Source organism: Nicotiana sylvestris, chromosome 2, assembly GCF_000393655.2.
Source record: "Nicotiana sylvestris chromosome 2, ASM39365v2, whole genome shotgun sequence".
NCBI classification, from domain to species: Eukaryota; Viridiplantae; Streptophyta; class Magnoliopsida; order Solanales; family Solanaceae; genus Nicotiana; species Nicotiana sylvestris.
In genome coordinates this window covers 152359873-152431961 of record NC_091058.1, presented here as the reverse complement: position 1 = coordinate 152431961, position 72089 = coordinate 152359873, and the positions used below count along the sequence as shown (strand labels likewise).

The following is a 72089-nucleotide window of genomic DNA, read 5'->3' as shown; positions in this document are numbered from 1 at the left end:
ACGATCTATCGGTTTCTCAGTATGTTTCTTCACTTCTGTGTTGTTCTCTTTGAAACCCTAATTTCTTTTCTGAACCTCTTAGATTTGTATAGATCTAAAAGGATCTAGACTTGTTTCATGTGGGTTTTACAACAACCTTGAGATTCTTTACAAGAATCGTATGATTTTTAAGTGATTTTCATCTTTTTCTAAACTAGGGTTTTCGGAATTTCCTTTTACAAAATGTTTGATGTTTTTTTTGGTGTTGGGTCTTCTGCTTCTCATATGTTTTGACTGATTTTGTAAGTCTGCTACAACCCTATCTCGCTTGTACTGAAAGCCCTAATTTTCTGGGGTTCTTCGTTTGGTTTTTGAGTACTGGTACATCTGATTATGTTCTTACTTTGGGTTCTTGTGATTTCTCGTAATTTTCTTGTCCTAATATACTTCTACTGAATTTCTTAGTTCAACCATTTCATGGATTCTATATGCTTGTGTTTGTCCTGACCATTCATGTTAAGACCTGTATCTTTCTCCTTGAATCAGTGTCGTTTACTTTTTGTTTGGTTAAAGTTATGTGTCGATTTCTGACTATTCATGTCTTGCCTTATTTTATATGCTAAAATTGCTGACTCTTTCATGAATTTTTCTTTGATTGAACCCTTGATTATTTTGAATTCCTTATTTCCTGGTTGAATTTGAACACTTTCCCTTAAACTTTTGATTCTTACCTCTTTACTCGATTTGATTGAATTACCTGCCTTAATTAATTTTCCCTTGCCTTTTTTGTATTTTGCTGATTCTTACTGATTTGTTTCCTTAATTGAAACATATGTTCATTTACCCCTAATTACCTACTCTATACCCAAACCTTACTTGATTTTTTTCCTTAAATACCTAACATGCTTTTACCGTTGATTTGATTTTCCCTTGATTAAGGGAAAGACTTGTTGATTTATATGTGACTTCCCTAATTTGTTACTTAATTGATCTCTTACCTTATTTGTTAAGTTTTTGATTACTATATAAACCCCCTCTTATTTTTAGTTCTGGACAACGAACACTAGTTCATCTACACTATCATACTCTCAAAAGTTCTCTACTCTCTTATATTCCTTGCAATTCTTATTAGTCCATCCGGCTGTAATCCAAGGTTGGCTACTTGCATCATCTCTACTATGTACTCTGTATTCTCTCCTTAACTGGTATATTCTGATTCAATTCACATTCCAAACTATGTGCTTTCTTTGTTACTGCAGTTCATCAATTTGTGATATCCAGTTCTATGTGTTATTCTACTTAGTATACAATCAGCATGCCTAGATTACTGTATCACAAAGCATGTTTAAGCTTATTCTGTTAAAGGCTATAGCTGTTATACTGTTTGGCATGCCAATCCTGCTTTAAATAATTGGTTCACTAGCATGTCCCAAGCTGCATTGTGTGTTTATGATTGCACCTTGCATGACCAAATCCTGCATGTTCTGTATATGACTAGTATTTCTAAAACCTTGTATGTTTCATGAAGTGTTTGTCTAGTTTGTTCATCTATGTCCAGCTTGTTCTATTTCACTAATGAGGTCCTATTTGTGTCTAACATCTCTGTGCTCTCAGCTTAACTTTGCAACTGCAATCTGTGTATTTGTTTGCCATCACTAAGGCGTATTCTAGGTGTCCCCCTACCCTTTTCCCTTGGGTGAAGTTTGTGTGTTCTATGACTTGCTCTCTGATTTAAAAAAAATGTTCTTCAAGTTTTTCTCAAACTATTTCTACTCTAATTATGTTCTGGTTTTCATAAAATTCTTTCCACTACTAAGGCTTTCTACTGTTTACCAAACTCTTTCAAAGTCATTATGCACTCTCACCTTACTCTTAGAATACTAGGTTCTGCCCCTCTGATATGTATACTGCCTTGAGGTCCTTGAGATCTCTCTAAACTCTAGCATGTCAGAGCTGGCCTTTCCATACTGCACCTAAATCATTTATCATTTGAGAAAAGGTCTAGGTGTGAGCACTATCCGAGATCCTTGAGGTCCTTAGGATACTCTGGCACACCTAGACATGAAATTGGCTATGGAACTTTGGCATTTGAGGCTATTGGAGGCTTGGAAAGTCATTTGGTCCTACTGCAGGCTCCCTATAGATTAATTCCTATTTATTTATATATTTTTATTTAATTCGTTGGTCTGTAATAATTTTGTAAACAACATTAGGGTGATTAGTGAAAAGGGGTGGGTAGTTATGTATATGTTGGGTAAATTGGATAGATATCATACCTATAGGGTTGTGTTAATTCAAATGTGTTTGCCATGTTTGCTTTACTGTCACAATATTAGGAACCATGCCTATAGGATCTAAATGGCTTTAACAATAGAGATCATGTCTATAGGGTTAAAATCAGCCTTATCATTAGATATAATGCCTACGGAGTGTAAAGTAATTGAGGTTCAGTTTTCGTTACAGCATGTATTCACATTCGTCTCCTTACAAATCATGCTTATAAGTTCAGAAGTCAGCTTTTAATAATTAGATGCCATGCCTATAGGAATTAAAATCAGCTCTAATAAAAATCATTCCTATTGAACTTGAAACTAGTTTAGTTAAATAAATTAGTTTAATTCATGTTTGTTCCTTTAAATGAGTTTTCAAACACTACCTTAAATTAATACCGCTAGAAAGCATGTCTATAGGATCTCAAGTTGTCTGTTTTAAAAACTGTTCACTATTTTACTGCATTCCTAATCAATGTAGATATCATGCTCTTAGGACACCACTATTATGTGCTTAGGCAAGCCTATAGGGCGATTAAAATTCTGCAACTATAAAACTGTGTTTTGTTATTTAAGACTACTCGCATTCACAGGTATAAAATCAGTAGGCAAGCTAATAGGTCTTTGACACTTGGTCCTAATTCATGTTGTATACTTCCTGCTCACCTAGATATCATGTTCTAAGTTTTATTAAATACCTAAAACATTTGTTTGAAGACATGCATTTATATGTTCTGCTTGTGGAGGCAAAATGTGAGCCATTATTTGTTCCTTCTTTATGTGCAATCCTAATTGTTTTGATTGGCGCCTAGACTTTTCTCCTTTGAATAACTTAGGATGGTCTAGAACTGCCCAAAAGTAGAGGTCCTAAAATACCTCCAGGGCCATGAGGAAGGGACGGGAAGTGCATGCATATATAGGATATTTTCAAGGTTACTAAAATGCTTTAGACTATGACCGGGGGGGGAATTGGGTAGTAAGGATATGATGACTATGCGCTAATATCACGTGTAGCCCCTCGTTGAAGAGTGTTTACTGAGCATTGTATGGGGTAATCCTGTAGGCTAACCAACCTAGAACCCCTCTTTCCAATTCCCGATGTTTAAACTTTACTTTTCTCTATATATGTGCAACTTGTTCAAAGTCTTTTCCTTTTGTCTTATTTCTTGATTCATACAATGTCCAAAAATATGTCTTTATTTGCAAGTATGTGTTTAAATTATTTATTTGTTAAAAGGACTAATTTATAAGTATAAGTTCGGTCGGGACCCACCGTTGTGGACCGCGAAGGGTACCTAACACCTTTCCCTCAAGGTTATTTTGAGCCCTTACCCTAAATCTCTGGTAATGCAAACTAGTCTAAGAGTTAATTGCTCTAGGTGCCCTAACGCACCATAATCCGTTAGGTGGCGACTCTTTAAATACCTAATTCCCAAAAGGAAATGAGTTATTACCCCATGAATGTCGAAACCCGGACTTCTCTCTCCGCGGAGGGAAAAAGGGGGCGCGACAGGGTTTGTCCATGGTTTGCGAGTGATTTCTACTAAAATCCGTGGTTCAAATCTCTGGTTCAAAACTAGGTTCTCTTTACCCCCTCCCTTTTCTCCCCAAAACCCTAATCTTTGGACATGAATCCGTCTGATATTTGTAGATCTGGAAGGGTTCTAAGTTTGTCAATGACTTTTCCTTAAAAACCTCTTGTTTCTTTACTGTCAACCGATTTTAGCACTATATCTTGGTTTCTTTGCTATCTACTATTTGAATCCCTGCATACTTAAAATGTTTTGCAAGTTTCTGTGATTTTTCTTTAAGTTTCTCTTATTCCCTCTACTACTGACTGATTTTAAACACTACAATACTCCAGGTTTTGATTTCTATGACTAGGGTTTCCCGAAATTTTCTTTCTCCAAAACGTTTAATGATTTCGAGTGTTTAGTCTTCTGTTTCTTGTGTGTTTTGACCGATTTCATGAAGATTTCTTTAACCCTAACTTGTTTATGCTAAAAGCCCTAATTTCTCGACATTATTGTTTGGATTCTGAGTTTGTCTAGGTTACTTGGGTACTGACTTTGTCCTATGCTTTGGTTTCTGTGATTCTTCTTAGCCTAATTCGATGACTTTTGATCCTATTGTGCCTCTATTGATGTTTTTGGATCGACTCTTCTACTGATTTTGTATGTCTATGTTCATTTTTTACCTATTCATGGTAAACCTATACTTTTCTCCTTAAATTAGTAATTGATTTGGATTCTTGATTTATCCGCTTGTTTTGTTAAAACCTATTCCAGACTATTTCCTTTATTCACAATCCTGAGTAGCTTTTGTAAACATCTAATTTTTGTTCTTTCTATTTCTCCTACATTATATTTTTTTATAGGTTTATTGTGTGTGTTTATAGATTCTAGTTTTAAGGTTTGGATTAACGCCATTTTCAGTTGAGTTATGCACAAATCAGGCCCAATTTTTTAGCCCAATTCCTCCAACCCAGTCTAGTTGTTGGTTTGCCAAGACCCGGATCAAAATGACGTAGTTTCATAATAAAACTACGTCGTTTCACTAAAGGAAACAAGATCAAATCTTACCCATCCATTCTATCTTGATCCAATGGCTTTCATTCACTCTTGGCCTAGGTATTTAAAGCCTAAAAAATCTGAAAATTGTCCCAATTTTCACCCATAATTCTTTTCTCCTTCCTCTCTCTTCTCTCTCCCTTCACTCTCTCTTTGCCACCTCTACGCCGTCGCCGAAAATCACCCACCGGCGGCGGACCACCTCCAAATTCACGCCATGTAATCTCCACAACCTCCTCTTTTCATATGTCCAAACCAAATCCTTCAAAGCCCCCTCAAACTCCTTGAATCTTAGATCTATGAAATTTTATCCGTCACTTTTTTGCCCAAATTCTTGAAGCTCTAACCACTACCACCCCACAATACCTACATCAATGGATAGAGCTCCTCAAGACCTACCTATTGATGTCAATTCTACCCCAAAATTTGGCTACCAAATTTCGGCGACCTCCACGAACACCCTCTTTTGGCATACTACCATTTTTTCGACCACTTGAATTGTAAAATGGTAAAAATCCTATTCTTTTTCGTGGCTGATTTTTTATTTTTCAGATTTTATTTTGTCTATTATTAATTATTTTAGCATTAGTTTTTGAAGTTTGAAATGTTAAATTTTCTGTTTTTGCACTTGTTGAAGTAGTAAAATAGTTTTGTATTGATAAAAGTGAGGTAGTGAAGAATACTTAAGAGTATATGGTACTTGTTTGGTTGTTTATTTACTGCTTCAAGACTCTTTGAGTACAACAATCAAAAGTCAAATTGTTTGGTAAGAAAATAGACTTTTGGACAGTGTTTGACTAAAAGTGTGTCTTTGAATAGTGAAGAGCAGATTTTGTTTGAAATACTTGACAAGATTTGAACTAGAAAGTCTTTCTTTTTGAATTTAAGAGCAGATTTTGTAGAAAAATCTGTCAAAAAGATTGATTTTTAATTTTTGAAATAGTTGGTTGTTTTGATATATAAAGGAGACACATTTTTTTACTCTAACACAGACAAGAGATCTAGACAGACAAAAAAACTTTGAGAGAAAAATTAGCAACTGAACATAAAGATAGCAAGCTAAAATTGTAAGCTTTGTGAGTGAATCTTAGAGCGCAAACTTTTAGAAAATTATAAATCTTCTTTAGAGTTGGTTCTGGGTCTTTCTGTAAGGTTTTCGGGTTGTCTTAACACTTGAGTTGCTATTGTTTCTGCTGTATTTGTTGCTATATTTTTGTTGCTGCACTGCTGTATATTACTATTCTACAAACTAGGTAACTTTCAAATTCTAATATTGCAGATTCTTGATGATAATAAGAAGGATTTGATTTGGTTTGGGTTGATGGAACATGTTAGATCTGATTTTATTTCAAGATGAATGTTATATTAGTATTATCATCATGTAAATCTTTTAGAAATTAGTTAAATTATCTTTTCTTCTTGATGTATGTGATTGAAATTTTATTCTGTCAAGTTTACTTAGTTTAAGCAACATGGGTCAAATAAGCTAAAATCTGTGGTATAATGACAATAGAAAGTAAGTTGAGCTTTTCTTTAAAATCGACAGTTTGTCTTTTGTTAGATAAAATAAGTGGCCCAATACCATAAAAGTTTAGCATAAACTTACCTAGATTTAATGTCTTGCATTAGTTAAAAAATAATTTTTATAATATCATTTTTGTCGAATAAGTAATAAAAAAAGGAGTTTAAGCACTTCTTAATTCTTTTTTAACGCTAGGCAACTAGTTTTTTTTAAAATCCACTAAACAAAATGTTTTGTCAGGCGGTCTAGTACAAAGAAAAGCATAAATTTGAAAGCTACATACGTTCTATTATCAATGTTGAGTGGTGGTCTCAACAATGATATCACAAAATGAATACTAACTATACTAAATAAATGGTGCATAAAATCTCCCTTGTCTTCGTGTATTGGCATCACTGTCTGTACGATGTAGTTGAGAATTTCCTTTCCTTGATGTTTTAGTATCAATATTTTTTCCCAACTATTCAAAAAATCTACAGCTTGTTCCATGTAACGTCTGCAAATGTACCACTGATCAATCTATGTCATTAATTGCTCGCTTGCTTCCTTTTTGTTCTTAGTTTTGGATATCCTCTTCATGTTTTTTGATGTTCTCCTTCTCTGAATTCCTTCCTTTAGTGGCCTTCTATGATACTGTGTGTAATTACTGCCCTAGTATGTCTCCAACTTCTCCGCTAAGTACCTCTCAGGTTACCATGTGAATTGTCACTTCCAGGACTGCACAACCATGATGTATTGAGGCTCATTACGAAATTGACCTCTGTGTTTTTTCCTTAACCATTTGCTTGATTTGATCCATGGGCTGTTGCAGTGCAGAGTTGTGTTTGGCTTTTGTTCCAAAATACAGCTACTTTACCCATAAATCTTCGCCAACTCCAGGTGTATGCACAGTGATTTATTTGATCAATCTGGGCATAAGAGCTGGCCCTTCCTAGTCTTGTTGCTATACTTGTGCTCATATGTGAGTCCCCTTCAATATATACTTGTACTGATACATTGTAGCTTATCTTCATTCACTATTCTCCTCCCTTGTACATCCAATTGCCCAAATTCTTGGCATTCAAAGTCCCCAGCATCTAAGGCATAATTAGCAAGATGGTCTGCCAGTTTATTACCTTGCCTAAAGATATAAGATACCACATAATTTTCCCCATTAAGCAACTCTATAATCTCCTCCACATGCTCAGTTATGCACCAAGGTGGTTTCTATACTCCCTCCATAACTCTCTTCAATAACATTGAGTCTGTTTGGATATTTACTTGTAAATACTGTTACATTCTACAATATCTCAGTACTTCTACAATAGCCACTGTTTCTGCCTCTATGTTGGTGGTTTCTTTGATTTCCTTCCCTACTGTATAGACAATATCTCCCTTCTCATCCCTTATGAAATATCCAATAGCACTCCTTCCTGGATTCCCCCTCGATGCACCATCTGTATTCACCTTAAGCCATCCTTCTTCTGGGAATGTCCATATCACTTTTTTCACCTTCAACCTAGGAGTATAATTCTCCATCATAGTTAACAGCTCATGCTATTTATGAGGAACATGGACTATTCCTGGCTTCCTTACTCTCACTAGGGATTGAAGAGTAGTTGAAACTTGATAGATCACTCTACTGACTGACACAACTTCCCCATATTTCATGTTATTTCTCCTATTCCATAACTCCCAAACAATGCAAGAGGGAAGCGTTTGCATAATAGGCTTGGGTCTATGAAATACATTACTGTCCAGCACTTAGTGATAGCTTGATGCAAAGACAAACCTTCCATTCTAATACCAGCCCTTGTTAAGAAATATCTCCAAACAAATGTTGCTGCAGTAGATTTAAAAAAAGGTGCCATAATGTTTCTTCCTCTAGATTTGTACAACACCAGCACTTCGAGGCCATCAAATATCCATGTCTTCTCATGAAATTATCCAATCGCAGTTTTCCTTTCCACACCTTCCACATAAAAAATGCTATTTTGAAAGGCAATCCCTTTACCCAAATCATCATGTATGAAAACCTTGGTTCATTCTTTCTTCTAATATATTCCCATGATGTTTTGACACTGAAGTACCCCCTAGTCTCTAGCTTCCAGTAAGGTTTATCTAGTTCATTCTGCGATTGAGGGGGTTTGATATTATCTACGATTTGCATTGCATATTCTTCAGGTAATAGCTCCAGTAATCTGTCCACTTCCCAAGTCCCTTGTTCCACCACATCAAATACATTGTGCACTGAATCATCTATCCCAAAGTCATGAGGAACCATGAAGTATAAAGCCCCTAGTCTTGTTCAGTTGTTGAACCAAAACAAAGAAGAACTCATCTTAGGCTGCCAAGCTATTTGATATTCTATCAAATCCCTACATTCAAGCATTTTTCTCCAAATATGTGATTCTCTTCTCCATGGTACTATAACTGAATTCAGCTTCTTGCAGTATTTTTGACATATAAATGAGCTCCACAAAGTTGGTTTAGTTCTATAATTCCACCATAATTTAGAAAGCAGAGCCTTTGACACATCATATAATGATCTGAAACCAATTCCCCCTTCTTCAACTACATGCACAAAGTATTCCATAATGCACAATGTCTATTGTTATACCCTATTGAACTGCTCCAAAAAAACTGGGCAAAGATTTTGTGCAACTTATTTATAACAGATTTTGGAGGGTTGACTGCAGATAGTAAATGCATAGGCATGCTCTGCAGAACATTGGCAATCAGAACTGCCATTCCTCCAATAGATAAAAGTTTACCTTTCCATGTTTGCAACTTGTCCATGACCTTTGTGATCATGCTTTCATAGTATTCCATAATTCTCCTAGCATAAAATATAGGACAACTAGTAGGCGCGTTTTTGACAATTTAATATTATAAAAATATTTTTATTTTTTTATTTTATTTTTATAAATAAAACTGGACATAAGAAAAGCATAAAAATCAAATAAATCACAGTTTTATCCAAAATTAATTTAAGCCAAATGTAGTTAATAAAGCGACTGTGCTAGAACCATGGGACTCGGGGAATGCCTTACAGCTTCTCCCCGGTCAATATAATTCATTACCCGAACTTTTTTTCGCAGACCGATAAAAATAGAGAAACCTTCCTTTGATTAGGGATTCAAATAAAAAGGTGACTTGGAACACCCAAAATCAATTTCAAGTGGCGACTTTGTAAATAAAATAATCTCTACTCACATTTGTCACTTTAATTGGAAAAATCATTTAACCCATATTCCATAACACACATATCTTTTTGGAGGGGTAAAAAAGGGGTGTGACAGCTTTCTTACCTTGTTCAATTAACCATGATTTACTGATTCTTTACTAATCATTTCCTTAATTAAAATGCTGTCTATTTACCCCTAATTGCTCGTTTAATTTTCTTTCCTTAAATATGTTCTGCCTTTCCGTTGGTTGATTACCCTTAATTAAGGGAAAATTATACTAACTGATGTATAATTGATTCTAAGACTTCCTTAATTGCAGAAGGGTTGATTCCTTTTACCTTATTTTTCTTTATTCTTAACTGCTATATATGCCCTCCTTTACTCCCCACTTCAACACACATGAACATATAGTTCATCTACACTCTCACACTCTCAAAAGCTCTCTATTCTCTTCTATTACTTGTAATTCTTACTAATCCAACCGACTATAAGCCAAGGCTGGCTACTTGCACCATCTCTGCTCTATACTCTGTATTTTCTCCTTAACCGGTATGTCCTGATTCAATTCACATTCCAAAACTATGTGTTTCTTGGTTGCTGCAGTTCATTAGTTGTGATTTCCAGTTCTATTTGCTACTTTGTTCAATATGCAGTCAACATGCCTAGATTACTGTATCACACAACATGTTTAAATCTGTTCTGTTAAAAGCTATAACTAGTATGTTGTTTAGCATGCCAGTACTGCTTTAGATAACTTGTTCACTAGTATGTCTAAGTTGCATTGTGTGTTTACTATCTCACCCAGCATGTCTAGATTCTGCTTGTTTTGTATATGATTAGTATTTCTAAAACCTTGAATGCTTTATGAAGTGTTTGTCTAGTTTGTGCATCTAAGGCTAACTTGCTCTACTTCACCAATGAGATCCTGTTTGTTCTAAGACCTGTGTGTTCTCAACATATCTTTGTAATTAATTTGCCTTCTTGAGGAATCTGTGTATTTGTTTGCCATCACTAAGGTGCATTCTAGGTGTCCCCCTACCCATTTCCCTTGTGTGAAGTTTGTTCTGAAACTGTGCATTCTGTGACTTGTTCTCTGATCCCAACATGTTCTTCATGTTTTCTCAAACTGTTTTCCATTCAAACCAGTACAGGTTTTCATAAAATTCTTTTCATTCCTAAGACCTTCTTTATAGCATTTACCAAACTCTTTCTAATCATTATACACCCTCACATTACTCTTAGATTGCTAAGTTCTGCCTCTCTGATAAGGGTACTGCTTTGAGACCCTTGAGATCTCTCTGAACTCTAGCATATCAGGGTTGACACTTTCACACTGCACATAATCAATCTTTGTTTGAGAAAAGTCTGGGTGTGAGCATTTCCCGGGACCCTTGAGGTCCTTAGGGAACTCTGACACACCTAGACATGAATTGGGCTATGGAACTTTGGGCGTTTGAGATCAGTAAAGGCTTGGTACACCATGATTGTTTTGGGCCTGCTTCAGACTCCCTATAGATTAATTTATGTTCTATTCATGTAATTTTTTATTTAGTTCTTGGTCTGTAATACTTATTGTAAACAAACATTAAGTTGATTAGTGGAAAAGGGTGGGTAGTTGTATATTGTGGGTAAATTAGGTAGATAACATGCCTATAGGATCTATTTTGATTCAAATATGATCTGTTAGATGACATGCCTATAGGATCTGCTTTGGTTTATAATAAACTTTGCACGCTTTACCTTCACACAATTAGAAGTCATGCCTATGAGATATAAATCAGCTTTTAATAATTAGATATCATGCCTATGGTCGTTAAAATCAGCTTTAATAGAAATCGTGCTTATAGGAGTTTCAATTTGATCAAATGAATGCTATTTGTTTCACCTTATGCCCAATTAGAAATCATGCCCTATAGGACTTAAAACCAGTTTAATTCATGTGTGTTATTCTGAATTGGTTTAATTAACTAATCTGTGCAATTCCTTAATAAGTTTCAACGTTGCCTTAAATAATATTGCTAGAAAGCATGCCTATAGGATCCAAATTGCTGCCTAAAACTATTTACTGTTTAGTTACATTCTTAATCAGTAATAGAAACCATGTTCATAGGACATCACTGTTATATGCCTAGACAAGCCTATAGGGCGATTTAAAATCCTGCAACTATAAGACTACACTTTGTTATATGAGAATGCTCACATTCAACAGGTATAAAACCAGTAGGCAAGCTTAATAGGTCTTTGGACACTTTGGTTCTAATTCAGTACTGTGTAATTTCTGCTCACCTAGATATCATGTTCTAGAATTTTTTCTTAAATAAGTTGTTGTTTGAGATGTGCACTTATTTGTTCTTCTTGTGGAGGTAAAATTTGAGCCTTTAATTGTTCCCTTTTAAATGCAGTCCTAATTATTTTTGACTGACACCTAGACTTTTATCCTTTAAAAACCTTAAGATGGTCTAGAACCACCTAAAGTTAGAGGTCTTAAATACCTCCATGGCCGCAAGGAAGAGACGAGTAGTGCACACATAGAATATCTTTCGAGGTTGCTAGAATACTTTAGGCTATAACCAAGGGGAGGGAATTGGATAGTAAGGAATATGATGACTGTGCGCTAATGTCACATGTAGCCCCTCGTTGAGGAGTGTTTACCGGGCATTGCGTGGGTATGATCCTATAGGCTAACCAATCCAGGACCCCTCTTTCCCAACTCCCATTGTTTAAATTAATTTACTTTTCCTTTATATATGTAACTGGTTCAAACCTTTTCCTTGTTCCATTACTTGAATCATGTATGTGCTTAGAATGTCAAAACATGCCTTTACTTGAAAGTATATGTTAAAACTATTTATTTCCTAAAATGACTAATTCACATAGTTTAAGTTTGACCGGGACCCATCGTTGTGGATCGCGAGGGGTGCCTAACACCTTCCCCTCAAGGTTATTTCGAGTCATTACCCTAAATCTCTGGTAATGCAAACTAGTCCATGAGTTAATAACTCTAAGGTGCCCTAACGCACCATAATCCGTTAGGTGGCGACTCTTCAAATACCCAATTCCCAAAAGGAAACGAGTTATTCCCCCCATTAACGTCGAAACCCAGACTTCCCCGTCAAAAGGGAAAAAAGGGAGCGCGACAATGACATCTTTAGAAAGCAGGTAATCCCTAAAGAGACCAATTGGACTTTGCAACACTACTATAAATTAATTACAAAATCCCTAGCAAATCGACTAGAACCATTCCTTGGGTAGTTGATTAGCCCCTTTCAGGCTAGTTTCATGAAAAATAGAAGAGCTTCTCATAATACAATCATCATTCAAGAACTGATTTCCAATTTAAAAAAGATAAAAGGGAAACATGGCCAAATGATATTAAAAATTGACCTAGAAAAGGCTTTTGACCGTTTGGAGTGGTCCTTTGTTAGTCACACTCTTGAATACTTAAATTCCCTCCCAAATTCTCTAAACTTTTATTAAGTTGTATTTCAACAATATAGCCATTTTAGTTAATGGATTTGTCACAAAATACTTTGAACCAAGTCGAGACATTAGGCAAGAAGATCCCATTCCACCCTATATTTTCATCCTTTGCTTGGAAATGCTAACTAGATATATAGAACACCAAGTAGATATTAGGAACTGGGATCCTATAACCTTAGGTAATAGATACCCCAAATTTTCTCACCTATTTTTTGCGAACGATCTTACCTTAATGGCAAAGGTAAACAACAAATCATGCCATGCCATTAGAAATGGTCTAGAACAGTTTTGTGCTCTATCAGGCCAAAGCATTAATAGTACCAAATCAAAAATTCTCTTCTCCAAAAACTGTTCCACTTCTCTCATCAAAGACATTACGACTAGGCTAGGTATAAAAAAATGTGACAACTTTGGCATATATCTAGGATTCCAATTTTAAACAATTGTCCAAGCTCTAGAGATTTCCAATTCTTAATTGATAAAATGAGAGCTAAACTAGCATCCTGGAAACTGAAATTTATCAACTTAGCAGGAAGGACAACCCTATCCCACTCTTGCCTGAATACGATCCCCCATCACTATATGCAGTACACCTTACTACCAAAAAATATCCTCAACAAAATTAATAAAATTCAAAGGGATTTTATATGGGGAAGCACATTAGAAAAAAGGAAAATGCATCTAGTTAAATGGTCTACAATATGCCAATCAAAATTAAATGGCAGCGTAGGTATTCATAATGTTGTGAATAAGAATCTATGTACGTTAGCTAGCCTAGTACGGAGAATTCTTATAAATTCTACAATCCCCTGAGCTAAATTAATCATCACCTCCTATGGGACTAGTGTTGCAAAAAACAAAGGCTCCTTCATCTAGAAGATATTCAAAAGGGATGAGAATTATGCTCAAAGGGTATCACATGGTCACCCCATTTCCATTCCAACACAAACATATGGGAAACCAACTGGATACCTAATATAGGTAATCTTAGAAAAACAATAACAGGTCCTCTCTCTATTAGAGATCACTTTTTAAAAATCAGGGATATTTTCAATGGAAAAATCTGGAACCTTGATAAATTATCTTTCAACATCCCTTGCGACTTAAGGATAAATATCACTAAGGCAAGAATTCGTCTTAAAGGCCCTACCAATGATATCCCAATTTGGTCTCTAAATACAAAAGGTACTTTCACAACCAAATCCTGTTACACTCTTATAGAAACCTCCTCAGACAATAACTTAGAATTTGAATGGATTTGGAACTTGAATTGCCCTAATAAAATTAAATTCTTCTTGTGGAAGTGTCTTCATAATAGGATACCATGCAGGAAATACTTCTTACAAATTAGGCTAAATATTGATTCCATCTGCCCTATTTGTAAATGCCAAAAAGAAAAATCTATAATACATATTTTTCTAGAATGCAAAGTCGTCAATCACTTCTGGGATAGTCTTGGGTGGAAAAATTACTATAAAGAAAAGGAAAAGCATTGGCTCCTACAAGTAAAAGACTTTAACTATACTCTTAATAACAAGTATATCGATTGGAATTCCTTCTTCCCATTTGCCATCTGGAATACATGGCTTAATAGAAATAACAACAATCAAAACAATATTGTCAACCATATTAATGATGCTCAAATTACTCAAAGAGCTTCTGAATTCAAGCTTCTCACAGAAAAGAGCATCAAAACCCCATCAAACATTCCCATTAAAATAAAGTGGTACAAGCCACCAAGAGGCTGGTTTAAACTAAACATAGATGCCAGTTTCAACAACCATAACCAGAAATGTGGCCTTGGAGGCGTTTTCAGAAATACCAACGGGAAATGGGTGGTTAGATTTGCAAAATTCACATATGCAAATGGATCATTAGAAGCAGAAATTAAGGCACTGAAAGAAGGACTTAAAACAGCAAAAGAATGGAGTTTATTCCATCTTGAAATTGAGACAGACTCCACGAAGGTAATCCATGCAATACAAAAAAGTAATAAAATATATCATAAGGTTGTTAATGAATGCAGGCGGTTCATGCACCAGCAGAAGGTAATCCTCTAGCACATCTTCAGGCAAGGGAATATGACAGCTCATCATCTAGCAAAGAAGACCAAGGACAAAGGAAAATAACTTTTTGTACTACTCTCTTCTTTTGTAAATAATATTGTGGAAAGTGAACAATCAGAACTCCATGTTTTTGTTAAGTCTTTATCAGTTGATGCTTGCAATACACTAGCAAGCTTAGATAATCGATGTGTCCTCAGAGACACAAACTATGACGATTATGTATGAAGCATTACGTAGTTATTAATATATTATTTCTTGCTTGCTAAAAAAAATTTAGAATGAACGATCATTTTTGAACAACTAAATTATATAATAATCTTTTACGTGTAGTAATGAATCAATAATGACAAATATATTTAAGAGTACTATTTATTAAAACAAGATAACTAATTGTATCTAAAAGTACTATAATTACCTAATGACTTTCAAAATTATAAAAATGAGAAAGAAAGATATTTTTTACATAAATTGTGTAATGATTTTACAAAATACTTGCATACGGTGGTCTATATCTATTATTTATTATAAAAACAGATGATCTAAAGTAAAACATTAACAGAACAAAATGCATTGCACATATAAAGTTGAGCAATATTTCTGTCTTTTAACAAATACATGTTCTAAACATTTATGTATAATATATCAATATTGTTTGACTCAAAAGATATTAAAATCTTTTTGAACAAATCAATTAAAGATAAAGGGGTAAATCCTAGTTAAAAATAATTAACTCTAGATTCGAGATGAATAATATGAATAGAAAAACATAACCGAGTATAAATATTGGCCGTGATTATGGCCAGATTTAATAGCATAAAGAAAGATGCATTAAATAACATTAAATGACAATAAAATGTAAATAAAGGAAAAGATTCACCAAATCTTGAGTGGAGCTTATCCTCTTTCATTTGATAAAGACGAATGATAACAGATACAAGAACCTTAAGACCCTTTTTAGATCCGATGAAGGTCTGGGATCACAGATCCTCTAATTTCTTTAAAGAGGTATGTTTGCATATTTTCTAGAGAGAGAGGGAGAGGGAGAGAGAGTCAGCCCCCTTTTTGGAAGTCCTCTCTTCCTATTTATAAGGGGTATCCATAGAAAATCCTAAAAAAGTACAATTAGAGGGAATATTCAGTAGAATATTCCCTTAGAGTATTCCAAAGCAAACTAGCTATTTCATAACTGTCTGACATCGGCCTTATTGATGATTGTCTGACCTCGGCCTGTCCGACCTCGGCTATTGATGAATGTCCGACCTCGACCTTATTGATGACTATCCGACCTCGGCCTTATTGATAACTGTCCGACCTTGGCATGTCCGACCTTGACCTTATATCACTGCGTGCCAAATTGCTTTGATCTAATTTTGACCCATACAAATACATATTCTAATAAATATTGTCAGATATAAATTTTCTCATGACCATCATCATTAAACATCAAATTATCGAAGCATTGATGAAGGGACATTTTACACTTGCATGTCAAGTTCAATAAATATAATTTTAGAGAATCTGAATAGATAGTATTATAATATATCATTAATTTTTGTATATCAAGTATATCTTACTAATTAATCTCTCAAGAAAGAAGGCAAACAAATAACTTCAGTAATTGAAGGCAAAGCCTGGAGTCCCACTAAGGCATTAGGCAGGAAAAGATCTATTCCTTCATTAAGCTAACTTAATCGGATCAATATTCATCATTTTCAGAATTTTTTATTTTTTTATATTTATTAAATAACTCTAATATATTCTTTTAGCGGAGTAATATTTATGTAATTTTTATAGTTGTATATTCAATGTATAAGGTACAATCAACAACATATTTTTATATTTTTTTATTGATCGACGTGTAACACACGTGTCACGCACGTATACTAAAGCTGGTATAGATCAAATAAACCAAGCAGAAAATCTTTTTATTTCAATCTAGCTTTCTATCGAGCTTGGCCCTTTCTCCGGTTGTTTTGACCTTTTCTTTTTGGTCACATGAGATACATATTCAATTTTTGTTCAACCACATTCAATATATTCAATCGCCAGTACTATGAATATAGTTTTCAAATGTCAATATATAAGTTAGACAAATTGAAGATATGCTAAAACGTCCTTGTATAAATTTTCATGGTATCCCAAATCACATTTCGCAAATCGAAAGGGAAAGTCTTTTCATCTATTAGCTTATCTTGTAGATTGGTGCAATTTTAACTTATAAGCACAGTTTGCTCACGTTGATCAATCAAGGGGGTTGTTGCCATTTCTTAAGGTTGTCAGCCTCATATATACGTGAGATGTAATCATATATATGTTAATTTCCAAACAAAATCAAACTTCATCAATAAATAGCAAATAATAACTTATAATAAAATTCAATATATAAAAGTACAACTCGGGATGAAATATAAAATGTATTTTATTCATTCTTAAAATTGTAGATAGAATTCTAGTTTAAAATGAAAAGGACAAGAATTTGATAAAGCTCATCTTTGTGAATACGAAAAAATATAATGATTGTTTTAAGGACTTGACTAAGAAAGTGATCATACTTGTATTCAATATTAGAATGAAATAGATCTAATAGAACATAATGAACATAGATGATGCATATAATCTCATGCCAACTAATCTAGAATTACATAATTGATTAATTGATGCGATCAAGTGAGAAGAAACTGATGCTTTGGACAATTGTAAACATTAAATTCATTAAAACACTCAAATTTTCTCCTTGCAGCTGCTTTTAACTATATCACTTCCACTGAATTCATCTTATTGTCAAAACTTTTAATCCGTTTTGTTGTAAAGAGTTCCAACACATCACTTCCATCTTCTTCAGTTTCTTCATTCTTCATCCTCTTGCGTTTGAGAAATTTGACTAGTCTTTCTAAACAAATTTTAGCATTGTCACTCTTTATAAGTTCCTCAGCAACTTCTGCAGGGGTGACTTGTACACTCTCAATCAACTCTTGTATTTCTTTAAATTGCCAATTTTGATGATCATGCACTTTCAGATAATTTTTTGCCAAGACCGTAAATCCTTCAATAGTTAAATAAGACATGTGGATGTGCATGTCCATACGCCCCGGTCTTAACAGAGCTGGATCAATCTTGTCTTTGTTGTTAGTGGTAAATATGATAACTCTCTCATCTCCACAGCTTGACCATAGGCCATCTATGAAGTTCAGTAGCCCAGCAAGTGTAAACTGGATGTAAAAATCAAAAGAAAAAAAAAAAAAAAGAGGAATTAGGGAAAATCTTTAATTAGCCGACTTGGATAGAGACGAATCCAATATGTAGAAATATGTATATATAATTTGAGAAGAAAACAATTGGTATAGTTGAACCCGCATAACTTATCAAAGATTCGTCTCTCCCCGGGCTCTAATCAATGGCGCAGCCAGAATTTTAATAAGATCAATGAGGAAAAATCACACCAAAGATTTTGAACGCATAATTAAAACAAATTTTAAACCTCCTTTGCTACTAATTACCTTTATAATAAAGGAATTCAACAATTTATGTATATACATAAAAAATTGATTTTATACTTTTTGCACAATATAATTTCTAACGTAAAGGATTTAGTTGAATTCTTCATTACATGTAGTTCTGCATCTTTGGCCTATATGAGTCAACCATAAGATGTTCGATAAGATTGAATTGTGACGTATGTCACGGATTCAAGCCTTGTGTCATGCGACTAAGTCTAGCATTTAAGTGGAAAAAGGGTAAAAGTGAGGGCTTATTATTCTCGAGTTTCAAATGATACAATTGGTAATCATGATTGATACAATTGGTAATCATGATTATGATTTTCTCGATCACCAAAAAAAAAAAAAAAAATCAAAAAGTTTTTGCTCAAAACTTGCACAGAAAGTGACCAAAGGTTCACGTGCCATTTTACTAGTTTGTTATTCAATGAATTCATCATTGGAGTGAAATTAAGTTAAACCAAAAAGGGTGGGGGCAGGAGCTTGAATTTAGGTGACAAAAGGAGAAACCTGTTGATCACGAGGTCGACGGGCATCAGCATGAATTGGTAAACTTGCAGTGTTTCTTCTGTCTGGCAACTCCATGCTGCAATCAATATCTTCAATGACAAGTATGGATTTATTTGTGGTCCTCAACAACAGTTTTTTCAAATCTGAGTCTCTCTTTACATTGGCCAACTCTAAATCAAAAATATCAAACTTTAAATAATTAGCCATTGCTGCAATCAAACTTGATTTTCCTGTTCCTGGAGGTCCATACAATAAGTACCCTCTTTTCCAAACTTTTCCTACTTTCTTGTAGAATTCTTTTCTTCTTAAAAACCTGTCAAGATCCTCAATTATAGCCTTCTTCAGCCCTGCATTATATACAAGTGATAAATTAATTTTAAGTTTAAACGGTTGATCTATTTTAAGGAACTGACTCAATGGATTGAACTCGAAATGACTCATCAAACTATTAGGTCAAAACAGGTTAAAATAATGTAAAAACTCAAACACGTTTTGACTCAACATTGGACAGGTATGAAAAGTCATTTTTGACCCGTTCAAGTTTGATCCAACCCGCTTGTTTGTCACCTTTACCTGCATCCATCGCGAGAGTATCGAAGGTGGAAGGGTGTTCAAAGTTGATGGAATCCCAAAATTGTGCTGATGAATAAGAAGAAGAACAACCTAAAGTATGTAACTTGACAACTTTCTTCTCAGCTTTAATGACATTGGCTTCTTTCAGTACAAATGGCATGTAACAATTCAACACTTTGTCCTTGTATTTCTTGTCAAAAGAGAGCTCAAAATGTCGTTTTTCAGACACAAAAATATCATTGTCAAAATTTCCATGGCCTGGAAATGTTAGCGTCTTTTTGCACTCTTCCGAAACAAACCTCCAAATAACCTCTACTCCTTCAAAAATATCAGTAGTTTTCCAACTCTTAGCAAAGTTAACACGTAATTTCTTCTCTTTGGACTGTTTGCTAAGTTTGAAAACGTCAATTTCAGGGCTAATCTTGTCGTACAAATAAATTTCTGCAGCTTCATAGATTTCATTGCTAGACATACCATCCCTTTCTTCAATTACTAGAGTAGTAGTGGATGAAAGAGGCTTAAAATAATGACGAATTCTTGAGAAAATGTAGTCTTGAACTTGATGGGGAAACACTTGATTTACCATTGTTTGAAATAGCATAATTGAAGCAGACATTGAAGCGTAGGCTGAGAATATTGACAAAGGTGAAGGCAATCCTGAGTAGTTCACCATCTTTCTGCGAGCTTCTTCTACGTGCCTAGGTTACTAAATTTCTACGATGAGAAAATTTTACTATGTGTGGAATCTGAAAACAATACCCCCTTCACCTTTTGAATGGGAACGACAAACCTTCTGAGAGGAATGGGAATTGACCCCTATTCCTCTAGATAATTAATAACTCAATATTTAATTAAGTACATCATTTAATGGAGTATATGTGCCAACGATTAATATTATACCAAATTTAAAAAATATGTACATAAAATATCTAATTTCGCAGAAAGATCACGAGTTCACGTGCCCATAAATTTGCCGATAAATCCGCCCCTACACTATCAATGCAATTTGAGTGATTATAATGAGTTGTATTATAAGTTCTCTTTTAGACTACAATATTAGACTTACTAAGAAAAATCACCTTTAATTTTGAACCAATTTAACATTATGATGTAAAGAATTAATGCATTGTCATTATCAATTCATAAAACTTAAACTCATCTAAAAATAGCACGCGTGTAGAATTAAAATATCCCCGAGGGCCACTTTGTACAATTCTTTTTTCTGGCACTTTGCACATTTGTAAAGTACAACATCTTACTTGGATGCAGAAACATAAATAATGCAATTTCAGGAACCAAAAAAGCCATACGATGTGCTGGTTAGTTCACCAACGTTGGATACATGAATCAAAGAGATTTATAGTGTCTGAGGGTGACACCTGTCCTATTACCTATGCGCAATGCCTTTTCACTATTTCTATAAAAAGGAACCAGAAGTGGTCCAAATCGTGTTTGAATACCCACCCATACCACTAATAAAAGAAGAAATATGCTTTGGGTGAATCACATCACGCACGACAATATATTCGTATTCCTCGCCGTCCAATATTATAGTTATCTCATCAGACGACGATTTGATGAAACTCTTATTCCTAATTTTGGTTATGGATTCAAGTGAATATGATAGTTTTTGTTCCTGACTGTATGAGTCAAAATCTTACTAGAATGGTTGTCCTTAAGAGGAGTAATAAGGGGTCGATCAAGTCAAAATCATGTCCGCGGGGCGAGATAGCAAAGAGCACCTCGGCCATCGCCGAGGTCAAATCGTCAGAAAGCTTACATCACATAACAAACGTTGTGTTCGAGCAAATGATGAAGGGCACCGTCGTAAGAAGGTACGCCGGTCAAAGACCATTGGATAAAAGGGAAAGTTAATATATATAAGGGGAGCAGGTGGGGGATATACATTCAAGTGAATTCAAGTGAATTTAATGTACGATTATTACATTAAGAAATATTACACGTTCTTATTCTTCTTCTATTTTCGCACTCTGTATATTTGGATCTGGGATTAGTTATGTTTGGATAAGATTTACCTTCTATGTTACTGATAATTAGTTCGTCAAAAGAGTTTTATACTTTTTGGTCAAATAATTTGGCGTCGTCTGTGGAGATTTCTTAGTCAAATTTCTTAGTTTTCTCCAGATCTAGAACTGGAAAAATATAACCATCCACTCGAAAGAGCGGTAAATAAACTTCCGAGACAATTGTACTAATCTAGGTCAGGCTGCTACATAAAAGTAGGACTCATAACCAATATCTATGCAAAACCCACATCTCGCATGTAACGATAGGTTTAGCACGAGGTATGCACGTTCAAGATAGGATCACGGTCATCTGGCGTGACCACATCCCCATTTGACGCATTTACCTTATATATTAACCCGCATTCCTACCCCTTAGGAGGGGATGACAGCTTATTGCGCGGTCATTTGAAAGAATGGGCATATCCTACCCTATTTTCACATTCCCCCACGCATTGGATGGTCTACGAACGAAGTATGACATGTTTCCCTTATTGTTGGTACAAATCGAACGAGATCGGACCGAGACTCGATTTCAACACTTCAGCAAGTGAGGTGAGCCCAATTGATGCGAAGCCTGGATGCTGTTAACAACGGAGCTGAACATGGCCGTCAAATCTAAAACCACCATTCGAACACCAGGCGGAGCGAATAACACTAAAATGCGCTCCTCTCACTGACTCGTTGGGTTGAGGTACGAAAAATTTCTTTTTGGTTTATCCTCTTTTTTGTTGGTTTAAATAGGAGTGCGAGCACTCGCATGGGCAAGCGAGCAAAGGAGCATTCCAACTAGAAATAATGGGAGGAAAACTACTACAAAACAACTGGAATGTTGCCCACCTCAAATATGTCGAACTCTGAAAAAGGACACCCCTCAAGTCATACCCTTTTTCCCCCACCCGAGTTTCGCCCTAGTTGGGTCCTCCCGGAGAGATTTCTAACAAGGCGGCGAAAGGGACGTCTCGAAGTTCAAGTATGATTCATCACCCCGCCTGTCGACTACTTCCCCAGGCCGGGCGATAAAGGGACTAGATACGTGGAAACTTCCCCAACACATGTATGAAACGAACATGTATAGCATTTTCCAGTGAATGAAATAGAGCAACATTTTGTACCCCCAATCGAGGTATTCTCCAATGCAAGCAAAGTAGAGCAAACTGGGACTCACCTAGGAAACACACAAAAGCAAACTGGGTCTCACCCAGGAAATGCAGAAGTTAAGCAAAATTGGGACTCCCCTAGGGAACACCCAATATTCTCCAGTAAAAACAAAACCGAGTACACCAAGACTCACCCCGATATACGCACAAATAGTACGATGACCTATGAAATTCTCCAAACTCTGACGATGAAACAACGGGTTAACATTTCAACCTTAACTCAAAATAACACCCCTACGGTAAAAGGTCGTCGCTAAAAGAAGAATTCGACCTTGCTCGAATTACAACGGGTTAACATTTCGACCTTAATTCGAAATAACATCCCTACGGCCAAAGGTCGTCGCCAAAAGAAGAATTCGACCTTGCTCGAATTATAACGGGTTAACATTTCGACCTTAACTCGAAATAACACCCCTACGGCCAAAGGTCATTGCCAAAAGAAGAATTTGATCTCGCTCGAATTACAACGGGTTAACATTTCGACCTTAACTCGAAATAACACCCCTACGGCCAAAGGCTGTCGCCAAAAGAAGAATTCGACCTTGCTCGAATTACAACATGTTAACATTTCAACTTTAACTCGAAATAACACCCGTAGGACCAAAAGCCATCGCCAGAAGAAAAATTCGACCATGCTCGAATTACAATGGGTTAACATTTCGACCTTAACTTGAAATAACACCCCTATGGCTAAAGGCCATCGCCAAAAGAAGAATTTGACCTCGCTCGAATTACAACGGGTTAACATTTTGATCCTAGTTTGAAATAACAACCTTATGGCCACTGAACATCGCCGAATCGAATAGGTTACTATTTCGATCTTACTCGAAATAACACCTTTACGCCAACCGACCATCGTCAAATAATTTTTTTTTCAAAGTTCAAATAAGTCAGAAATTTATTTCGCTCCAAATTCCAAATTCGACCCTGCTCGAATACATATGAAAAAGTTGCTTTGCCTAAATTGGTGAGTCTGAACTTAATCCCACTCGAGTGTTCAAGTCGAAACTGACTTCGTCTGAAATAGCAAATCCAAACTCAACCTCGTTTGAATCAAAGATGAGTCCGCCTAAAGCGACAAATCAGAAGTCAATCTCGCCCGAATGTGCAAATCTGAAGCAACTCCATTCAGACTCACACGACGAGACCCTACTCGATCCGATCAAAGTCAGATGCCCAAATCAAAAAAATCAGGGATTCCCCATACAAAAATCCGAAGGTCCACGCCAAAACAAAAAGGTGTAACAAGCAAGGGGAAGAGAAAGAAATCAAAGAATATACAAAGATGAAACAACTTTTTTATTAATATATACGTGCGCAACAACCGCACCTTACACAAGGCCAAAACAAACCCAATATAAAATAAATAAAAAAGAAGAAGAAAAACGAAAATGAACCAAAAAAAACATATACTAAAGCAGCAACAAGTTTTCACTCAGCATCATCACCACCATTCTCCCCATCATTGTCTTCAAGAAACTCCTCCTCAACATCAGCATCCTCGCCGGCCTCCGGTGTAGTAGGGTCATAGCCACAGTTGACACGAGTCTCTCGTGCCTTCGCCCGGGCTTCTTCATAAGTAGCCTAAAAAACATTACCCACCTCCAACAAACCCTTGTATATGTCTCGTTGGGCCTCGGCATGAACCCAAAGATCATGCAAGTGGTGAGGAACAGCGGCAGAGGCAGATTCAACTTGGGCCAACAATTGAGCCTTGTCAGCCTCAAGGATAGCGACCTGATCGCCCAAGTTTGAAGCCTCCCGGTCAATTTCGCCAATCGCTCTTCGAGCCTCGCCTCCCTTAGCATGGCCTTTGCCCTCTCATATTCCTGCTCGGATTGAAGGACACAGATAGTGTCTTCTAATGTCGCCGCTCTCGCTAAAACCGACGCCTGCGCATTCTCGACATTCTCCAACTCGGATACTTTTCTCTCCAGCTCGGCTAACTTCCCCATCCATTATACACTCAAAACTTCAACCCTAGCGGCATTTTGATCAAGTTCGGATTGCAACGATAGCACCTTCACCTGAAGATGCTCGCACTCTGCAGCAACCCCCTTTCCCAACTCAAGTTCTTAGTCCTTAGCATGAAGTAGCTCCTCGAGCTCACTACACCTGCGAATGGACTGCATCAGCTCCTGATCCCTTTTCTCTAACTCCTCCCCGAGAGATTGATTGCCAGTTCTCGCTCTGAGCCGCTCATGAATCTCACGGCATTTGTTGCGATAGCGTAGATACTTCTCAAGCATCATCAGAAAAATCTTAGCCCGAGTCTCGGCCCTGCAAGCACTCTCGACCTCCAGCATATAATACTAAAAATGAAGAGAAAAGTCGGTGAGGGCCAAAACCGCAAAAGAAAAAAAAAGAAGATAAAACAAAGGGAAGAAACTTACCCTCAAGCCCATTGCGGCCACTTCATGCGATAACTCGACGTCACTGATGTCCTAAATAGCCTCACACTCTGCGGCAGAGCATAGAAGATCGAATTGCAACACCAAATCCACCATGTCCTACAGAATATTGAGTTCCGATGGAATCTCGAGTATTCGAGAAGGACCTCCCGCTCTTACCACAATACGGGTAAAGCCTTCCTCGAACATCCTAACATCGTTAGGATCAAGGTTGGAGTCAGACTCGTAATCATCAACCACGACACCTTTTCCCCTCTCTGCGGCTGAAGAAGAAGTGCAATTCGGTCTGGATGATGAAGGGCCACCCGAGATGGCAGCAACGACCTCGAAACCCCGTCTTTCCGTCGCAACAATCTGTTGACCACTCATAACGGGGGTAACCTTAGCCACCGGGTCTGCCTCTGCGACCGGGTTAGCATTACTACCAATTTCGGACACTGCCAAGGGAGGTTCGCCCCCCCCCCCCCGAAGATACTTCGGATGGAGGAGCCACTTCTGACTTCACTCGTTGTCTCTTCGACGGGCCCTCTCCGCTACCAGCACGGGAATATTTGCCCGTTGAGTGGACAACAGAAGCCGGAGTCTCAGGATGGGGAGTAATTTCTATGCTCACAACCCCGGTCGTAGGTGCAGATTGAGTAGTTCTCGATGTAGGCCAGGCAGCAGACCTCGGCGCAGGCCAAGTAGGAGGCATCGGTTGACAGAACGCGAGTGAAGAAGCCCTCGTCCTTTGCACTCTCCTTTTCAACAAAGAAAAATGATCATATAATGACAAGATCAAACTATAAGGCAAAGAACAAAGAAAGCGTAACGGGCCAACTCACCAATGAGAGGCTTGTGCCCGTATCTCTTGTAGAAGGATGCCAACTCGGGGACCCCCACTGTATGGGGAAGAATGGCATTTATCCACTCGTGGATGTCGTCAACTAGCGTGGGAGGCAGTCTATCGACTGCGAAAGTAAAAACAAATTAGCAATACCACCAAAAGAAGAACGATCGGCCACCGCCTCGAGAGGAGTCACAAAATAAACAAAGGAAAACTTATGGGCAAAGTTCCACGTCTTAGGGAACCCTGCCGAGTCAGCCACAAGGTGCTCGGTCCGCATGTAAAAATAGCTTTCCCAGAAACGGCGATTAGCCTTATCGTCCATCTTCACCACCAAACTCTTTGTTCCTCGATGGCGCATGTGGATCATTGTGCCTCGAATAAGTTGTGGCCTTGTGGGGCAAAAATATAAAGCATGTGCCCCAAAGTGACCTCTCAACCGGCGAGCTCCGTTTACTTGAGCAGCATAAGGAAGAGTTTGTACACGTACGGTGACAGCTAAGCCGGGCACACTTCGTAGAAGCGGAAGAAGTCTATCACTAGAGAGGGGAGAGGAAGCGTATACCCGACAACAAAAAGGTACGCGTAGAATGAGCAGTACCCTAGGCGGTGCAAATGTACAATATTCGTCCCCGTCGCCGGTACCATTTCAATGTGGTTTGGAATTCCCCACTTGGTCTTGAACTCAGGAATCGCTGCTTCATCTATGGTAGAAGGTGCAGGATCCAATTCTTCTCCGGTAGGGCTGTTGAAGTCAGTCCATAATTTCCCCGGACGGGGCAATATCTCAGTCGCTGTTGGAACTCCCTCATCTTCCGCCGCCTCCACTCCCTCTCCAAGAACAGGTGCATCATTTTCCGGCACCAAAGCTTCGACGAGCCTGTCAGTCTGGGAAGGAGTACCAACCATTTGTCTGAATTGATCGAAATAAACGAGTATGATGAAGGAAAAGAGAGGATAGTAGCGTCAAGTTCGGACGAGCAGTAGTATGAAATCAGAAGTATGAAATATTGAAGAAAGTGGAGGTTTGCAAAATTCTTCAGATAAATCGAAAAGTGTAACAATCGAATATGGTTTCCCCATATTTATAGGAACATAAATGTCGTGGGCGAGAAACCCAAGAGCCGCCAATCAAAACTGATATGGCATGGGAAATGATATGGTTCCTGGGAAACGTGTGCCATAATGATACATAGTGGCTACTCATGAATGCGTTGAATCGATGCAATGATTCAGCTCCAAACTGACATAACGGTCTGATGGTCCCATTGAAGCGTCACGTCGCCATCTCGATCCAAGGATCTCGCTCAATGTATAACATTCAGATTTCTCCTAACTTTTGAATTGACAAAGTCCGTCCGTTGAGTCCGCTAGAAGGCGACCTCGACGGATGGAGGGACTAACTATATGGGTCAAAATCTGACTAGAATGGTTGTTCTTAAGAGGAGTAATAAGGGGTCGACCAAGCCGTAATCATGCCCGTGGGGCAAGATAGCAAAGAGCACCTCGGCCATCGCCGGGGTCAAATCGTCGGAAAGCTTACATCTCATAACAAACGTCGTGTTCGAGCAAACGATGAAGGGCACCGTCGTAAGAAGGTACGCCGGTCAAAGAGCATTGGATAAAAGGGAAAGTTAATATATATAAGGGGAGCTAGACCTAGAGAAGGTGGGCAATTCGAGATAGCTACCATGAGAGAGTCAACAAGAGGAATCTCTTCGTCACCAACAGTTCCCTCTCTTCCCCTTCCTTGCTCCCAAGATTATGACGCTAATTTGTCTTAGATGTAAGCTTATCCCTCATGTTTAATGTACGATTATTTTATTAAGAAGTATTACACGTTATTATTCTTCTTCAATTTTCGCACTCTGTATATTTGGATCTGAGATTAATTTTATTTGGCTAGGATTTACCTTTTATGTTAGAGTTTTATACTTTTTGGTCAAATACCGACCATGTATATATATTAAAAATTTCTTATTATCATATATATTAATTTAAGATGGCTATTGACGTTCCAAAATGTCAAATCCTGAATTCACGTCTACCAACTGGTACATTCAAGTTGAATGCCACGTGTTTTGTAGGTGCACTCCAAGGAATTTTAATGTTTAGATGATTTATCATAGTACCTTTATGACAAAAAAGGGGGAACTTTTTAAATTTTAACAAAAGTTCTCGTCCAAGAAAAATTGTTGAAAAAGGAACTTTGCCCCAATGATGTCAATCTACGAAGGCATCTAGGGAAAGAACAGGGCTTGCACTTCACGTTAAGATATCACTGCTTAATGCGGGTTGGCGTGAGCCTTCAACAATGCCATTTGCTGAAGCAGATCTTGTTGGATCTCACTCTAGGTCACTTTTTTGTCGGTTTTATGGCCCATCATGAATAGGAGATCCGTAAATAAATACTCTTTTCGTTTCAATTTAGACGAGATAGTTTGACTCGATACGAAGTTTAAGGAAACAAAAAAAACTTTTGAAACTTGTGATCTTAAAAGCTTAAGGGGTAAAAGATTTGTGGAGTCATGATATTTGTGTGGTTATAAAAACTTTTCATTAAGGGTAAAATAAAGAGTTTAAAGTTAAATTATTTCCAAATTAGAAATGTGTTATTTATTTTGGAACAGACTAAAAAAGTACCTCATCTAATTTGAAATGGAGGAACTAACACATAACGTCAATAAATAATTTTGTGATACTCAGAAGGGTTGAGGAGTAAGAATGGAATATGTATTTTGGTGGATCAGGAACTCATGGAGCAAGTTGTCAGGTTAGGAGGGTGAATGATAGGCTGATGACTATCAAGTTAGTTGTTGGAGATACTTTTAACGTAATTAATGCTCACGCACCTCAAGCGGGTTTGGACAAGAAGGTCAAAAGGCATTTCTGGGATGATTTGGATGAGGTCGTGCGAAGTACTCTGCACGTCGAGAAGCTAGTCATAGGAGGAGATTTCAATGGCTATATCGGGTCGACCTCTAGAGGATATGATGATGTGCATGGTGATTTCCGTTTTGATGATAGAAACGAAGGAGGAACTTCGTTATTGGATTTGGAGTGGCTAACTAGGTTGTTTAACGTTATTTTTAGTACGACGAAAATGCCCGAAGAATAGAGGTGGAGTATGATAATTCTGTTGTACAAGAGCATAGATGATATTAAGAATCGTAACAAATATAAAGGCATCAAACTGCTAAGTCACACTATGAAGGTTTGAGAAAAGGTGGTAAAGTTACGGGTGAGGGGAAGCGTATCTATTTTGGAGAACCGATTCGGATTCATACAGGGGCAATCAACCACGGAAGCCATCCAACTTGTAAGGAGATTGGTGAAGCAGTATAGAGAGAGAGAGAAGGATTTGCATATGGTATTCATTAATCTAAAAAAAGAATATGACAAAGTCCCAAGGGAACTTTTACGAAAATATTTGGACTAATGATATACATGTAGCCTACATTAGGGAGATTAAGAACATGTATGATGGAGCCAAGATCCGGATTAGGACAGTGGGAGGATATTTGGGACACTTTTCAGTCGTGATGGGGTTACACCGGAGAACAACTCTTAGCCATTTTTATTTACCTTGGCGATGGATGTATTTACACGCTACATTCAAGGGGAGGTGCCATGATATATATTATTTGCAGGACATAATACGGGTTGACGAGGTGCAAGACGGAATTAACACTAGGTTAGATGTTTGAAAGCAGACCTTTGAGTCTAAATGTTTCAAGTTGAGCAGAACTAAGACATAATACATGGAATGCGAGTCCAGTGCTTTACTCAAGAGAATGACATGGAAGTGAGGTTAGATTCACAAGTCATCCCTAAGAGAGGCAGGTTCAAGTACCTTTGGTTAGTAATCCAAGGCAACAGAGATTGGCGATAATGTTACACATAGTATTAGAGCGGAGTGGATGAAATGAAGGCTAGCATCTGGTGTCTTGTATGATAAGAACGTGCCACCAAGAATTAAAGATAATTTCTACAAATTAGCGTCAAGATTGACTATGTTGTACAGAGCGGGGTATTGGCTAGTCAAAAATTCTTATGTCCAAAAGATACAAGTAGTAGAGAGGATAATGTTAAGATAGATATATGGGCATACCAGGACAGACATGGTCATGAATAATGATATTTAAGACTAGGTAGGTATGGCACCCATCATAGACAAGATGTAAGAAACGAGGTTGAAATGGGTTGGGGCGTGTGAAGAGGAGATGTCTAGATGCGTCAGTGAGGAAGTGTGATAGTTTGACAATGGTGGGCATGTGGAAAGGAGGGAGTAGTAGTAGTAGTAGTAGTAGTAGTAGCAGTAGTAGTAGTAGCAGTAGTAGTAGTAGCAGTAGTAGTAGTAGCAGTAGTAGTAGTAGCAGTAGTAGTAGTAACAGTAGTAGTAGTAGTAGAAGTAGCAGTAGTAGCAGTAGTAGCAGTAGTAGCAGTAGCAGTAGCAGTGGCAGTAGCAGTGGCAGTAGCAGTGGTAGTAGCAGTGGCAGTAGCAGTGGTAGTAGCAGTGGTAGTAGCAGTGGTAGTAGCAGTGGTAGTAGCAGCAGTAGTAGCAGCAGTAGTAGCAGCAGTAGTAGCAGCAGTAGTAGTAGCAGTAGTAGTAGCAGTAGTAGTAGCAGTAGTAGTAGTAGTAGTAGTAGTATTTATATATTCTTAAAATTCTATTACTACCTGATATTGCTTGTATTTTGTACGTTCTACTATTTTGCTGTTGTTACTGCTTTCTTGAGTTTTACACTACTACATTTCTTCTCTATACCGTTGTGATTTTGCATGCTTGTTTGGAGCCGATGGTCTATCGAAAACAACTTCTTTACCTGCATAAGGTAGGAGTAAGGTTGCATAATCACTACCCTCCTTAAATTCCACTTGTGAGACTATGCTGGGTTTATTGTTATTATTACTGTCAATAAACAAAAACATGAATTTCATTGTATTATTATTTTCTTCTACCCAGATTATAAATGGCTATAAAAGATCGTTTCCTCTTGGTACTTCAACATCACAAAGAAAGTAATATGCCAAAACTGAAACATTTAAAAGCTTACTTATATTTTGTACATCGATAGTGTTGTAAAGAATTCTTATATTCTTAAGTTAACTCTCCATATCAAATATAAATAAAATTAAACTTCTTCCATTCCATTTTGTTTGACACAATTTTTAATTACAAAACTGAAACATTTAAAAGCGGACTTATATTTTGTACATCGATAGTGTTGTAAAGAATTCTTATATTCTTAAGTTAACTCTCCATATCAAATATAAAATAAAATTATTCTTCTTCCATTCCATTTTGTGTGACACAATTTTTAATTATTCTTTTCCAAAAGAATCTCACCTTCGTATATTTGTTTAATGATAAATTTTTATAACCACACAAATATTATGGTAATGCTTATAAGGTATATCTAGGTTGAGGGTTGTGGTTTTACATGAACTAAGCTCCTACGTTAGACCGTGTATTGTAATGTATATACCTTTTCAAGACTACTTAAATATACATTTGTACACTCAAGCTCAAAGAGTCATATTGTGCAATAATTTTTAGGTGCACCTCCCGCTGGAGTGGATGCTTTAAATCTTACGTCTGTCATATCATTTTTACCTTTTTTTTGTTTTTGTTTTTGGAATCAAGACCGGGGTCTCAAATCCCATGTTGTCTTTTTTTTTTTTTAATTTCTTTTTCTGGAATTGGGCCTATCTATGAGAATTATGGGTGTATAAGAAAACTGATAAACCGCACAAAATCGATAATTCGAGTCAAATCGAGGAAAAAAATTTGACTATGGTTTAGTTTGATTTAGTTTGGTATTGCAAAAAAAAAAAAATCGACCATAATTGGTTTGGTTTGATTTTAACTAAAAAAAGCCAAACCGAAACCAAACCAATCTGACATTACATGTATACAAGTTTTAAAAATATTTTATACATAAAAATAATTATTGTAATATAATTTAAACTCTTTAATAGTTCTCTCTTTTAATGTATTACTAATATTAGTACCCGCGCAATGCGCGGACACAAATTATGTCAAATTATAATCTATGTTGTTTGAATTATGTGCAAATAACCTTAAAATATAAACCTTTCATATAAAAATTATATAACATTAGATATTAATTTTGAAGCAAGCTATGAAATTATTATTCAAATCTCATAGTAGACAACTTTTATTTTATTTGTAGCAACCTAATCCCTCGATTTTAGTACTTGTATTTCGTTTCGGTGTCAATATTAAAAAATACTAAATATATCGTGTTGTGATATGTGTTGCTTGAGCACATTATATCATATTATTTTAAAAAAATTCTTATTATCACTTTGTTTTTGACTGAAAGTCAAATATGTCTTATTCATCACATCATTTTATGCAATTTCTTTTTTATTTTTGTTCTTTTCTTATAGTTATTGTGAACACCTAATTTTGACCGTATTTGAATTTTTTCCCACTTATCTCTCCAATACCTCACTTCTCACCCATCTTTCCCACTTTCCCTTGTCCCCTACGCTGGTCGCCCCCCCCCCCCCTTCTCTTTTATTTCCTCACATCCATCCCCTTTGTTCCCCACTTCTTGTCCCCCACTTTGTTCTCCACTCACAATCTCACATCCTCACTCCATTCCACTCATAATTCCACTAAGTCAATTCCCATTTTCCTCTACTCAAAACCCACGTTCTCCACTCCAAAGGGGAGGAACAAAAAATTACTAATTGTCTTCTCTATAAAGAGACAACAAAGACTTAGTGAAGGGGGGGGGGGAAAGAAAAATAATAATTCAAGTAAGAAGAAACGAGAGGAGAAGTTCAAAAGACAGAGACGAAAAAAAGGGATGGCTTCTTCTTAACGGAGACAGAGGGTATACACTCGATATACGGTCAGTATACATTCTATATACATTAGAGATACTCTCTATATACACTGGATATACAGAGGCAGCCAACGAAAAGAGGGTCTTCTTCCTCCTAAAAATTCTACATCTAGAGCTTAACATCCACCATGAAAGAGTCATGAGAGCTAATCTTTTCCACCTGAAAAACACCCCATAAAACACCCCAAAGTCCTAGCCAAAACCCAACTAAAATACAATGAAATTCCAGCGTGTAATCACAGTCGAAAAAACCCATGTGAAACGTCACTGCTTCAGCCGCATACCCGCCAGATCTCTCACCAGCTTTGTCCGCACTATCGTCGTCTCCCATCTCTCGTCCATTGTTGCTTCAACCTGAAGCTAGCTCCTAAACCACCCTTTAACGCCACGAAACAGCCCTAAGGTCTTTGAAAATTCAAGCCGTCGTTGAGGTGGTCGTCGTCTGAGGTTCCGTCGATGAGATCGATGATGTTTGGTTATAGTTCTAATGATTTGTTGTGTAGGTTGGAGGAGGATTGTTATCATCATATCAAATAAGTACTTTGCTTTGCAATACTACAGGTTCTCTTCCTTGTGCTTATTTTATCTCATATTCATTTTACTTGTTTGGTGAAAGATCTTGATTATATTTTGCTTCTTTGTATTGGTTTTGTTCATGTAATTCGCATGGTATGGATGTTTCATCTTTTATTTTGTGTGCATGGTAGCTCTTAGGAGTGGACGAAATACTCCAAGCTAGGTTGAACAAACATAAAAGGGACTATCTCATGACTGCCATTCATTTTCGTACAGTTTTAGCACTAGTCAATAATTTTTACATTATAAGACTTCCTCGTTGAATGGATTTAACTATTTGTGTTAAGTTAGGAAACGAGTTCTTCTTTTTGGTTGAGTAATAGTAAGTACTAATGTTAGTGAATTATCTTTTTTCTAGTTTTAATCCTTTGTCCATTGTGGTAAATAAATCATCTTTGAAGGAAGTGGATAATTCATTTTACAAGGGGCAATTTTCACAGAGCTGTAGTACAAAGTTGGCTAGAGAATAAAAAGTATATTTTGCAGCCTTGTTTTGTGATTTAATCACTCTTTAATTTACTGTTGCTCTTGATATGTGTATATAAGTAATATAGAGTAAATAATATTTTTAGTTTGCTTTAGGTACGTTAATTATATAATTATCATGGCTACTAAAATTCGGAAGTACATTTCATGTGGCCCGGTTCTAATTTCGAACAATGTTATATAAAATGTGTCGTGAACCACGGGTGCATTTTATGTAACGTGGTTTATGATGTTTTAAATAACTTTGAATTTTTTCCGAAAATATTTAAAGCGGCTAAAATATTAGTAGTATTTTTTGCTTTTTGCTTTTTTTTTTTGCTTTTTGCTTTTTTGCTTTTTTGCTTTTGCTTTTTGCTTTTTGCTTTTAGTACCAATTATGGGTCTGTATGATCCATTTTCACGTTAGGACCATTTTGAAAGATCACTAAATGAAAAAAAAGTGTTAGAATAAGATTTTAATTTAATCCCAACACTTCATCTCATATATTTTGTTTTAGTAGCCTCTTTGTTAATTAATTTCACATTGAGACTCTGGTACAAAAGCATCTGCACTATGTTGATCCATACTTGTTCATTATATTGTAGTAATTCATATGTGGGGATGTATATTTGTATGATCTCAAGAAAAAGAAAAGGAAAATAGTCATACTTAATTACTTACCTAATTGATACCACTACTACTGCTGCTTGTAATTCAAAATAAGAAAAAGAAGATTAACGCAATAGATGGTTGATTAGTCATGAATATCGTTGGTTGATTTGTCCATGTGGTTATCTAATTTAGGAATAATAATAATTCAATAACATCGTAGTTTGCTTTAGGCTCGATTTAGACTAGTATTGTGATTATGTATACGTTCCCGTAACATAATTGTGATTTTAATTCCAAAAAGTAACTCGAGGGATGCGTTCGCGCAACTTCAACCAAACCTTTTTTAATATAAATAAACCAAGCGTTATTAATTGTGGACATGTTTGCGTGACATGATTTTTTGACGCGCCAAAAGAAAGAGTATACGTACGCGTAACTCAATTCTTTAATTACAAACAAATCAAGTGATTAAAAGCGGTAAAAGGTAAATGCACATAGGTTTTAAAATAAGTAATTAGGCAATTTTAGCCAAGTATAAATCATTAAGCGGCCGTGCTAGAACCACGAAACTCGGGAATGCCTAACACCTTCTCTCGGGTTAACATAATTCCTTACCTGGATTTCTGTGTTCGTAGACCATTAAATAGGAGTCAACTTCCTCGATTCGGGATTTTAACCGGTGACTTGGGACACCATAAATTATCCCAGGTGGCGACTCTGAAATAATTAAATAATCCCATTTCGAATAATGTCACTTAAATTGGAAAAACTCCCTTATACCCCTCAGGTGTGTAAAAAGGAGGTGTGACAGCTCTGACGACTCTGCTGGGGACCGAACCCAGAATCTCTGGTTCAGAGTTCAAGAATTTGAGCTTAGAATAATTGTTATATTTGGCTTTATTTTTTTTATCTAGTTTTGTTCACATGTTTGTGCTTAATATGCGAAATTTTGTTTTTTATTGCTCTGATATTATCTGAACTGTATATATAAACTGTTACGAAACCCTTTTTCTTTCTGAGTCTTCTGAATTTATGGTGCACACGTGCGCGTGGCCCACCTTTCTGTTAGAAGTCATACCAAATAGAACGAAGTTGGGTCAAGTAACTAGGCCGGGTAGACTTTTGTGCTCCCGGTACGTTGCCCCACTTCGGCTCTAGCTTTCTGCTTGGGTAAGCCAAGTCTAGAACAATAAACCCAGGTTTTAAACCTAGTATAACAAAGTCTCATGTCGGCTCCCTAGTAGGAACGCTTGTTTGCATCACGTGCATTTGACTTTGGGGACTCAACACATGGGTTAGGTCCGTCTAGGACAGGTGCACCCAAAATAACAGATCATCTTGATGCATCCTATGTACTACATGTTGCATTTATTCAAGGGTAAAAGGGTCATTTGGAGGACCAATGATAGTTGGGAGCAAATTAAAAATGAAAAAAAAAGAAAAGAGAGTGAAGTGTGGGGATAAAGCGAGTTGGGCCCAATTATGTTGTTAAAAAAAAGAACTTGAAATTTGAGAAAAAAAAAAAGATTTTGCACTTTTTCATCATTTTTCGAAAATCAGAAAATCAAAAAAAAAGGAGAAAAAGAAAATCCAATTTTTTTTGGCATGTTTCATCATTTTTCAAGAAAAAGCAAAAAAAAAAAAAATGTTATCTCTAAATTAGTTGTTTTTTTAATTATCGCCTGTATCCAATCTGTCCGAACTACGCATACCTGATTCTCGTCTTTCGGGGCATGATACGTAGGCAACCCACAAAGGGTCCGGTCTTCCTAGTAAATATCAGGTTCTTGGCTTTGCGGGGTCTTAGCCAAATTTTGCACTTCTAGCCACCTTTTAGCCAAATAAGCTATTTTGCAAAATAGCCCCAATCATATCTTGCATGTGTCTTAGGGAATGTTATTGTCTCACATGATGTTGGTTTAGGTTTTCTTATACAGGTGTGGATTTATTTACCGAAGTTTAAGCATGACAGACACCCCGTGACCATTCGGTCAGGATTGCATTCAGGAGTTGCTTAAGGAGATTTTTATATTTGTTATTTTTATTTTATTTTTATGTTTTTTATGTCGTCTTTTACTTTCTAGTTTTGTACAGTAATGTCAAGTATTTTGTTATTGTATTTTCAGCTTTATATGCGAAAATGTGCTGTAACCCAAAAATCCAAAAAAGAGATGTTGCATTTTTTTTTATTTCCGTTATAAATTTTCCTTAGAATACTAATTCTAGAAATGAAAAAAAAGAGAAAAATTTTTAGGTTATTTTTCCTTTAGGCAATTAATATCTAGAACTTAAAATGAATTATTTTTATGTTTCCTTTTGTATATTAGGACCAAAATTCAAAAAAAAAAGAGAGAGAATTTTATTTTAGTGCTTCTTTAAAAGCTTTCTTTAAGGTGTTAATTCCAAAATCCAAAAAGATTTTTCTTTTGAGGTGTTTCTTTGGGAAATTAGTGAAAAATGAAAAAAAGATTCTTTTTATTTTCATTAGAACTTTAGGATGTTGTACATAGAAAAAATATATTTTATCTTTTGTTTATCATTAGAGTTTCCCCTTTAGGTAATCAAAAACTGAAATCCAGAAATATCTTTTATCTTTTCTTGCTGCGAAATCCTTCTTCAGGGATACCAAATGCAAGTTCAAAATATTTTTCTATGGTTTAATATCCAGATTTCCTTCCTAAAAAAACAAAAAAAAATGTCTCGTCTAGGGTTTGTTCCTTAATAATTCCCGCAGAGTATTTGTTTCAAAAGAAGAAAAATTCAAAAAAAAAAAAGGGGTTTGCTTCTTTATTTCTCTGTTCTCATCAGAGTAGTCACTAAGGTAAAAGGAAAATGAAAAAGAGAACGTCAGTTTGTTTCCTTTATTCCTGATCTTCCAGAACTACGCAAAGATCTGATTCATGCGGGGTCATGATACGTAGGCAACCTACATAGGGTTCGATCGAATCACTTTTTTTTACTGTTAAAAGAAAGGAAAAAGGGAAACGGAAAAAGAGAGAAAAAAAGGTGAAGTCATGGGATGTGAAAAATGAGAAGGAAGAAAAAGAGCGATAATCAAAAAGAAAAAGGGGAAGGAAAATGAGCGAGCTAAGAAGTGTTAGAAAAACAAAGAAAAGAGAGGCTGAAATGAACGAATTGGGATGATGCCAACTGACCTTTGTACCCTCGAAGTCATTTTAGAACCGATAACTGTGGCTAAGTGCATTGCACATGAAGTGAGATTATCTTATGTTAAATGCCCTAACGCTAACGTGATGGTTTCCTTTTGTTATATTCATAGCAGAAGGGTGGTTGGTTTGTGGTTTTTAAAGTGGTAACTCTTCTCCACAACAAAAAGTCAAAAGGCAATGGTAGACAACAACAGAACTGAGTTGGTTGATACCGGTGCCCGAAAGCAGTTGGTTGAACAGGATAAGGGGTTGGTTGAAGAGGTGAGGATGTTAAGACTGTCACACCTCCTTTTTCCGCCCCCGCGCGGAGTGAAGGAGTTTTTTCCAATTAAAGGACAATCGAAACGGGATTTGTTTGTTTATTTCAGAGTCGCCCTCTGGGAATTTTAAGGCGTCCCAAGTCACCGGTTTTAATCCCGAATCGAGGAGAACATGACTCTGTTTGTTATTCTGCGAACCAGAAATCCGAGTAAGGAATTCTGTTAATTCAGGAGAAGGTGTTAGGCATTCCCGAATTCCGTAGTTCTAGCACGGTCGCTTAACCGTTATTATACTTGGCTTAATTATCTCGATTTGCTAAATACATTTTTTATTTGCATGATTTTGTTACCGCTTCTGTTTAGATTGTTTACAATTAAAGATTTTCTTGAAACGAATCACGCGTACGTATATTCGTATTATATATTTTTATAAACGTAAAGAATCGTGTCACGCATACGTGTACACAATAAGATTGATAATATTTTTTTTGTTTAATTTTATTATAAAAATAAACTTATGTTCGAAATTGTGCTTAAAATAAAATTAAGAACGTTCGTCTCTCTTGTATGATTAAATAGTGACTTCACATCTCGGGTTATATGAAATTAATTTGATATTCTCCGAAGCACCCCCTTTTTTTATTAAATGTTCGCTCGAAGTTGCGCGAACGCATAATCCGAATTGCCTTTAGAAATATAATCAGGTCACGCGAACGTATCCCTAATCACACAAAATATTCTTGATGGTAGTATAAATTTTCCACAAATTGTTTATTACATCCATACATTTTTATGTGAAAGTCATGAGAAATCACTATTTGAGATGCCTCTAAATTCCTTGAAAAGAATTCACAATTTATTAAGTGTTGACCGCAAATTATATTTTTCGCGTGTGAATTATATTCCTCAAAACCATTCGAATTTAAAGAGTAAAAAAAAAAACAACGTGTGATTAGTACTACCATTTTTATCGTAAATACAATATTTGTCTACCCAAAAAGCGAATTGCGTATAAAACTTAGGAAAATAATTGATTTAATAAACGAAGTAATATTTTTCGAAGAATTTTCATTGTTATATTTGGAGCGAACACTATTTACACATTTTTGACTTAAAATGTTATAATTTATAAATCCCACCCTTCTTTACACCACTTGTTTTTAGTCCGAGGTTATAATTATTTGGTTAATTTTGCTTACAAAGATTGAGTTTGAGATAAATAAACCAATTCTTATTCTCTGCCTACGCGAATATTTGCAAACACTAACTCTATATTTTGTAAAAAAATTATTGACATTATTTTATACATTAAAAGAAATGAGTTGATCGCGTTCCTAAAATAACTAAGCCATTTGTTATTAAGAAAGAGAACTAATCTACCAATTGATTTAATAAGACGACATCACATATAACGTAAACATACATCATGACCTGTTCGCAATATTCCAACATTGTAATAGTAATGGATTATATCAATTCACCTTTCAACTATAAGTTATACGCATAACCGTTATTACGCCATATACGATCAAAGTACAACTGACATCATCTAGCCTTAAACAAAATTGGATATTTGACAAAATAATCTAGTAATGTAATTTCTGGATATTTCCGTACTATTCTATACTTAGCAAACAATATCACAGGCTTTAATTAATGGCAAATTTTTTACCATGTTCCCTATCTCAACAATTCAAACAATAAATGTCATTACTAGTCCTCAAAACACATAAGATTATCGTGTAATTTACTACTCCAGAAGTTTAATTAGTTAACATTTATCATGTCAGGTATAATACTATATTAACCAACTAAAAAACAAAACTGAAACTTAAACTAATAGAATTTAAATGAGTAGAAGACATCCTTATAATTCCAAACTTCATTTACTTGCCATGTTGAAGCTTTTCATGACATGAGTTTACAGATATGTACCTGGAAATGAGGGTAGAAGAAGTGAATTTCAGCAGTAGCGGCAGCAACAAAACCAGCAGAATATACTAATGTTTCAACAAATTTGAGCAACAAACAGAACCCGTGAACCCAGACGCACCGTAGAAGGACTCTTTAAGAAATTTCAGATTTCAAACTAAACAATAAGATCGAACAAATCCGGACAGATTAAAGAAAAAACAGTATTTCTGATTTTCAAGACTTAGGAGAAGGCAAACTGAAAATTTCAATCTCAAAAATTCAACCTTAACACTAGCTTCTAGTGTAGAAATCTGTTTTTACTATTTCTGATTTTTCTTTCTTTCTTTCTGTTCTCTCTCTTTAGATTTTTGTTTTTCTCTCTGTCTGGTTCCTCCTTTTTCTATCTCTGGTTCTTTTTCTCTATCTCCTCCTTTAAAATCAGTCCCAACTCCCCTCTTTATACAAGTTTTCCTCCCCTAATGCTGCCCGGACCCCCCTTTGTTATCTAAGGCAGATTATTTCCTAAAAATCTGCCACTAAACTGCCTTTTTCTAGTTAATCAGCACTAAAGATACCTTTTCCCTTATTTTCAGCCCTTCCACTTCCTTTGGTTTCCCATTATTACATTAATTAATAGCCACTAACATTCCACTATAACACATTAATACTAACACACTGTTCTTACTGTTTCATTCCCCAAAATACCCTTATAATCCTACTGTTATTACTGCCCTTAATACAAAAATCAGAATCTAATACGAAACAGATTTTATAATCTGTTCAAACTTAATTATCAACCTGGTTTCTGATTTAAACAACTATAACCAATTCTCTTAAGTTCTGGACTGAATCTTAACTGAGAATGCAACCTTCTAACACAATTATATCTAATCAACACTTGTAAAATTGAATTTAAACCCAACATCACAATAACATCACACTGAATTCAATAGAACAATTTAAACTGAATTTGAAATAAGTATGAATGCAGGGGCATTGTCAGTATATTGACGACGCCCTGAAACTTACTGCCCAGAAACCAACATACACAACATCTATTTGACGAACTTATTAAACTACAACCAATGATGATTTAATTGACGAGTATTAATCATCTGACTATCTACAACAATTGTCAACAATCAGTCTATAAACAGGTTGTTACAATTAGCATTAATGGAAATAATAATTTACAAAACAACTAATCGACGAACTTAATCGAGTCGATTATACATATTGTAAAAAATCATAACAAACAGAGACAATGCTATAATTTGATCACATAAACGGGTATGAGACAGAATCACAGAATCAAATAAACAAATATGAAAATTACACAGACTACTGAAACAAACAACAATATACACATAGTATACAAAAAGAAGTAGGAAAAATACCTCTGAATCTTCAAATTTATTCGGACACAGGTTCAACTTGGATTCGGACCTTTTGAGGCTGAACAGACTTTATTCGAAGTATTCTCAATTGAGAATACCTCGATTAAAGTCTCTTAGACCTCAATCCCTTAATTAATTGGACAAATTCCACAATTTGGCATTTTTAGGGTTTCAGATTTTCTGTTTTAAGGTTTGACCAATTCTGGGCAGATTTGAAGGGAACAAAAGACGACTTAGGGGTGAGGGAGGCCTAGGGGTTATTTGGTGTGAATTTGAGACAGATCTGGGCGAGTTCATATTTGACTCGAATCTTCAAATGAAGATTTGAGAAGCTCTGAGATGATTCGAGGCCAACGAACAACAGATCCGTAATGAGGGTAGTTAGGGGAAGCTATGGTGTTAGTTTGGAGGCCATCGGAGAAAGTTTGGGTTTTCAGACCAATCTTCGATCGAAGATTCGAGACATTGGGGCCTGATTCGAGGTATATGGGTTATGGATTTGGAACGGGGATGTTGAGAGGACTCGAGGGTGTTAAGGTGGGGTTGTTTGGACCACCGGAACCGCCGTGAGGCGATTTCCGGTGGGCGGTGCACGGTGGTGGACGGTGGAGTTCATCTGATCTCTTGAAAGAGATGATGAACAGGACAAAGGGAGGGGGGGTATTTGGTTTGGGGGGGCTGGGGTAGGATTTAGGCTTTTATAGGGGTGGGGTGGATTGATCTTGACCGTCAGATCAGACATGATCCACGGTCAGGATCAGCTCACTTAACCAAACGATGTCGCTTGGTTTAAGTTGGGGGGAAAGGGTTGGCCCAGGGGTAAAGTGGATCGGGTATAGAGGACTGACCGGGACCGTTGGATTAAAAGGGAACAGACGGCCTTGATTGAATCCAAACCACGACGTTGTTTGATTTAATTGAAGATCTGCACTGGACCGTTGGATCTGATTGATCAATGGTCCCGATTGAAAGCATCCAAACGACGTCGTTTGGGAGCCGGTTGAGAGATCTAGCCTTGGACTGGGTTATTACACATTTTGGGCCTGATTTTCATTAATTAAAACAACCCAACCCAATTTTTCTTTCTTATTTTTCCTTTAATTCCTAATTATTAAATTTCTATTTAAAAATTATAAAAATCAAAATTAATCTTACAAAAAATATTAATCACCCTTTAACAACCATTAACACACAGGACAAAATATTAATCACACAATGACACATTTAAATGACGAAAGATAAGATAAATGCATATTTTTTGTGATTTTCCCTTTTAATTAATTCTTAAATGCATAATTAAATCCTAGATATGCATGCAACATGTATTTTTATTTTATTTTTTCATTTAACTATGACAAAGTAAACATTTACGGACAAAACACAAATAATTAATAAATGCCACATAAATTCTAAAAATTGCATACTAAGAGAATTTTGTTTTATTTTTTGATTTATTTTGGAGTAGTTTTCGTGAGGTAAAAATCACGTGCTCACAGCTGCCCCTCTTTGTGCGGAAACTCGAAAAGTTTTCGTGCAAAGATAAAGTGAGCGATTTTTGCCTGTTCGAATACTCCGTGGGAAGCATTTTTTGAAAGATTTGACCGAACCTCTGCTTCAAAGGTTTCCTACATATCCTTGGCTATAAAGGAATCAGGTCAATGTAGTTCGGGAAGTTTTGGTAGCTGGGACTACCGCGGGACTATGATGCTACTGCTGTTGCGTGCTGCTTTTACTGCTTGCTGACCTCCTTATTACACCCTTCTTAAAAAAAACAAAAAGCTAGACTAAAGCATGAATTACAAAATCTTATTTATATCACGCCCTTGCGTTTCCTGTTGCTTTGATGTTTTGGTGACTCTTGGGTATCCTTCGCTTCTGACTTGTTCCGTATTTCCTTTCATTGTGTCTCGTATTTCCTTTCATTGTGTCTTGTATTTCCTTTCTCTGTTTGGGACTCTTGTTGTTTCCTGCTGGGGATTTGGTTGGACTCCTCTGCTTTATTGACTCTAAGTGTGCTCCTCTCTTATATGGGCAGGCTTTTGACTTCGACCCGTAATGTCAAAATAAATTGACATTCTTTTTTTCAGGTGGGCGCCTGATTGCTGATACTTCAATTGTATTCCTTGTTCTCCAGGTGGACACCTGATTGCTATTTCCTTTCCTTATCCTTGTTCTCCGGGTGGACGCCTGATTGCCATTTCAATTGCTTTTCCTTGTTCTCCAGGTGGACGCCTGATTGCTTCTTCCTTTCCTCATCCTTGTTCTCCAGGTGGACGCCTGATTGCTATTTCCTTTCTTCATCCTTGTTCTCCAGGTGGACGCCTGATTGTTAATTCTTCCATTGTTCTTCCTTGTTCTCCAGGTGGACGCCTGATTGCCAATACTTCTTTTGCTCTTCCTTGTTCTCCAGGTGGACGCCTGATTGCTATTTTCTTTCCTCATCCTTGTTCTCCAGGTGGACGCCTGATTGCTATTTCCTTTCTTCATCCTTGTTCTCCAGGTGGACGCCTGATTGCCAATACTTCCATTGTTCTTCCTTGTTCTCCAGGTGGACGCCTGATTGCCAATACTTTTATTGTTCTTCCTTGTTCTCCAGGTGGACGCCTGATTGCCAATACTTCTTTTGATCTTCCTTGTTCTCTAGGTGGACGCCTGATTGCTATTTCCTTTCCTCATCCTTGTTCTCCAGGTGGACGCCTGATTGCTATTTCCTTTCTTCATCCTTGTTCTCCAGGTGGACGCCTGATTGCTAATTCTTCCATTGTTCTTCCTTGTTCTCCAGGCGGACGCCTGATTGCCAATACTTCCATTGTTCTTCCTTGTTCTCCAGGTGGACGCCTGATTGCCAATACTTCTTTTGCTCTTCCTTGTTCTCCAGGTGGACGCCTGATTGCTATTTCCTTTCTTCATCCTTGTTCTCTAGGTGGACGCCTGATTGCTAACATTTCCATTGCTCTTCCTTATTCTCCAGGTGGACGCCTGACTTCTAACACTTTCATTGCTCTTCCTTATTCTCCAGGTGGACGCCTAATTTCTTCTATTTCCTTCGCCGGGTGTTTCTTGACACAAATGTTGTTTTTGCCCCTGTTTCAAATCAAAGAAAATTTCATTAGTTTAAAGCAGGGTGGTCAGTTGTGGCATTCTTGCTGAGGGTGGGGTTTCTCTTTGTCTTGTTTTACTGCCTTGGAGCGGTTGAAAAGACAGTTTTGTCTTTGTAATTGATCCTTAACCATAGGATCCCCAACTGTTGTTTTCACTTCAAACCCTTTAAATTGTAATCATATGTCTCTCCTGACATTGCTGAACCACTTTTTGATTCAACTTTTCTTACACCCATATCTTATTTTTTATCCTATTACTTCCTGCCCATCATGGCCGTATTTTGCCCTATGCAATCTTGAACCTTGGTAGTATACCTTGACATTCCTTCTTATTTGTTTGGAACAAAACTTAACTCAAAAGCTTTAGAAGATTAAGATTATTAGTGACGAAAACATGACGATTTCGATAATCTAGAATGAAAAGAAAAATCCAAATTTGGATGACTGTTGGAGAAGGAATAAAGAACTTATCTGATTGGAGTCACTGGCACCAATGATCAGGGTATGCATTTTGGATTAATCAACCCAGTCTTTTTAACCAATCTCTTTTTCAATTGTTTCATTTTGTTTTCCTAAAATTTCCACAACCCAATTTTACTTTGCCAATTTACCAACCTTGTTCGACTTGCAGTATCTAAAAGAGTTTTCACCGACAAACCTTCCTCATTTGTTCATTTCTTAATTCCTTTTCGTCTTATGGTGCCTGCGAAGGTTTTCACCAATAAGACTCTCTCATTTTACTTTCTCTCAGCTTCCGTCGTCTCATGATGCCCGTGTGGGTTTTCACCTATAAGACTCTCTCATTTTCATTACTTCTTCTTGTTTGAACCAGAGTGTTATGAATCATCTTCATTTACTTGATTCGGCATTTTTCTAAGATTGATCGAAAGGTCTTTTTGATATGTGGTTGGAATGAAAAGCTATCAAAAGTTAAACAATTTTGATATGGGTTTAAAATTACAACTCTTGAAATCTTTTTCTTATTACCAATACAATTCCTGCCACAGTTTCTTGATTGGGGTCTCTTGATGTTTCATTATGTGCACATTATGCATATTATGCACCCTATGACCGAGCCGTGAGGTGCCTATGTATCCTCTTTGAGGAATCAGGTCAAACGTAGTTCACTCCGTAATATATATATATATATATATATTTTATTTGATTTTCATTGATTCCAAGAGAGGGTAAGAAAGAAACGAATGTGGCTCAAAGGAGAAAACAAAGGGTACAGTGTTTGGATAGCAGAATAAATTGCCTTTGTCATTCCAATCTTCGAAATAATGCCGAATACAAACATTTAATAACTTATACCAAGGAAAAATCATGCATAATATCTCTTTACCGCATCAGAATTGATAGCCATTCCATGCATTTTCCTTCAATATCTGTTAAACATAATGCACCATTGGATAATACTCTGGTCACAATGAATGGTCCTTGCCAATTCGGGGCAAATTTGCCCTTTGCTTCAGCCTGATGTGGAAGAATACGTTTCAGCACATGTTGACCCACTTCAAACTTTCGGGGATGCACCTTTTTATCGTATGCCCTTGCTATTCTTATTTGATATAATTGGCCATGACATACTGCTGCCAATCGTTTTTCATCAATCAAATTTAACTGTTCTAGACGGGTTTTGACCCATTCATCATCATCAATCTTAGCTTTGGCGATGATCCGAAGGGAAGGAATTTCAACTTCTGCAGGAATTACCGCCTCAGTGCCATATACCAACAAATAAGGAGTTGCTCCTACTGAAGTGCGAACAGTAGTGCGATATCCCAACAACGCAAATGGTAATTTTTCGTGCCATTGTCTTGAACTTTCTACCATTTTCCGAAGTATCTTCTTTATGTTTTTGTTGGCTGCCTCGACTGCTCCATTCGCCTTAGGCCGATATGGGGTAGAGTTGCGGTGTGTAATCTTAAACTGTTGACATATTTCCCTCATTAAGTTACTGTTAAGATTAGCACCGTTATCTGTGATGATCACCTTTGGGATTCTGAATCGGCATATGATATTTGAGTGAACAAAATCGACCACAACTTTCTTGGTCACTGATTTGAATGTTTTGGCCTCAACCCACTTGGTGAAATAATCAATGGCTACCAGAATGAACTTGTGCCCATTGGATGTTGCCGGCTCAACTGGTCCAATGACATCCATGCCCCAAGTGATGAAGGGCCATGGTGCCGACATTGTGTGCAACTCGGATGGTGGAGAATGAATCAAATCCCCGTGTATCTGGCATTGATGACATTTGCGCACAAAACTGATACAATCTCGCTCCATGGTAAGCCAATAGTAACCAGCTCAGAGAATTTTCTTTGCCAACACATATCCGCTCATGTGGGGTCCGCAAACTCCCGAATGTACTTCAGACATGACAGTTGTAGCTTGTTTAGCATCTATGCATCTTAATAATCCAAGGTCTGGTGTTCTTTTATACAAAACTCCTCCACTTAAGAAGAATCCATTTGCCAATCGCCTAATGGTTCTCTTTTGATCTCCTATGGCTTGTGCTGGAGATATCCCCATTCTGATATACTCCTTGATGTCGTGGAACCATGGTTCACCGTCAAATTCCTCTTCAACCATGTTGCAGTAAGCGTGTTGATCGTGGACTCGAATATGTAGTGGATCCACATAAGCTTTGTCCGGATGGTGCAACATTGATGCCAGGGTAGCCAATGCATTGGCAACCTCATTATGGATCCTTGGAATATGCCGGAACTCCACTGATTGAAACCGCTGACAAAGATCATGTAGACATTGTCGGTATGGTATGAGCTTCAAGTCTCGAGTTTCCCATTCTCCTTGAATTTGATGTACCAGAAGATCCGAATCTCCCATGACTAAGATTTCCTGGATACCCATGTCTACGGCTAGCCTTAACCCCAAAATACAAGCTTCATATTCAGCCATATTATTGGTGCAATAAAATCGAAGTTGAGCCGTAACAGGATAGTGATGCCCGGTCTCAGAAATAATTACAGCTCCTATCCTGACTCCTTTCATGTTAGCGGTCCCATCAAAGAAACTTTTCCAGCCAGGTTTTTCAATCTGCTCTGTCTCACCGATATGCATTATTTCTTCATCGGGAAAATAGGTTTTCAATGGCTCGTACTCCTCGTCGACCGGGTTTTCGGCTAAATGATCGGCCAATGCTTGGGCTTTCATTGCAGTCCGAGTCACATAGATGATGTCAAATTCTGTGAGCAATATCTGCCACTTTGCAAGTCTTCCCGTTGGCATAGGCTTTTGAAAAATATATTTTAGTGGATCCAGACGCGAAATGAGGTAAGTAGTGTAGGATGACAAATAGTGTTTCAATTTCTGAGCTACCCAAGTTAGGGCGCAACATGTCTTCTCCAGATGAGTATACTTAACCTCATAAGCTGTGAATTTCTTGCTAAGGTAGTAGATGGCCTGTTCTTTTCTGCCGGTGAGGTCATGTTGCCCCAATACACAACCAAATGAATTTTCCAAGACCGTCAAGTAAAGAATCAGAGGTCTTCCTGGCTCTGGCGGGACCAACACGGGTGGGTTTGACAAGTATCTTTTTATCTTATCAAATGCTTCTTGACACTCATCAGTCCACTCGACCGCAACATCTTTTTTCAACAATTTGAAAATAGGCTCACAGGTTGCCGTGAGCTGAGCAATAAACCTGCTGATGTAATTCAACCTCCCTAACAAACTCATTACTTCAGTTTTGTTCCTTGGAGGTGGCAATTCTTGGATGGCTTTGATCTTTGATGGGTCTAGCTCGATGCCTCGCCGACTGACTATGAATCCCAACAGCTTTCCAGATGGAACACCAAATGCGCACTTGGCAGGGTTAAACTTGAGGTTGTACCTGCGAAGTCTCAAGAAGAATTTCCTCAAATCCCCAACGTGGTCGGCCTGATGCTTTGATTTTATGATCACATCGTCCACGTATACCTCAATCTCCTTATGTATCATATCATGAAACACCGTGGTCATTGCTCTCATGTATGTTGCCCCGGCGTTCTTCAAACCGAATGGCATTACCCGGTAGCAATAAGTTCCCCATGGTGTGATGAATGCCGTCTTCTCCGCATCTTCTTCATCCATTAGAATTTGATGATACCCGGCATAACAATCCACAAAAGATCTTATCTCATGCTTGGCACAATTATCGATCAAAATATGGATATTAGGTAATGGGAAATTATCCTTCGGACTTGCTTTGTTGAGATTGCGATAATCGACGCATACTCTGATCTTGCCATCTTTGTTTGGCACAGGAACGATATTAGCCAACCAAACAGGATATCGAGTGACTCGAATGACCTTTGCCTCTAACTGTTTGGTGATTTCTTCTTTAATTCTCACACTCATATCAGGCTTGAACTTTCTCAACTTTTGCTTGACAGGAGGCACCATTGGATCAGTGGGCAATTTGTGAACCACTAAATCAGTGCTCAAACCTGGCATGTCGTCATATGACCATGCAAAAACATCTTTGAATTCTATGAGTGCTTTAATTAACTTTTCTTGGATCTTTGGTTAGATATAGACACTTATTTTAGTTTCTCGGATATTATTCGTGTCCCCTATGTTGATGTCTTCGGTATCACTCAGGTTAGGTTAGGTTTTTTCCTCAAAATGAATTAGCTCTTTACTAATCTCTTCGAAAGCCTCATCCTCATCATATTCTAATTCATAATCACAATATACTTCTTGAATTATTATTTCAGAATTAGATTGATTTTTAAGACTGGGCTGAGGATTCCTCATGCATGCCATATCACTAGAGCCAGCGTAAAAAGAACTGTACAGAAAAGAAGAAAAAAGAAAAAGAAAACTATCAGGAATGATAATGAAAAGGAAATTGTATTTTATTGGATGATGAAAGATAATAAGGTTCGCATACTTCAAACAAACTGTAAGATAAACATCGGGATTACAACCCTGAGGTAACCCCAAACAAACTGAAGGAAAATCAAAATAAACTACCAAGACTCTTTTCGAATGGGGAGAGGAGTGGCTTTCCAATTATTAAGCCTTGTCTCTGGCCCGACGAATTTCACTTCTGCGTCGCTAGAACCTTCACTGCTTTCCACCATGTTCACATCGTCAAACAGCTTTTCGAATCTTTCAACTAATTCCTCCTCAGGATTAATCATGGATTTAGGAATTGTTGTTATCGGTTGATTTCTGGTACCGGACTTGACAAAAGATTTTGATAGATGTGGGACTGGCTTTGGGAGGACCCATGCCTTCTATTTTGGCTTCTTGGCTTTTCTCATGTCTGTGACAATGGGTATGAATCCCAAACCAAAAGTTCCCCAGTTCTCGGGGAGAGATACTGGTTGTATAATGCCTTGCAGAGATGAGCCCAAACCCTTGCCGGGTACAAAACCATTCTTTAACATTTCATAGGCTACCATGACTGATGCAGAGGTTATCTTTGGATTCGGAATGTATTTCCCCTCTGGAATTTTCTCTACCGACATTGTGTCGGCCACTTGGTAAACCCATGGCCCCTGGTCATCCTCTATTCCCTCGACTGGTACAATGGCACCACTGTGAGCATTTAAACTGTCTTCCCCATGCACAACTATTTCCTGTTTATCCCATTCAAACTTGACTACCTGGTGTAGTGTTGACGGGACTGCTTTAGCAGTATGGATCCATGGTCGACCCAACAGCAAATTATAAGAAACAGTTATGTCCAGCACTTGAAACTCCATTGTGAATTCAACTGGACCTATTGTTAGCTCCAGCACTATGTCGCCAAATGAATCTCTACTTCCACCGTCAAACCCCCGTACGCAAAAACTATTCTTCTGGATCCTTTCCTCTTTGATTTTCAACTTGCCCAGAGTGGAGAGAGGGCAGATATTTGCGCTTGACCCGTTGTCAACCAATACCCGGGTTACTACGGAGTTTTCACATTTCAATGTGAGGTAAAGAGCTCTGTTATGCTCAGTACTTTCCATAGGCAGTTCATCATCAGAAAATGTGATTCTGTTTGCCTCAAAGATTCTGTTGGCTATTTTTCCCAAATGATTCACGGAGATCTTATCAGGAACGTGTTTCTCATTCAGGATTTTCATCAAAGCTTGACGGTTCTCCTATGAATGGATCAGTAATGACAATAATGAAATTTGAGCGGGCATCTTTTTCAATTGATCCACAACAGAATAGTCATGGAGCTTCATATTTCTCAAAAATTCTTCCGCTTCTTCTTCCGTCACAGCTTTCTTCATTGGTGTTGGATTTTTAGTTTTTCTTAACTCTTCGGGAGTGAAACATCTTCCCGAACGAGTCAAGCCTTGCACCTAACAGACTTCTTCCTTGACTTCTTTTCCTTTGTACATTACCGTCACCCGTTCATAGTTCCATGGAATGGCCTTGTTGTTGATCACTGGTAACTGGGTTACCGGCTTGATAATAACCCGCTCTATACGGGCTCCTTCCACGACTACAATGGGTTTGCTGGCGACCCCTGGTACAATCACTTTTAATCCTTCCCGCTTTGTAGCAACTTTGCTTGAAGATCCCTTCTCAAATACCACAGATGGTTCATCACCCTTTTTGTTCTGCTTAGGTACCGACTTCTCCTCTGTTAACTGCTCATCTGGCTTGGCTTCATGAGACCTAATCATCATGACGGTTTGCGATGGCTTCTTTGTTTCCCCATCAGCCCGTACTATTTCTATCATATTTGCCTCCTGATGGGCTAGCATTGGATTTTTGTTGATATTGGGAGCTTCGGGGGTTTGAACTTCAATTTTGTTAGTATCAATCAGCTCTTGTATTGCATTCTTCAAATGCCAGCATTTTTCTGCATCATGGCCTGGTGTACCAGAACAATACTCACAGCTTATGGTGTAGTCCAGATTCTTTGGAGGAGGATTGGGCAGCTTGGATTGTATTGGCCTTAGCATGTCTAGCTGTCTTAACCTGTGGAACAAACTAGTGTAGGATTCACCCAATGGAGTGAAGGTTTTCTTTTTCTGTCCCCTTTCTCCCCTGAATGCTTGACTAGGCCTAAAACCTAGTCCGGGGTAGGTTCGTGGGTAAGTGCTTGGTATGACAGGGGCACACCAATGAGCATGGGCAGGTGGTTGATTGTATGCTTGTGCATGATTGATGGAAAAATGAGGTTCCGACGGGTGATAGTAGTGTTGGGGTGAATTGTGGTGGTAAGTTGATTGGTGGGATCGATGTTGATTGTAGTAATGAGGTGAGCCTCCGGATCCCGACCAAGTTCCTGAATCAACCACCGCTGCTTCCTCCCTTTTCTTTCTTCCAATTCCTCCTACTCCGCCTTGAATAGCTTGAGTAGTCGCCTTAATAGCCGAATAACTCATGATTTTATTTGTCTTGAGGCCTTCTTCCACCATACCTCCCATCTTCACTACTTCGTTGAATGATTTTCCTACCGCTGAAACCAAATGGGCATAGTAAGTTGGCTCCAGGGCTTGTAGGAAGTAGTCTACCATTTCACTTTCCTTCATAGGAGGATCCACCCTTGCTGCCTGTTCCCTCCACCGGAAACCATACTCTCTAAAACTTTCATTGTGTTTTTTCTCGAATTTTGTCAAAGATAGTCTATCTGGGATGATTTCCAGATTGTATTGGAAGTAGTAAGCAAATGCCTGTGCCAGGTCATCCCAGGTGTACCATCTCCCATGGTCCTGGCGTGTATACCACTCCAAAGCTGATCCGCTCAAACTTTGACTGAAGTAAGCCATCAATAATTCATCTTTTCCCCCGGCTCCTCGCATCTTGCTGTAGAAACCCCTTAAGTGGGCTACTGGATCGCCGTGCCCATTGTATAGGTCAAATTTGGGCATCTTGAAGCCAACTGGTAATTGTACATTTGGGAACAAGCACAAATCCTTGTAGGCTACACTGACTTGCCCACCTAACCCTCGCATGTCTCGGAACGATTGTTCTAAGCTTTTGACCTTCCTGAACATCTCTTCTTGTTCAGCATTTTTGACTGGCTTGTCAATTTCGGTTGGGAGGTCAAGGCGGGGAGTAAATGATTGTATTTCGGAGGCTTTGAAGGTGGGCTCCGGGAGGTAGTATTGATTGTCCTGGGCCTGGAGTATAGGCTTACTAGGAGATTTGTGGAATGTAGCCGGGGGAGGTGCTACGAAAACAGGAGTTACTGGTGGAGGAAGGTATGGAACTGGTTTAGGAAGTGGAGACTGCGATGTCTGAGAGGTGGTGCCTCGGTAGTGTTTGTAGATGGGGAAATTTGGGGATAGTTCAGTGGTAAGATTGTCTTGAGTTTGGGCTAGTTATGGAGCAGGGTTAGCTGGGTAAGATGGGGGTGATTGCCCTGTAGACCAGGCTCGGTACATCTCAGCCATTTGCTGCTTGAGTTTAAGCATCTCTTCTTTCATTTTACCGACGTCCATCTCCTCTATCTCAATACCTGTGTCAACATCTGGGATAGACATACTTTCAGGTATTGGTCCTTTTGATCTCGTGTGGTAATGATAATATGCCAGTATACTCTTAGAGAAACTAACTGCTTGAATTCTGGAAATGAGCAAACTTGTTAGTTTTGAGAGTTTTAACACATATATAACTACACGTTGAGATGCAATGTTCCTAGACAAATAACCCTTTTCTATTATGCATTTGCTCGGCTGCTTGTGTCATCCCAGCTTTTCTTGGTCTTTTTATTGTTACTCACTCTCATTTTTTTTTTTTATTGTGGTCGAATCTTATAGAGATTGCCTACGTATCATGCCCCCGCATGAATCAGACCTTGCGTAGTTCGGACGTAAAGAAATTGTCAACACTTTTATTTATTTTACAAAGATGGAACATACATTACATTTGAAAAACATAAAAATGGTTTAAAACTCGACACAAACCCAAATCAAACAAAAGACATAACTCTTAACAGCTCTGAACATGCTCAATTCTCCACTTTTGTTTTCAATCTTTGGATCATCTGCTCATGGTGGGGCTTGACCCGGATGACCTCCCAGTGTACGATACATTCTTTCTAACTCCATCGCCAGATGACGGGCAAAAATAGGTGTGTGCTCTATAAACCTTTCATAATCCATCCCTTGGCAGTTTACATAACTTTGAGAGGTGTAAACCGCTAAATCGTGGATTTGTGCCTTGAAATCTTGGAGACGCTGGTCTTGGTTTTGCAGTTGCTGTTGGCGAGTGTTGGCTATATCTCTGATACGGTCTTCACGACTAAAGCTGACTCTAATTGAGCTCGGAGTCTGGCCTGATCGAGTCTTGCCTGTGCTCTTTCTCTGTCGATGTCTGCGTGCTGATGTTCTCTGTTGTATCTTCTTGCTTCTTCCAGTTGTGTATGAAGTTGGGCTTCTGAATGTATCCAACGGTCTTTCTCCTTCTTGAATTGTGCCCTGTCTTCTTCGGATTGCCTTACTTGGCGTTCCTTATTAGATCTGGCCTCTTCGTTTAATTGTTGGATTCTTTCTTTAGCTTTGTTCAACGCCTTTTCGGTTTTTGCTGAAATGGAATCGCAATCTTGCATTTTTTCCAAAAGATTGGCGATGATTTTTTATCCTTCCAACTCCTCATTGGTGTTTCAGAAGCTTTCTTCATTTTTTGAAATTGAGCGTGAAGATTTTTATTCTCACAAGCTAGACTCTTCTTCTCGCCTTCTGCTTCTTGTGCTTGCAAATCTTTCTCCAAACTGAGGCTCCTTAGACTTTCCTTTAAGGCATGGATAGTCGCTTTGTACCCCTTTTCCTTTTCTCCCCAAATCAGCCGCTCTTGGATTTTATCGTTAAAGGTTTGAACATGTGGTCTTTTTGTCGGCCTTCTTAGATCGGGTTCTGGTGCATCATCCACGCGGGATCGTTTCTCAAACCACCTTGCATATCCTGGATTTACCTCGCCCTTTGTAGTGTCTGGAACTTGAGTATCATCTTTCAAGTATCGACATCCATTCCACATTTGCTGAATTAAAGCCTCGGGAAGAGTGGCTTCAGGGTGTAACTCGATTACTTGCATACTCAAATCTTCATCATCAGGAACCACTTGGTATCTCCCTAGTTGTCTTAGAACTCTCTGTGGCGCATATGGCTGGATGCTTCTCAATCCCAATAGTAGCAAATAACTATTCGAGGTTGACATGTGTATCACTTCCATTACTGGGAGCCATCCAAAAGTCCACTCAATTTGACTTGCCGTTAAAGATCTTAGATGAGATACCCAGGCTTCGACCCCTTCTGGTGACTTATAATCTTTTATTCTTTCTTCATAACTTTCGATGAAATTATCATGGCTTGGACCATATTGTATGAACTTGGGGTGATGTTGGAGATGCTCTATCATCCACATTTGCAACAAAATTTTGCACCCTTCGAAGATCTCTGCCCCTGATTTACATAAGGTCAATGCCCGATAAATGTCTGAGAGAATGATCGGGGCGAGGGTGTGGTTTTCCTTGGTAGTGAGGACCTGCACGACTTTCGCTGTGCGAATATCAATTGTTCGTTCTTTATTTGGGAAGACCATGATTCCTAGAAAAGCCACCATGAAAGCGAAGCGACGGTGAATCTGCCAGGTGTCTCTGTTCTGCTTGTTAGTAAGGCCCTTCTCATGAATTTCAAATCCATCTGGCTTTCTGAACCTTGAATATAGGAAGTTGAAAGAACAACACCCGTTGATAACATTGCTTTTTCTGATTTGATTACTGATGTTCAGAAGCCCAAAGAATCGATGCATTGAGGGAGCTTTTGGGAATATAAGACTTTGGTTTCTTAAATCTCCAGCAAAACCGGCATATCCAACTATCTCTTCTAATGTAGGAGTAAGCTCGAAATCAGAGAAGCGAAAGACATTGTGAACAGGGTCCCAAAAAGTTACTAATGCCGCAATCAAGTCATCACGTGGTTAACTTTCATAATATTTGTGAGAGTCCCCAAATGCTTAACGACCCATTTTTGACCATCTTCTCCTAACTCATGCCACCACATCTGAAGCCGAAATAGAAACTCATCTGCATTTGCGGATGGTGGTTTTTGGGTGGTGCTCATTTTATATCTGCGATTAATTTTAACAAAATCAAGACTCATTTTGCAAACAGACACTCATAAAAAAAAATTATATTATTTTTTTATTTAACACTTCTTTTTTTTCAAAACTTAAATCTATTTTTGGGAATTTTGTAAAACAACCCATTTTATTCCTCGGCTCTCACAATGATTTTTTTTTCAATTAAGCTGGTCAACAAGCTAATCCGAGGCAAATGAATGCACAAGTAGCAAGTAGGATGCATCAGGATGGTCTTTTCATTTCGGGTTCACCTGTCCTAGACAGACCCAACCCCTGTGTTAGAGTCTTCAAAGCCAAATGTACATGATGCAAATAGACGTTCCTACTAGGGATCCAGTACATGGATGAGTTATTCTAAGGGAAAAACCTGAGGCAGATTGTTCTAGACCTGGCTTACCCAAACGGACAGTTTGAGCCGAAGTGGGGGCAACGTACCGGGAGCACGAAAGTCTACCCGGCCTAGTTACTTGTCCCAACTTCGTCTTATTTGGTATGACTTTTAACAGAAAGGTGGGCCACGCGCACGTGTGCACCATAAATTCAGAAGACTCAGAAAGAAGGAGGGTTTTCGTAGCAGTTTTATATACACAATTCAAATAATATTAAAGCGGTAAAAGCATCATTTAGCACATTAAGCATAAGCATGTAAAAATCAGATAATAAATAAAGCCAGCTATAATAGTTATTTTAAGCTCGAATTCTTAAACCCTGAACCAGTGGTTCTGGGTTAAGTATCATCCCCAGCAGAGTCGCCAGAGCTGTCACACCTCCTTTTTCCGCCCCCGAGCGGGGTGAAGGAGTTTTTTCCAATTAAAGGACAATCGAAACGGGATTTGTTTGTTTATTTCAGAGTCGCCACCTGGGAATTTTAAGGCGTCCCAAGTCACCGGTTTTAATCCCGAATCGAGGAGAACATGACTCTGTTTGTTATTCTGCGAACCAGAAATCCGAGTAAGGAATTCTGTTAATTCAGGAGAAGGTGTTAGGCATTCCCGAATTCCGTGGTTCTAGCACGGTCGCTTAACCGTTATTATACTTGGCTTAATTATCTCGATTTGCTAAATACATTTTTTATTTGCATGATTTTGTTACCGCTTCTGTTTAGATTGTTTACAATTAAAGATTTTCTTGAAACGAATCACGCGTACGTATATTCGTATTATATATTTTTATAAACGTAAAGAATCGTGTCACGCATACGTGTACACAATAAGATTGATAATATTTTTTTTGTTTATTTTTATTATAAAAGTAAACTTATGTTCGAAATTGTGCTTAAAATAAAATTAAGAACGTTCGTCGCTCTTGTATGATTAAATAGTGAACTTCACATCTCGGGTTATATGAAATTAATTTGATATTCTCCGAAGCACCCCCTTTTTTTATTAAATGTTCGCTCGAAGTTGCGCGAACGCATAATCCAAATTGCCTTTAGAAATATATTCAGGTCACGCGAACGTATCCCTAATCACACAAAATATTCTTGGTGGTAGTATAAATTTTCCACAGATTGTTTATTACATCCATACATTTTATGTGAAAGTCATGAGAAATCACTATTTGAGATGCCTCTAAATTCCTTGAAAAGAATTCACAATTTATTAAGTGTTGACCGCAAATTATATTTTTCGCGTGTGAATTATATTCCTCAAAACCATTCGAATTTAAAGAGTAAAAAAAAACAACGTGTGATTAGTACTACCATTTTTATCGTAAATACAATATTTGTCTACCCAAAAAGCGAATTGCGTATAAAACTTAGGAAAAGAATTGATTTAATAAACGAAGTAATATTTTTCGAAGAATTTTCATTGTTATATTTGGAGCGAACACTATTTACACATTTTTGACTTAAAATGTTACAATTTATAAATCCCACCCTTCTTTTACACCACTTGTTTTTAGTCCGAGGTTATAATTATTTGGTTAATTTTGCTTACGAAGATTGAGTTTGGGATAAATAAACCAATTCTTATTCTCTGCCTACGCGAATATTTGCAAACACTAACTCTATATTTTGTAAAAAAATTATTGACATTATTTTATACATTAAAAGAAATGAGTTGATCGCGTTCCTAAAATAACTAAGCCATTTGTTATTAAGAAAGAGAACTAATCTACCAATTGATTTAATAAGACGACATCACATATAACGTAAACATACATCATGACCTGTTCGCAATATTCTAACATTGTAATAGTAATGGATTATATCAATTCACCTTTCAACTATAGGTTATACGCATAACCGTTATTACGCCATATACGATCAAAGTACAACTGACATCATCTAGCCTTAAACAAAATTGGATATTTGACAAAATAAGCTAGTAATGTAATTTCTGGATATTTCCGTACTATTCTATACTTAGCTAACAATATCACAGGCTTTAATTAATGGCAAACTTTTTACCATGTTCCCTATCTCAACAATTCAAACAATAAATGTCATTACTAGTCCTCAAAACACATAAGATTATCGTGTAATTTACTACTCCGGAAGTTTAATTAGTTAACATTTATCATGTCAGGTATAATACTATATTAACCAACTAAAAAACAAAACTGAAACTTAAACTAATAGAATTTAAATGAGTAGAAGACATCCTTATAATTCCAAACTTCATTTACTTGCCATGTTGAAGCTTTTCATGACATGAGTTTACAGATATGTACCTGGAAATGAGGGTAGAAGAAGTGAATTTCAGCAGTAGCGGCAGCAACAAAACCAGCAGAATATACTAATGTTTCAACAAATTTGAGCAACAAACAGAACCCGTGAACCCAGACGCACCGTAGAAGGACTCTTTAAGAAATTTCAGATTTCAAACTAAACAATAAGATCGAACAAATCCGAACAGATTCAAGAAAAAATAGTATTTCTGATTTTCAAGACTTAGGAGAAGGCAAACTGAAAATTTCAATCTCAAAAATTCAACCTTAACACTAGCTTCTAGTGTAGAAATCTGTTTTTACTATTTCTGATTTTTCTTTCTTTCTTTCTGTTCTCTCTCTTTAGATTTTTGTTTTTCTCTCTGTCTGGTTCCTCCTTTTTCTATCTCTGGTTGTTTTACTCTATCTCCTCCTTTAAAATCCGTCCCAACTCCCCTCTTTATACAAGTTTTCCTCCCTTAATGCTGCCCGGACCCCCCTTTGTTATCTAAGGCAGATTTTTTCCTAAAAATCTGCCACTAAACTGCCTTTTTCTAGTTAATCAGCACTAAAGATACCTTTTCCCTTATTTTCAGCCCTTCCACTTCCTTTGGTTTCCCATTATTACATTAATTAATAGCCACTAACATTCCACTATAACACATTAATACTAACACACTGTTCTTACTGTTTCATTCCCCAAAATACCCTTATAATCCTACTGTTATTACTGCCCTTAATACAAAAATCAGAATCTAATACGAAACAGATTTTATAATCTGTTCAAACTTAATTATCAACCTGGTTTCTGATTTAAACAACTATAACCAATTCTCTTAAGTTCTGGACTGAATCTTAACTGAGAATGCAACCTTCTAACACAATTATATCTAATCAACACTTGTAAAATTGAATTTAAACCTAACATTACAATAACATCACACTGAATTCAACAGAACAACTTAAACTGAATTTGAAATAAGTATGAATGCAGGGGCATTGTTAGTATATTGACGACGCCCTGAAACTTACTGCCTAGAAACCAGCATACACAACATCTATAAGACGAACTTATTGAACTACAAACAAGGATGATTTAATTGACGAGTATTAATCAACTGACTATCTACAACAATTGTCAACAATCAGTCTATAAACAGGTTGTTACAATTAGCATTAATGGAAATAAGAATTTACAAAACAACTAATCGACGAACTTAATCGAGTCGATTATACATATTGTAAACAATCATAACAAACAGAGACAATGCTATAATTTGATCACAGAAACGGGTATGAGACAGAATCACAGAATCAAATAAACAAATATGAAAATTACACAGACTACTGAAACAAACAACAATATACACATAGTATACAAAAAGAAGTAGGAAAAATACCTCTGAATCTTCAAATTTATTCGGACACAGGCTCAACTTGGATTCGGACCTTTTGAGGCTGAACAGACTTTATTCGAAGTATTCTCAATTGAGAATACCTCGATTAAAGTCTCTTAGACCTCAATCCCTTAATTAATCGGACAAATTCCACAATTTGGCATTTTTAGGGTTTCAGATTTTCTGTTTTAAGGTTTGACCAATTCTGGGTAGATTTGAAGGGAACAAAAGATGACTTACGGGTGAGGGAGGCCTAGGGGTTATTTGGTGTGAATTTGAGACAGATCTGGGCGAGTTCATGTTTGACTCGAATCTTCAAATGAAGATTCGAGAAGCTCTGAGATGATTCGAGGCCAACGAAAAACAGATCCGTAATGAGGGTAGTTAAGGGAAGCTATGGTGTTAGTTTGGAGGCCATCGGAGAAAGTTTGGGTTTTCAGACCAACCTTCGATCGAAGATTCGAGACATTGGGGCCTGATTAGAGGTATATGGGTTATGGATTTTGAACGGGGATGTTGAGAGGAGGCGAGGGTGTTAAGGTGGGGTTGTTTGGACCACCGGAATCGCCGTGAGGCGATTTCCGGTGGGCGGTGCACGGTGGTGGACGGTGGAGTTCATCTGATCTCTTGAAAGAGATGATGAACAGAACAGAGGGGTGGGGTATTTGGTTTGGGGGGCTGGGGTAGGATTTAGGATTTTATAAGTTTGGGGTGGATTGATCTTGACCGTCAGATCAACCATGATCCACGGTCAGGATCAGCTCAGTTAACCAAACGATGTCATTTGGTTTAAGTTGGGGGAAAAGGGTTGGCCCGGGGGTGAAGTGGATTGGGTATAGAGGACTGACCGGGACCGTTGGATTAAAAGGGAACAGACGACCTTGATTGAATCCAAACCACGACGTCGTTTGATTTAATTGAAGATCTGCACTGGACCGTTGGATCTGATTGATCAATGGTCCCGATTGAAAGCATCCAAACGACGTCGTTTGGGAGCCGGTTGAGAGGTTTGGCCTTGGACTGGGTTATTACACATTTTGGGCCTGATTTTCATTAATTAAAACAGCCCAACCCAATTTTTCTTTCTTATTTTTCCTTTAATTCCTAATTATTAAATTTCTATTTAAAAATTATAAAAATCAAAATTAATCTTACAAAAAATATTAATCACCCTTTAACAACCATTAACACACAGGACAAAATATTAATCACACAATGACACATTTAAATGACGAAAGATAAGATAAATGCATATTTTTTGTGATTTTCCCTTTTAATTAATTCTTAAATGCATAATTAAGTACTAGATATGCATGCAACATGTATTTTTATTTTATTTTTTCATTTAACTATGACAAAGTAAACATTTACAGACAAAACACAAATAATTAATAAATGCCACATAAATTCTAAAAATTGCATACTAAGAGAATTTTGTTTTATTTTTTGATTTATTTTGGAGTAGTTTTCGTGAGGCAAAAATCACGTGCTCACAAAGACAGCACATGACGGACATGTATCAGGCCTGGATGACTGGGAGGGCACTACCCCCGCCACTACCTAGCTTCCTAGATGTTGCCCTTACCCAAACTCCGGACACAATGCCAGATGATTCTCCATACTCTCTAGAACCCGCTTATCACAGCTTCCCCAATTACCCTAGTAGCTCCATCACTCGTCCTCCAACTATCTTTTCCCAAAAGTGACCTCCTGTCATATCCACTATTTCCAACAATGAATATCCATTCAAAGCTCATGACCAAAACTACCCCGTAGAGGTTGCCTACAAGGTTCCTGACTCATACAAGAAGAGCCTTCGAGATAAGCTTCATGTTAAAAATGAAAGGTTCACAGGAAGAGAATGGAAAGATGGGATACCCAGGAGGCTGAAAGGCATAGAACAATCCTTGAAGAACAAACAAGGAAGGGAAGACCAGGGTAGCATGGCTTACAAAGAACTGTCTGTGTCCCCTGACGTTCGCCTGCCTGCGGTTTTCAAAGTGCCAAAATTTAACTTGTATGATGGATATGGAGATCCGGTAGCCCACCTGAGGTTCTATTGCAGTGAAATGAGAAGCGTTGGAGATAAAGATGACCTGTTGATGGCATATTTCAGTAAGAGCCTGACTAGGGCAGCTTTGGAATGGCATAATCGTCAAGATATTGGTAATTGGCCTACATTGGGTGACATGGCTCAAGATTTTGTTAGATACTTTTAATACAGATCGGGTGTTACCCCAGACCGTTCCTCCCTATCCAGAATGGAAAAGAAGCCGGAGGAAAGCTTTAGAGAATTTGGACTCAGATGGAGGGAGCAGGCTGCTCGAGTCAATACCCCGATTGGTGAAGAAGAAATGGGCTTTTCCTACAAGCCCAGGGGCCCACCTACTTCAGTCATTTGATCCCGACCTTGGGAAAGCCTTTCAAAGATGTGTTAAAAATGGGGGAGCTAGTAGAAGAGGGAATCAAGTCAGGAAAAATCATGAGTTGTTCGAAAGACATTCAAAACATCCTAGTAAGCTTGGGTGGAAGAAAGAGAAACAGAAAAGATGATCTGATGGGCTTTCTCGATCAACACTTCCAGCCTCGACATCGTCCCCGGGGATATCCTGATGCACCAGATGATCCTCCCCAATGCCACTTCTCTCCACAGAACTCCCAAAATCGTACATCGCTCTCTTAGTACCCAGCTCCACGAAATGCCTATCCACCTACACGAGCCTACCGAAAACCCCCTGGATCAGGTTTCCGGCCCAATCAAGCATTTAAGAATGAGAGGTTGCTGAAAAAAAAGGTTTTCACCCCATTGGGAGTGTCATACGCCAGTTTGTTCCAAAAGTTGAAGCAATTGGACATGTTGAAGCTGATCCAGATAAAAATGCCAAACCCTCTTCCAAAGAAGTTTGATTTTTCTCAAAGGTGCGCATATTGCTCAGATGCCCCAAGGCATGACATAGAGAAGTGTTGGAATCTGAAGAATGCGATTCAGAAGCTTATTGATGCAGGCGACATTGTTGTGCAAAATCCATATGTAGCAGACACTAGCCAAAGTCCATCGCCTATGCATAATGAGACGCATATGATGGGTATGATTTATTTTGAAAAGGAATATGAGAATTCTTCTGAGAACCTCGGAGGTCCACATGCTACAAAGCTTTCAGCGCTATTAGAGGTTGATCCTAAGAAAGAGCAGGCAAAAGGAACCCAAAAGAAATTTTCTAAGAACAATGTGATGGAGAGTTGTGAAAGTCCTAGTATTGTTGATGCAGAAGTCAGTGGCTAAGATGTTGAGTTTGGTGATTGGAAAGACGCTCTTTTCTTGGTTAGCCAGGGAGGAGTTTGGTGGTTTATTTTGTTCTCATTTCTGTTGTCCGGGTTATTCCAAGGGTTGTAATCCGGATACGCTCTTGTGACTCAAACCCTTCTATCCTTTTATTTTTGCCTGGTTTGTTTAGTCGTAGTAGCTCCTTTAGTGCTGTCTATGTTGTTCCAGGTTTGTAACCCCAGTTTAGTGATTGTTTTGTTGTTCAAACCCCTTCACCATCTGTCTAATGCAAGTTTCCGTTTTCTGTTATTTATGGTCATTTTGTTTAGTTCTCTTTTCTTTTTACAGTTCTTTCCCTGTTGACTCTAGTGACATGACATGCATGCGTAATTCTCAGCCTGGTCTTAAAACAAAAGAGTACGTTTAGTCATGAAGCAATGAAACAATTTTATAGATGATAGGGACATTGAGGGAAATAAGTAAAGGCATTTTGAGATCATTTCAAGCCCAAATTGCGTGAAACTGGGGCAGATAGAACATAGAGAAACCCTATTGAAATGCATCCTGCCGCATCAGGTTGAAGACAACGGCAAGTTTTCCCCAAATTGACAGGGGTAGTTCATGGTAATGAGAGTGAGGGTGTTGTCCAATGGTAATTTGTAGTTAACAAATGTAGAAGACGAATGCGTGGATATGGTTATCAAGTCAAGTACGATCTAAAGATGCTAGAATTGTTTCCTTGGTTAGTTTAATTGTGTAGTTTGCACTTGGCATATTTTGGAGATTGGAATGACGAAGGCATTTTGTTCTTCTAGCTAAACACTTTATCCTTCGTTACCCCTGTCACACCTCCTTTTACCGCCCCGCGAAGGGGTGAAGGAGTTTTTTCCAATTAAAGGATAATCGAACGGGATTTGTTTATTTATTTCAGAGTCGCCACTTGGGAGATTTAGGGTGTCCCAAGTCACCGGTTTTAATCCCGAATCGAGGAAAAGAATGACTTTAAATTATAGTCTGCGTACCAGAAATCTGGATAAGGAATTCTGTTAACCCGGGAGAAGGTGTCAGGCATTCCCGAGTTCCGTGGTTCTAGCACGGTCGCTCAACTGTTATATTCGGCTTATTTATCTGATTTTAACCATTATGTACTCAGTGTGAATTATGACTTTTTTACCGCTTTTATTATTATTAATGTTATTTTTAGCAAAGAATTGCAACGTCGTGAAAACGTATCTCGGACCTCGTCACAATCAATGTACCCGTGATCATAGACACGTTTCGACTCCGTTGAGATTTAGATTTGGGTTGCATAAATGCACACCCGTACTTAAAGAAGTAATTTTATTAAAGACTAGGGTAGTGTTATTTTGGGCAAGGCCGTGAAATTTTGCTAAACGGCCCGTCCCGGAGTCTAAGAAAATTTACAAACACGTATAGAGGGCCCCGCAGCTTGTGATTTACTTGGCAAGGCACACCTCATTTTTGTTTTAAAAGGATATCCTAAAGCGACTATGTTTTTCTATTTTTTCGTTTTTCGTCCATCTCTAAAAATGAAAGAGGAAAAGGTCCTACTTTATTTACATGCTTACGAGTTAATTATAGTTGGGTTCCGAATATGATTCGTAAAAATCTGAAAATGATACAATTAGGGCAGTTCATTGCCAACGGGGGCCCAGGCCCAATGTGTATGGTACAAAACTGGACCTGGGCCATCTCATTCACATGTTACTACTTAGTTACATTATACTACACATGCTCACAGTTTGCCAAATTAAAGAACTTGACAATCTAATTTTAATCCTAAACCATTTACATGCTGAAATTAACCAATAGTATCTAGCTAAACAATATTCCTACAAGTTCCGAAACGGGCTATTTGTTTAATGAGCTAACTGTTGAATGTTTAAGAATAGTCTAAATAAGCTAAAATGCTTTTTGAGACATGATAATCATCAAACAATAACAAACTAACTGCACAGAGCTACTACATCATTAGTCTTTTTAACTAGCATACATAGACAGTTCGTCCATGTTACACCCCAAGTTTTCATACGTGAGAGTACTTCGTAAGTCATTGATGTAAGCTCGGAAATGAGATTCTATTTGGAAGCAAATAAAGTAAGTTAATAATGTTACCTTGGAGGTTACAAATATTTAAGATCATGAATAACGATTACCAAGAGGGTTGGAAATCTTAGAAGCTAAACCAATTGAAGAAAATAAGTTTCGTCGAAAGTCGACAAGTTTCGAATGTTATAACATGTACTTTGGGGTGAGACTAGGGTTATTAACATGATAAGGAGGTTATTCTATGAGTTATTTTAGTCGTATGATATTCATTTTCTACATTTTGAAGGCAAGCAAGTTGTGGAACAAGAGTTGGCAAAGGTCATCACAAGTTACATTCATAAATTTGCTGAAATTTAGGTCAAATGTATCTGAGAATTTCTCCAAATATACTTGGAATAATGGGGTTGTTCTACCTACCAAATTGAAGGTCTACGAGTCTAGTTTCTAACGCATTAAACCGTTTGTCAATACGACATCGGAGTAGAGAGATATTCGCATTTTCGCGAGACCGCGCAAGCAGCTCCCAATGGGACCCACTTAGGCGGTGGTTGACCTACTTCAATTTATAAACGATTTGGACGCCTATTTTTGCTCATTTTTCAACTAAAGTTCGTCTCCAAACTTCTCCTAACCCTCCTAAACATATATCACAAGGGTTTGAAGTGATTCCAAAGTGATTACACCATATTTCAACATCAAAACTTAGTTCTAGTGAAGAACAACACCTCTTTGAGGTTGTGTTGTCATTGAGGATTGTTGTGGGCTGTATTTGGATGAAATTCCAAGTTGCTGCTGCTGTATAAGGTGAGTATAACAACCTACTAATTGTGCTTAAGCTTGCTTGTATGTTGGTTAAGTTGTTAGGATGATAAACTATAAGATAATACTTGGACTAGCTTAAGTCACTTCTATGGTGTTGTATTGCTATTAAGGGTTGTTGTAAAATGAATATAACTTGGATTTTGACTTGAAGTTACTGTAGGAGGTATGTATATTGTGTTCTTGCTTGTGCCTAAGGTTATCTTGATATTGATTAAGTTAAATGGATGGGCTAGACCTGAACTAGTGAATAAAGTTGCTAGTTGGGGATAGTTGAAGTTGTGGATTATTTTCGTTGTTATAAATATATGGTATAAGGCTGGAATCATTGATTAATGACTTCATTATCAAGTTAATGATACTTTTATGTTGAAGTAAGAAGTCTATAAGGATTGATAAGGGGTATACGGATTCCAATCGGAGTTTGCCGCTCGTCGTAATGTAGTTGTGACTTGTTGTGGTTATATGGTGTCTTGATATTGATAATTATGTATTGATGGATTGCTCTGGTCATTGTTGTTGGTATATGGTATTGGAGGAGGCCCTTGTTACAATGGAGATGCTGCCCAAATTTACGTAAACGAGCTACTAGCTTAAGTTATAGACTTAGCCTTTGCTCATCACTGATTTTGAATCTCCTTATACTATGATAGATTGAGTTGACTTGTTTGAAGAGTTGCTTGGAAGGTATTAAGGACTCAACGGGTTTAAGGTATGTTAAGGCACTTTCTTCTTTCTTTTGGCATGGTCTAAAATGAAATGAACATAAACGATACGCTATTTCATAATGACTCTACTCCTAGCAACTAAGGTTGTCCATGTTGTTCTTTCCTTATAAAATTATTCTAAACAAGTGTGTATGATCCTTAAATCCTACTAAGGTTCATATTGATGGTAGGGATGTCCATAATGTTCTTAAGTCACTCCAAAAGGTTTAGAAGATGATTCCATGAGTCTAGCATGCATTATATATAGTATCTATTTTACTCTACCGAGCCGCGCTATAGTCGGCCGGGTACGGCACCTATTGTGCAACCACTGATCAGTTGGGTTTACCGAGCTCCACGTGGCCGGGTACGATTCTACCGAACCTTATGATGGTCGGGTACGCTTTTACCGAGTCCTCTTTGAGGCCGGGTACGATATGATGATGATGCCCACAAAGGCGAATGTTTTAAAAAGTTTATGTATATATATGTATTATGCATTTCATATCAGTAACCCCCAGAGGGACTCTGATGTTACAGGTTGTATCTCCTTTATCTCTCTCTTTACATTACTGTTCTTGTTTATGCTTTCCTGCCTAACATACTCGGCACTTTATTCGTACTGACGTCCCTTTTGCCTGGGGACGCTGCATTTCATGCCCGCAGGTCCCGATTGATAGGTTGACAGTCCTCCTAGTAGGCTATCAGCTCAGCGAAGGTGTTGGTGCACTCCACTTGCTCCGGAGTTGCCTATTTGGTCAGTATGCTTTGGATATGTATTGATTGATATGGCGGGGCCCTGTCCCGACCTTTATGATTTTATGTACTCTTAGAGGCTTGTAGACATATGTCAGGTGTATGGATAATTGTATGGCCTTGTCGGCCTATGTTTCGAGTTTACTAATGGTCATGTCGGCCTTATAGGCCCGTATGTCACATATATTAGTTTGTATATCATGTTGGGTCTTCATATGTTGACTATTCCCTTATGTTTTATTCTTGTTATCTCAGGACGAGTTTTCTAGCTCATTTACTCATGATAACATGATAAGAAAGATATGTTACGTTGGTACTCGGTTGAGTAAGGCACCGGGTGCCCGTCGCGGCCCTTCGGTTTGGGTCGTGACAGAAGTGGTATCAGAGCAGTTCTGTCCTAGGGAGTCTACAAGCCGTGTCTAGTAGAGTCTTGTTTATGGGTGTGTTGTGCACCACACTTATAAGCAGGAGGCTACAGGGCATTTAGGTCTGTCACTCTTTCTTCTTACTCTAGATCGTGCAGTAGAGCTCAGTTGTAAGAATTCAAACTCCTAAATTCGACTTTAGTCATAATACAACGATACCTACTTCCACAAAGATAGTTGGTAAGAGATTACATGTGGATGTGAAAGAGTTGAGTCAGAGGAACTCGATTTCACATCATACTTATGATGAGTAAATATGAGGTCTTCAACAGATCGTGTGTGTACTAAGATGTGTATGCTTCTTAATAAGGAGCCTTAAGGCAAGGATATCTATTCACGAATATGGTGAAAATCTATGAGGGATTCATAAGCTAGATACAAGTTTCAACAAGTAAAAGAAGTAAGGTGAAGAGGGGTACAAGGCACCCAGATAATGAAGATTATCAATATTTTCAAATCAGGCAGAGAAATATAAGCATTTTGGTACCTTCATCAATGACAGAGGTAAGTACAATTGGCCACACCCATCTCAGTTATGTTCTATGGGAGCTAACAGATATTATTTAAGAGAAAGATGGGATATCAGGATCCAGTTGGAGTTAGAGTAACCCAAAAATTGTGGATAGGTTGTTATCATTAACCAATGTTTCCGAAAGATGGTACAAATGTGGTAAAAGATATCCTTCTAAGACACCCAGATGGTGAACTCTAGAGTAGTACAATCAGATACGAATACTGGAATATTCAAAAATTTCAGAATATAGGCAGTGGGATCCTAGAAGGGACAAATATTTACCTTAGTATGACTCTAGCCCCGAGTAAAAAAAAAGAATGTTAGGCATTCTAATGAGATGAAGCTAGGGGAGCTTATAGGGAAAGAACTTTTTGTTGAAGTTTTCAGAATAAAGTGATAGACAAAAAGAATATTATCCGGAGAATAAGAAGAAAATAAATGAAGCATCATGAGTAAGATGTGATATAGGGGTGATAACAGTAAATCAAAATATGACACGATGACAGAGTCTATAGTCAAAGTGAAGGAAAATACAAGAGGTGACAAGCCTTAAGGCAATAAAAGAGTATAAGCCATAAAATCATATTTTTATTTCGAGAAATGAGTTGGTGACTTCAACGTGATTACCAGGAGGAAAGGTTAGACCCCAGAGTAATAAAAATCAGTATGGGCTGGTGAACAAGATAAAACCGAACATGAATTAGGGACCGGAGGATTTGATAATGGTCGACATCGTGAGAATTTCAAAGATCGTGCTCCAAACAATAATAGAATAGACAACAGACGAATAACCTTTAAAGGTTATTTAGGAAGTCGCTTACCTAAAGCAAGCACTCTGAGCAGAGTTAATCTTAAGGGACTAAATGTGCCAGTTACCGTAGGTGTCACCTTCGTGCGTAAGAAATTTAGTTATCCCTGGTACAGAAGGTTACCATAAGGTGATTAAGGTTCATTGATAATGTGAAAAGACGCCGAATATGAAAAGGTAAAACAAGTATAGGTAGATCGTCGTAGTACTAAATCTTAGTACTCCCCTGAAGGGGGGAATATGGTGTGATATGGTATTAAGTCGGAGTTAAGCGGTTCAGTTAACTATGGAATGGTAAAGGAAGAATGTGGTAAAAAGGAGAAAGGGATGATGTTGCATTTATTCAGTTCCTGCAGATATGTTGCGAATCCAGAACATTATACAAGCACGACACCGGGGAGAGGCAGTAAAAGTTTCCGGCCAGGATGTTATTGATAAATAAGTATGAATGGACATTTGATATATCTGGAGCTAGTGGTGAGAGATAAGTTAAGACAAAGGATATATCCCAAGAGGGATTATGCAGAATAAATAAATATATATATATATATATATGAGAATGGACCAACGAGTAATTAGTAGTTGATTTAGGAAGAGCCCAGTTATGGCTAGACAAGAGGTCACAGATAAATCAATAGATCATGCAAGATAAATGTAGTGAACTGCAGCATAATGAATTCAGTCTCGCAGATACAAGATCGCAATCATTTGAAAAAAATTCAGATAGGAGTTGAGGCAATTAAAGGTACCACTTTTAAAGGTTTATGAAAATAAGAGAGAGTGTCACTAAGGAGACAATAAAAATTTGAGCTTAGAAGTAACCCTACGAGCACAAAGGCATAAATTTATGTAACTAAGGATTATTATAGGCAAGTAAGAATAACGAAAATTACCTTCGGGTGTACGATATATCAAGCTCGCAACTTTACAAGAGCCAGAAGGTCTCCCTAAGTACTACAATGAAAGACTAGTTGAGGAAATAAGGAAGAAGGTTTCCACCTAAGCATAGTGAGCTAGAGAGTAAATGATCCTGTAACAACAGTCTCACTACAATATTGTATACACTCCATAAGAAAGTGGCACCTATCATGGCTAATGAATGGTAAAAAAAGAAGCTATCAAAGGTGATGTTTGAGATCATATAAGGTACAAGAAATTATAGTATTCGTGGGCAAAAAGGACAAGCCAAGTATTCATGCAACAAGTGATAGAACGACCATCAAAAGTAATTGCTTACATTTAAGGACAACTGAGAAGGCACAAAAGGAAATTTATGGTGCTATCAAGTTAAAGGAAGGTTGGGAGTAGTATAAATAGATCGGTGTAGGTCCTAAGGTAAAGTATTGTAGAGCAACAAGGTTTTAGGTAGATAGGAGTAAGGATATGAAAAGATGAGTGAGAAGGTGACGAGAATATGTATGTCCTCGGGATTAAACCCATCAAAACAAGGGAGCTGATGATTTCCATATGAATAAAAAACTCTATACAGCCTGAATGAACCCAGAGGAGTCTAAGACTAGGTGCATTTAGAAGAGATGGAATGTTGCCCTGGCGGTAGAATAAGGGTGTAATTGTGATAGATAAGAGGATGATTCTTAGGCCTTTGATTGAGTAATGATTTAACGAGAAAGGGATTTCATTAATTGCACGGGATTAGAATACCCCCATAAGATGAATCGCGTTGGGATGCAATGAAATATGGTTATTGAAGTATAGTATTATCCCTAGGTGGATCAGGAAAATCACTTCAGATGTTCCCCAATAAGATGTGAGCCCTAGTGACAGTGTATTACGTAAGAGGTTGCAAGTTATCAGTGATAGATTATAGATCAACATTAAGGTGAATAAACAATAGATGGGTACAAGTTCCAAAGTATGAGATGAGATTTGTTTGTTATTCTTAAGATGAATAAAAATGAGGAAGCACTAAAGGACTTAGATTTATACATATAGGATAAGCAGCGAGAGAGTAACCTGGAGTTGGGTAGCAAGCCTCGGTAATTATAAAACGAAGTAAGTTTTATGGTATAGTATAACCTGCCTAGATGTAGTAAATCCATAAGGATAGATATGCAAGGCTATGAAACAAGAGATAGCAATAGTCTTAAGTTCGATAAAGTACCAAGCGAAAGACATCAATACACCTATAGATGCCTAGAGGGACAGCTTTTCATAATTCTGTATATGTTCATACGGTGAGGCTTATAGATTGGCTAAAAGATGGAGGAAAAAGGGAAGACGAGTCGCTAGGCACTCATATAAGGACACAGTCGTACATACTGCATGATATAAGGTAGCAAATGTTACGATGTTGGAAAAATTCCGACCACATGTCATGGCGTGACAAAGAGGCCTAAAAGGGGGGAATGCCCAAGCGTTTGGATTTATTCACAAAACTGTTGCTTAGATGGCAAGATGAACATTAAAGTATTCGTAAGAGCCATAGTTTATGAAATTGATAAGTGCATCAGTCAACATTCGAGGACGAATGTTCCAAAGGGGGGAATGATGTTACACCCCAAGTTTTCATACGTGAGAGTACATCGTAAGTCATTGATGTAAGCTCGGAAATGAGATTCTATTTGGAAGCAAATAAAGTAAGTTAATAATGTTACCTTGGAGGTTACAAATATTTAAGATCATGAATAACGATTACCAAGAGGGTTGGAAATCTTAGAAGCTAAACCAATTGAAGAAAATAAGTTTCGTCGAAAGTCGACAAGTTTCGAATGTTATAACATGTACTTTGGGGTGAGACTAGGGTTATTAACATGATAAGGAGGTTATTCTATGAGTTATTTTAGTCGTATGATATTCATTTTCTACATTTTGAAGGCAAGCAAGTTGTGGAACAAGAGTTGGCAAAGGTCATCACAAGTTACATTCATAAATTTGCTGAAATTTAGGTCAAATGTATCTGAGAATTTCTCCAAATATACTTGGAATAATGGGGTGTTCTACCTACAAAATTTAAGGTATACGAGTATAGTTTCTAACTCATTAAACCGTTTGTCAATACGACATCGGAGTAGAGAGATATTCGCATTTTCGCGAGACCGCGCAAGCAGCTCCCAATGGGACCCACTTAGGCGGTGGTTGACCTACTTCAATTTATAAACGATTTGGACGCCTATTTTTGCTCATTTTTCAACTAAAGTTCGTCTCCAAACTTCTCCTAACCCTCCTAAACATATATCA

At 37.6% G+C, this 72089-nt stretch overlaps 2 protein-coding genes across 2 annotated transcripts; both read right to left on the bottom strand.

Moving 5' to 3' along the window:
* Nucleotides 1–17584: 17584 nt before the first annotated feature.
* Nucleotides 17585–20414, bottom strand: LOC104222153 (AAA-ATPase At5g17760-like). Its single transcript, XM_009773348.2, has 3 exons — nucleotides 19635–20414; nucleotides 19062–19408; nucleotides 17585–18263 (listed from the first exon to the last, which is right to left on the bottom strand). Exons 1-3 carry the CDS (start codon nucleotides 20305–20307, stop codon nucleotides 17805–17807), a joined length of 1479 nt encoding a protein of 492 aa, XP_009771650.1. The 5' UTR covers nucleotides 20308–20414; the 3' UTR covers nucleotides 17585–17804.
* Nucleotides 20415–29350: 8936 nt separating this feature from the next.
* Nucleotides 29351–53949, bottom strand: LOC138885796 (uncharacterized). Its single transcript, XM_070166775.1, has 4 exons — nucleotides 53692–53949; nucleotides 50398–50539; nucleotides 30448–30716; nucleotides 29351–29437 (listed from the first exon to the last, which is right to left on the bottom strand). The coding sequence occupies exons 1-4, from the start codon at nucleotides 53947–53949 to the stop codon at nucleotides 29351–29353; spliced, it is 756 nt and encodes a 251-aa protein (XP_070022876.1).
* Nucleotides 53950–72089: the final 18140 nt, after the last annotated feature.

Bases quoted from the DNA above. Each gene is read 5' to 3' on its own strand.
- LOC104222153 (XM_009773348.2), bottom strand. From the start codon at position 20,307: ATGGTGAACTACTCAGGATTGCCTTCACCTTTGTCAATATTCTCAGCC. The intron at 19,409-19,634 runs GTAAAGGTGACA...TATATAATGCAG, and splicing joins TACTCTCGCGATGGATGCAG to GGCTGAAGAAGGCTATAATT. The intron at 18,264-19,061 runs GTTTCTCCTTTT...TTTTACATCCAG, and splicing joins GTCGACCTCGTGATCAACAG to TTTACACTTGCTGGGCTACT.
- LOC138885796 (XM_070166775.1), bottom strand. From the start codon at position 53,949: ATGCAAGATTGCGATTCCATTTCAGCAAAAACCGAAAAGGCGTTGAAC. The intron at 50,540-53,691 runs GCAAGACTCGAT...ATCCATTCATAG, and splicing joins TCGACAGAGAAAGAGCACAG to GAGAACCGTCAAGCTTTGAT. The intron at 30,717-50,397 runs GTACTGAGCATA...TAGAATTTTAAG, and splicing joins TGATGAACTGCCTATGGAAA to AATATATAAATACTACTACT.